This window comes from Lissotriton helveticus, chromosome 4_1 (assembly GCF_964261635.1).
Source record: "Lissotriton helveticus chromosome 4_1, aLisHel1.1, whole genome shotgun sequence".
NCBI classification, from domain to species: domain Eukaryota; kingdom Metazoa; phylum Chordata; class Amphibia; order Caudata; family Salamandridae; genus Lissotriton; species Lissotriton helveticus.
Window position 1 is genome coordinate 1,827,070,450 of NC_136063.1, and position 72,089 is coordinate 1,827,142,538.

A 72,089-nucleotide genomic window follows, 5' to 3' on the forward strand; every position below is an offset into this window, starting at 1 on the left:
GAGGGAGGGGGAGAAAGAGGGAGGGGAGAGAGAGGGAGAGGGAGGGAGAAGGAGGGAGGGAAAGGGAGATAGACGGAGAGTGAGGGAGGGAAAGGGAGGGAGAGGAAGAGGGAGGGAGAGGGAGGGGGAGGGAGGGAAAGGGAGGGAGACAGAGGGAGAGGGAGACAGAGGGAGGGGGAGGGAGGGAAAGGGAGGAAAAGGGAGGGAGGGAAAGTGAGGGAGAGTGAGGGAGAGAAAGGGAGACCGAGGGAGAGGGAGGGAGGGAAAGGGAGGGAGAGGGTGGGAGAGTGAGGGAGGGAAAGGGAGAGGGAGGGAGACAGAGGGGGAGGGAGGGAAAGGAAGGGAGAGGGAGAGTGAGAGAGGGAGGGAGAGGGAGGCAGAGGGAGAGTGAGGGAGGGAGAGGGAGGGAGAGGGAGAGAGAGAGATTGAGAGAGAGAGAGAGGGATAGATAGAGATAGAGAGAGAAAGAGAGCGAGAGAGAGATGTGTGTATGCCGGGTCTGGTGGCTCAGTGGATGAAGGCGTCCGCTGCAGGGACCTGTGATGAACCTCCAGGTCACTTTTTTTGTTGCTCTACCCCTGCCCCCTCCCCCACTGACCCTGCCCCCACTGGTGCAGCCCTCGGACACAAACCACACTGTAAATTTGGCCCCCAAGAGAAAGTTTGTGAGTACCCTTGAATTAAGGGAACACGTTTTACTGGTTTTAATGCTTTTATTTGCTTTACTATTTTTAGGTTTCTTACCTGGGCTGGTATTTTAGATGGGGCACTTTGACTTCTTTTGGGAGCATTTTCTCTCGGGTCCGCAACGGTTCCACCATTTGTGCAGAGCAAATCTTTTTTTCTTCCCCACTTCCTGGATGACTTTTTCTGCTGCCACTTTGGGGTAGGTTAGCAGTATCGGCACTCAGCTTGTACGTGAGCTGACTATTTCAAGATCATGTCAGCGCGGATGAGCAGCCGATAGCATGCACAGTTTTGTTCTCTCAGGCCTTCAATTAAGGGAGCACTTTTTACTGGTTTTACTGGTTTTATGTGCTTTACTGTTTTTATGTTTCTGACTTGGGCTCATATTTTACACGGGGCCCTTTGATTTCTTTTGGGGTAATTTACTCTCCGGTCCTTCGCTGTTCTACCATTTGTACAGAGATAGTTTTATTTTCTGTCCTGGTTGACTTGTTCAGCGGCCTTTTTTGGGTTTGGTTAGTGGTATAGGCTTTTACGTGAGCTGTCTATTTAAAGATCATGTCAGCGCGGATGCACCACTGATGCACCAAAATGGGCCTAATCTAATCCCATCTGCACTCATCCATGCCTGGATGGTGCCAGGGATGCTGCCAGTATTGCATCAGATTCCTCTCTTCCCTCCCCGATAAACTACACCTGAAAGCCGCTTTTGGAGCATTTCCAGCCGAGGAAGTTCAGTAATTGTGTTAGGGCAGATATGTATTGTGAGAGAACTTTGAGTTGTCCGTGCTGTAAGTATAGGTTAAACCAGTTAGAAACCTCTTCTTTGGCCAGCTCACTGGAAATTATTAAAAATTCACATGTTGGTGCCATGATTTGTCCATGAATTTGCAGTATGTTACTTAATGCACATTCCCTCATCAAACAGAAAGTTGAAGTTCATGAACTCACTATCTCCATCCATCTTGATAAACTTTTTATTACTAAATCTTGGTCATCTGAAGAATTAGGCCCTGAGTTGGTAGCAGCAATTCCTGCAGGCTATACCATTTTAAGGCATGATCATCGTGGTCATAGAGGCAGTAGCCTGGCGGTCATACATAAGGATTGCTAAACTGCACTTAGAAGAGAAGACATTGCATACTTCAGGGACAACAGTGGTCTTTTTATATTGAAGCTCACAGCTAGCCATGTATTAATGGTACCTTTGGTCTATCATCCCTCTGGCCCATATTCTGATTTCCTGAAGCCTAGGCTTCAAGTGCTGGAACCCTTCTTGGCCTATCAAACCTTTGCAATTCTCTGTAATATTAATTTTCATCTAGAAGAGACAGACTCTTCTTTAATTTAAGTGGTATTACATTTAATATTGCCTCCCCACTTAGTTGAGCTGACCAACATGTTGTTACTTTTAAAGTGAGATGTCTTTCCTTGATGGCGAAGGTAAGGGGCCCAGCACCCTCAGGGACTAAGGTTAATTGTGGGAGGAACTGGAATAAAGTCACCTTTTATGGTTTGGAACAGTCACTTAGTAAGATTTGTATGAACCCAGACACCGCACCTGACCTCTTAGCTGAAGGCTTTAAGGATTTGATAGGTGGCTTCTCTGTGTGTTGTTACAAACATGAGCACCAAACGCTGTGTCAAGTCCAAACTCTTGGCACCTAGATTTACTGGTGAATAGAAAGAGTTGCAACAATTGTGTTGCAAACAAAAACAGAAATGGCACCTGAATAGGGATCCTACTGATAAAGAGGGGCATAAAGCACGCCTTCATCAATATAAACTTGCAATTCATCAGACTAAATCTCATTTTTATACAGAAAAAATAAGAGGGGCAGGTAACTCCTCTGAGGAGCTTTTTAGAGTAGTTAGAGAGCTTCACAGCCATCTACTCTTGGTCTCACCAATTCTACACATGAATTTAGTGATAAAAAATATATTTATTTTACGAATAAAATATTGAATATTTACATTGATTTCCCTTGTCATGTTGAGTATAATTTGTCACTGGATGCCCCCTCATAAGGGTCCTCTAGGTTGGCGGTCTTTCCACCGATTTCTGTACAGCACACCAAAGAGCTCTTGATGGACCTCAAGTCAGGGTTTGTCTGGGACCCTTGTACTCCTGAAATATTAAAGTTAGCCCCTGACTACTTTTTGAGGACTGTATGGGGAGTACTCAATCATGTTATAGGTTCCTGCAGTTTCCCACATCTTTGAAAGGAAGCTACTATTAATCACCTTCAAAAAAAGCCTAGTTCCGATCCTGGTGATATGAACATGTTTCACTCTATCTCTTTGCTCCTCACCTCACCAAGATATTGGAGAAATATCTTAATCATGATTTGATGAAGTTCATCGTCAATGGCAAAATTCTTGACCCTTCACAGATGGTCTTTAGAAATGGTCCCAGCACTGAAACTGCACCTATTGCCAGAAGCCAGGTAGACCATTGCAGAGTGGCTGTCCTGGTGCTGCTTGGCTTGTCAGCAGCCTTTGACACTGTCTCACCCATGTGCCTTCATCATGTGGGTGTCAGTGGGAATGCACTGGACCTGCTCCGATCTTTCCTCACAGATAGGGTACAAGTTGTGAGCTGTGGTGGATGCAGAGAAAGGCTTTCAGTCTCCACTGGGGGGTCCTCAAGGGTCCTCGCTTAATCCCACTCTTTTTAATGTCTATGTTGCTCCCCTTGCGCTCTTTTGGCTTTCAAGCAGTGTCATAGGTTGATGACACACTGATTATTGTTTCCATCTCTGATAATATTGACTCTGTAGTTCATGCATTCAATCTCCTGAATGACCAGGATAAACACTTGGATGAAAGAATATTTTTTAAAGCTCAATGTAGATAAAACTGAGGTCCTTCTTTTGGCGGTCAAGACTAGATTTGGATAAATAATTAGTGGCCTGAAGAATGCAGCTCTTTGCTTAGTCTGAGGAAAGCGGCTAAAACCACAGGGTCATTTTTGATACTTCTTGGACGTTTGAGGCACAGGTTAATCATACTGCAAGTACTTGCTTTTATTTAATCATGACACTCAGGGAAACATTTCCTTTTATCCCAATCGAAATGCGTCACTTAGTGGTCATTGCTTTAATTTCAACCAGGTTGGACTATTGAGATGCCCTCTATTTGAACATTAATGATTCCCTATTGAATGAACTAAAAGTGCTCACCTCATTCTTAACATACCTAAACGTGCCTTTGTTAGAGAGGGTATTCGCTCAATACATTGGCTCCCGTCAGAAAGTGGCTTGGGTTTAAGGCTTTACACCTTGTCTTTCCAGCCCTTACTCATGAAGGTTCCAAGCATCTCTCTGCACTTATTAATTGGTATGTTCCTTGCAAGTTGCTCAGATCCTCTGCAGCCAAGAAAGTCATAATTACTAGGTTTCACAAGGTCCGATGGGGTGGCTACTCCTCTTTGAGGGCTGCTGCAAGGATATGGAACATCTTACCTGCCCACATTGCTAAGCTTGAGGATTTTGCTGTATTTAAAAAATCCATGAAAACATTGCTTCTTTCCTCCAAAGTTGGGATGCCGGGTCTGTATTATGGAATCCTGCTTGGCTTAGCGCTTAGATACCCTCAGGTTTTATGCGCTTTATAAATGTTTTTGAATTTAATTTTATTTCAAAGGGCCATTTAACTTAGTGCTCTGGGTAGTCATAGAGAGTGGCTTATACACAGAGTTTATAGAAAGAGTCACAATGTGCATTGTATTTCATGGTAGGAATTGTGAACTGTAATGCTAATAACAAAATACTAAACAAACGTTCCTGTTGTAGATATCAACACCGCTGCAGTGCAGGTTGAGCCCACCAGCAAGAATAGGCAGAGTGAAGATATCTAGTATCTCTGTTTACTTCTCTTGTGTTTCGCTTCCCTTACCCTAGATCTACGGGTGACCAGCACAAATATCCTTTATACAGTAATCTGTGGGTTAAGGGCAGTGTGGATGATAGCATTGCTCATGTCGTATCCAGGTTGCCAGGTTAGTGGATCCCTGACACTACCTGTGACTGTAAAGCTACTCAAGGTCCAAAAGAGGAGGCAGAGCTTCCTCTCCATGATGACTAGCCACAGTGGAGAAGAAACAACAGAAACTAGGTACCCGCTTCCCCTTTCCTTTAGCAGGGGCTTCATTCTTGGGAGGAATACTGGGCAAATAATTGGCAATTATAATAAAGGTTGTGGAGGTGGATCCTGGCCACAAGGAAAATAGCTGACTTCTGGGAATTTCCAACTGAGGCTATGCCAATCATGCATGTAAATCTGGCAACTAATGTCCAAAACTCAAATTCAGATATCGGTGCTATTCCAGGACAGTCTTAGAGTTAGATGATGGAATCTGAGTACTGATCGGCATATTGGCTGAACTCATACTGCGGCCTCCCATGAATCCTGCTTGATGCCAGGAGATACCAGCATAATATTTGGACTGACACAGAATCAATTGCTGAACCACAGAAGATCAACAGTTAGCTGCATCTCTCTAATGCAGATACATAAAGACTGTGGGATTTAAAACGAAGATGCTGGTGCAGGTGTTGAATTTCCACCAGTGCAAACGCCTCTGCATTACTTCTCTGACCTGTGACACAAATCACAGGGCCTATGCTAGATGGACACAACAATGTAAAACATTGCCAGCACTTACCTTGACAATGACTGACAAGGGGAGCCACCATCAACAAATGAGAAATGCCATTTATTCACTGGCCAACAGGCATGTAGTAAAGTGGCCATTATTACTCACATCTAAACAGGAAGTAAGAAGAAAGAATGATGAGAATGTAGAATGGAACACTGTCCTCTATCTGCTAGGTGAAATTACATCACCTGTGATTCATAAGCGATATACAAAAAAAGCATGGATCTGCAGTACTTTGTAGATGTCTAAATATAAGATGTGTAGACAACTTCTGTTTTCTAAGGTACTGGTAGGTGGAAGGAGAAAATATTATGAATAATACAAGATCCTAATATGACCTCATTCACAAGGAACTCATTTACGAAATAGTTTAAAGAAATCATGCCTTTGATCAGTGAAACTGTCAAGAATAAAGACAATAAATCTACTAAAATCAATGGCAGATATGTCAACATTTACGTCTCAAGTTCACCATTGAGAAAAATGTCTAGAAGCCTGTGAAATGAAAATTATAGAAATCCCAGACTGGGGACCGATTTTCTGGAATCTAAAACAAATGCTACAGACCTCAAAGAAAGGGGTTGATGGGATAACAATAGGATAATATGCTGGAGTGGGACAATATGATGCCCTTCCTTTTCATCTTCATACCTGAATTCTTCAACATCTAATTCTGCCAATTCATTGAATTTCTTTTTTTTTTTTTTGATAACTTTATTTCGGTCGACGACCATAAAAGCACAGATAAAATATGTACATACAATAAATACATAAATAATTAAGAGCCAGAAGTTAAAACATTATTAAACAATCAGTTATCAACAAAATGGTCTTCATTGGAGTTAATCACAATTAATCAAGGCGGACCTTCTCCGCCACATACCGTGCAAAAAACGGGAGACCGAAAACACAATGAGGGGGGATGTATCATATTTTAAAATTCTAACGGCTTGAGCACAATGTTTTAGTCCCAGATTTCTGCATAGTGGTACCAGCCAAGCTCTCCGAATTGCGCTATAAGCGGGGCAGAAAAACAAGACATGGGCAAGACATAAAAACAAAAAAAACATTGAATTTCAAAGACCCCCACAAGAGGAAATCAGAAAATCCCAAACTAATAATATGTCTCCTTCCTCACCATTTGGTAAGGTAAGAAAACATGGTCCATATGCCTACAAAGGAAACAAGATTTCATTTGTTATCGATTTCTGATGTGAGATAAGCATGATTGAGAGGTCATTCCTGTCCCTCCGCTCCCCAAATAGTGGTTTAGGAATCTTGGAACAAACCAAGATAGACACAACTATTGACCCCGAAATAGTAGTGATAGCCCTATTTACAATCCACCCTTTACCGTCGATCCTAACAAAGATGGTCAGACCTCTTCACATTTGAGGCTCAAACAAGCTCCAAGACACTGTGATTCAAAATTACAACATAACAGTAAGCCCAAATGCAGCCCTATTGGACCATCCACGTTTTTTTACTTTACTTCCCACTTTTTGCTGAATTTGCTTCTGCTGGCCTTAGGTCTCTGTGCACTATACCTCTGCTAACCGGTGCTAAACAGCATGTGCTCTCTCCTTATAACATGGTAGAATTGACTTACACCCAATTGGCATGCATGCTTTACTTATAAGTTCCTAGTAAAATAGTGCTACATGTACCCAGGGCCTATAAATTACATGCTACTTGTGGAAATTCAGCACTGAATGTGCCACCCACTTTAGTACCCCTTATAAACATGTCTCTGGCCTGCCACTGAAGGCTGTGTGTGCAATTAAGACTGCCATTTTGACCTGGCAAAATAAACCATTTTCCAGATCAAAGCCTTCCTTTTGAATAAATATAGGTAACCTCTATGGAAAACCCTGGACAGCCCAAAGGGCATGGTGCAATATATTTAAAAGATAGGATATGAGCTTTCGAGTTTTACATGTCCCGGTAGTAAAAAACTCCTACGTTTATTTTTTCACTGCTGCAAGGCCTACCTTTCCCATAGGATACCATTGGAATTACCTTATTACTTTTTAGACCATTTTAAGGCATGATCATCGTGGTCATAGAGGCGGTAGCCTGGCGGTCATATATAAGGATTGCTGAACTGCACTTAGAAGAGAAGACATTGCATACTTCAGGGACAACAGTGGTCTTTTTTATATTGAAGCTCACAGCTAGCCATGTATTAATGGTACCTTTGGTCTATCATCCCCCTGGCCCATATTCTGATTTCCTGGAGCCGAGGCTTCAAGTGCTGGAACCCTTCTTGGCCTATCAAACCTTTGCAATTCTCTGTAATATTAATTTTCATGTATAATTTCCAAATGAGAATAGGCAACCAGATCATGTTTGATGTCTCTGGAATTTTAATTTTAAAACCTAACTTATGGTGAAGTCGGATTTCAAATTACAATTCTGAAAATGCCGCTTTTAGAAAGCTAAACACACAAAAACTTCCAGTTGGCTTTGTAGTAAGCTGCCACCAATTTAAGCAGACTATAACCGAACTATCTGATAAGAGGGTCAACATCATTTAATTATTCATCTTTGTTCATTATTTTTCATACTTTCATCATTTAGACAAGACAGAAAAACAAAACACGTCACAATTTACATGACATTAAAACAAATTAAAAATAATCGATTTGCAAACAATAATGCTGATATTCCAGTCATTCGCAGCAAACACACAACATTGCAAAAAGAAATCCGTGCCAACAATATTCAAATAGCAAATACGGATTACAGACCAAAGAGGAATAAACTTTCCAAACAACAGAGGGTGTGCATTGTTAGTACATAATTTTCCTTGTTGCTATGAATTTTAAACTAAACTTGAACCCTTTTGGTACTTTATGCCAATGCGTTTCGAATCCCGCTTTATTACATAAGATTCTCTTCAGGGACAGGACTGGATTTCTGCAAATTAAATAGACAGATAAAAAGCATATTGCAATTAGAAAACATGTCGCTCTCCCTATCCACTTCCATATAACCATTACTAAAAAATAGTGAAAATGTACCTGATTACTGGATTTCACATATTCTACAGCAAATTATGAGTGTGTTTCCCTGTAAGTATTAATGAAACACTCAATTATTATTAGCAAGCTTTTCATTTAATTAAATGGTTGTAAGTCGAGTCTGTTTGACTTACTTAAAGGAGAGCTCTCGTTATCGTTCCTTCAAGCAGCTAAAAATTTCTTTCAGCCAGAAAACGTTATACGGATATTTAACAACCGATAATGTTTTGCACGTGCACAAAATCCAACAAGTTTTGTATCACACATACTTGATATCAGATGTTTATATTTCATCCTAGGTCATTCCTTCTTCATTTTAGAACATGGCGTTCGCATCCGCGAGAGTTATCTATAAATCAAAGTGACATCCAGATTATTGTGGAAACCGTGGCATCTGAATGTGCTTGCAGTCAAATGCAAAAGAGTTCTTTTAGTTAACTCACTCATTGTGGAATCATTGCCCGCAAGTATGCCTCTCTTTCATCCATAGGCAACACAGCGTCTTCAGCACTGACTTTCAAAGAAGTGTTTGGAATGGACTTCCTGTTCCTTGTTCCTATTCCATCTAGAGTTGAAACAATGGATGCTGGGTCTTGTAGCCCCTTTAATGAGTCATACTTTTTGTAAGTTGTGAACACAGGGGTAATCACAAATTTTGAACTTGTGGGTGTTCAACAACTTTCCATCAACTACGCCCGTGTGATCTCTGACATTTCATTAAGGCTTGTAACAGTGCTGGTAAACTTCAGAATGAGGTAGGCTTCTTTTTGAAGTAAGGCATTTTCAATATCTCCTCCTCGTTGGGGCTGTTTCACGACCCACAGGACCGTCCATTTAATATCTTTTTCACTGTGGTTAGTGTAGCATCCTCCTGTTACTGTTCCAATAGCATTGTTATCATATGTTCTTGTGCCAACATTCTGTATGTAGCTCAAGTGGCGGTTATGACCTGATATCGCTTGAAGGTGGTTGTGTAAGCTGTCTCTGCCTATTAAACTACCTACAACTTATTCTTCTGTCTGTCCTGCATTCAACATAATTTGGCGACGATCGGGATACGAAGATTGATAAAGAATTCACAAACATTAATTTTTTTTCTTTGTGGAGTAAATTTGGAGAGACAGCGTTCACCTATCAAGAGGACGAAAGATGAAGGTATTTACCTTTTTTATGTGACATTATGATCGCACCAGCGGCTGACTTTATACTGTAGTGCCCTGATTGCACCAGCGGCAGTTGAAGTTATTTCAAGTTTTTTTCTTGCCGTCATCGTTTAATTACTTGGAGATGTAAGGAAGTTTCCGACGCATGGGGACTCTGTTATATAACTGATTTGACGGACTTTGGTGTTTTCGTTCTTTTCACTTTAAATTGGTTGTTCATCCTACTTACTGCTTTTACGCATTTTTTGAAAAGACACTAAGGAAACTCACCGAGTCTGTTGGAACGCTTCCCTGTGTTCGTCGTTTCTGACATTCTTCTCCCATATGAAAGGCTGCAGTGTCATCGCGTAGCAGCGTCTCGCCACGCATTGATGCGTCTGAACTGAGCATACAACGTCTTCACGCTCATGACGTCTTTGGCGGCCATCTTTTAGTTTCAAAACGAGCGTTTTCACAACAACAGATAACATTTTTCTTCCAGCTATTGTAAAAACTTGTTAAACTACTGTTTGTTTCCACACAATATTCGTAGTGATTTACAACCAAGAAAGAACAATTTCTCACTTCCTGATTTCTATCAACATTTGACGCTACCTTCATTACAGACTTCGGTGACAACTTTTATTGTTTTAGATTATTATTTTAATCTATTCTTCACTGTATCAATTACATTATTTATTCTTGTTAGTTGCTCATATTTTATTATTTCTCTATATTCTATCTTTAAGGATTTTTTTAAGTTATAAGAATGACAAATAACATTATTTCTCCTGCACATTTTTTGCCAATAGCTGGCGATCCCAAGATGGAGTGGGATCTATGGTATCCCACATTTTTAGCCTACGTAGATGTAGTTGAAGAAGATGGATGTTCTCCTAAAAGGAAACTAGCTTTATTAAAGAACTGTTTAGGTTGTGCAGGACTTAAAGAATTGGAAAACTTACCCCCTGTTCAAAACATAGGTGCTGGAGACTTGAACATTTTTGAAATTGTTGTCAAACAACTATCCATTAGATTTGGTAGAAAAATTAATACCGTCATGGAAAGATTTAAATTCTATTCCAGAGTGCAAAAAGAAGATGAGTCTATAGAAAATTATGTAGCTGCTTTACGCACCTTAGCTGGCTCCTGTTCATTCGAAACAATACATTTCGAACAAGTTTTAAGACCAGATTATGATGCGTACTAAAAGCAAAAAGATTCAAGAACGTCTTTGGATGGGCACTGAATCCTCTCTCAGTGCTGTGTTAAATATCGCCAAGGGCATTGAACAATCTGAATTGTTTGTAAGTGAAATTAGAGGTCAGGAAGTTAAAACTAAAGTAGTAATTCCTGAGGTCTCTTTAGTAAAAAACTATTCCAATTATAAGAAATCCTCATTTTTTCCTGCTAAAAAAGACAATTTTGGAAAAGATAACAACATTTTTGTTAAGAAATCGCAAGTCGTATGTTACAGATGTGGAGCCAATGATCATGTAGGAAACTATAGGGGTTGTCCTGCATGGAACAAAATATGTGTAAAATGTAAAAGACCAGGTCATTTTAACAAAATGTGTAAATCTTCTCAAAGAGTAAATTTGCTATCATATGAAGAATGTGATTATCTTGAACAGCCCTCTGAAATCAATACTTTATTGTGTGTTGGAGACACTAAATGTAAGGGTTTTCCTAGTGACACTATTCTCATCAATGGAGAGGAAATATCAATGCTCATTGATTCTTGCGCCTGGTATACCATTATAGGCAAAAAAAAAATTAATAAATATTGGAGCACAACAAAACTATTACCACCTGATGTACATCCTGGTGGATACTCAGTAAAGAAAATTGATCTGGAAGGATACATGTGGGCAGACATTAAATTCAAGGATAGAACAACCAAAGGGAAAGTGTATGTCGCTACTAAAGGTGCATCTATTTTGTGTTGGCCTCATCAACACGATTTGGGCACTAAACTAGACCCAAATGCTTCTCCACCTGTATATGTAATACCACCTGAAAATGATTTTACTGTTCAAATGAAGAACAAATTTACATCTATTTTCACTGATGATTTAGGGGTTTTTGTTAATTTTAAACACCGCATCATTCTTAAAGAATCAGCCGTTCCCATTCGACATAAAGTCAGAAATGTTCCTTTGGCCTATCGAGATAAATTGAAAGTGATTTTATCCGATTTAGTTTCCAAAAAAATAATTGAACCTGTTGAATCATCACCATGGGTTTCGCCAGTAGTTTTATCCCATAAGAGCAATGGCAAACTCCGTTTATGTGTTGATCTCCGTAGCTTAAACAAAGAGATCTGGATTGATAGACATCCTTTACCTCATATTCATGAGCTCATTTCCACTCTTTCAGGTGCTTGTGTATTTTCAACATTAGACTTAACTAGTGCTTATCATCAAGTAATCTTACACGAGGACTCTAAAGTTCTAACCACATTTATTACACCGGAAGGGATGTTCCAATATTGCCGAATGCCTTTTGGTTTAGCCAGTGCGGCATCTGTATTTCAACGACTCATGAAAACGGTGTTAGAGGGTTGTGAGGGAGCCATTGCATTTCAGGATGACATCCTGATTTATGGGAAAGATTTTGAGGACCATGACAGGAATCTAGAAAAAGTTTTAAAATGTGTTCAGGAAAAAGGCTTGACACTAAAATTATCCAAATGCAAATTTAGGCAAAGTAAAGTTGAATATCTTGGTCATGAGATTTCCTCTCAGGGTATTAAACCTAAACTTAATCACGTTCAAAGCATATCTAAAGCACCTGCACCATTGAATAAGGAACAATTAGTATCATTTTTGGGCCTCACTGAATTTTACAGCAAATTCGTTCAGGATTATGCTTCAAAAGTACATCCTCTGAGAATGTTGTTAAAAAGAGATGTTAAATTGTATGGAACAAGGATCAACAATCTGCATTTGACTTATTGAAACAGGAAGTCATTAATGCTCCTTTTTTGAGACCATTTGAGCTGGGTAAAGAATGCATAGTATGTGTTGATGCAATCAATGTAGGCTTGGACTCTGTGCTAATGCAGAAGGACAAAGGAGAAGAATATGTAATTTTGTATGCTTCCAGGACTTTGCGAGGCGCTGAGTACAACTATTCTACCATTGAGAAGGAGTTACTAGCGTGTACCTGGGCTTCCGAATATTTTAGGCAATTCCTATGGGGAACAAGGTTTCGATTAAGGACTGATCACAAACCGTTGATTAATATGTTGGCAGCTGGTGGTGGTAGGACCCTAACTGCACGCTTAGCACGTTTAGCTGAAAAGTTGCAAGAATTTCAATGTCTAGGTGAGTATGTTCCTGGTCGTTTAAACGTACACGCTGATTGCATGTCAAGGTTACCTTTAATCAATTCTATTTGTTCTGACAGTGTAAGTAGTGATTCAGATGTCGTTTTTAACATTGATGATGTTAATGGTGGCAATATCGCTGGTTTGACTGAAGGTATTTCTGAAACCAATTGGAGAGTAGCAATGGGCAATGATACTAGCTTGTCTTTCGTAGTAAGTTGTTTACAACATGGTTGGCCCCAGGAAAGAAATTTGTCTGGTGATATTCTATCCTTTTTCCAGATAAAAGATGAACTCATGTTTGATCAGGGTTTCATAATTAGGGATGACAAGATTGTTCCTCCCATTACTTTGAGAGCGAAGATTGTTTCTATGGCCCATGAAGGCCATATGGGTATGTCAAGTACAAAGAGGCGCATTCATGAATTCTACTGGTGGCCTGGAATTGATAAAATGGTTGATAAATGGGTCAGTTCATGTTCTCCTTGTGCTAAAAGTGACAGGACTGCCAAACCTTTGACTGTGAGTGTGTCTCCTATTGAATTTGTCACATGTCCTTCGAAAAAGTTGGGAATTGATATCATTGGTCCTTTTGATTTTTCCACACACAAAGAGGTTTTTGCTTTGGTTTTGATAGATTACTTCTCGAAATGGCCAGAGCTCAAATTTGTTGACAAAATTGGTTCTACTCAAGTAATTCAATTTTTAGATGAAGTTTTCTGTAGAGAAGGAATTCCGGCTGAAATTGTGTCAGACAATGGTCCACAATTCATCAGTAAAGAGTTTGTGTCTTTTCTAGAAAGGTGTGGTATAGTGCACAAAAGAGTGTCAAATTACAACCCCCAGGCCAATGGTCAGACGGAGCGCTTTAACAGGGTTGTTAAAGAATCCATCCAATTAGCTGTTAAGAGCAATTTAGATTGGAGGAAATCTTTGCCTGCCACGTTGTTGTCTTATAGAACTTCCCCTAATTCTGTTACAGGCTTATCTCCTTTTGAAATGCTTAGAGGCAGGAAACCTAGTTCCAAGCTTCTTCCTTGGTGGATGAAAATAAAATGTTCTTCTGAGTCTTCATTTGATCCTTCCTTAGTTAGGGAGAGGGTTTTAAGATACCAAGAAAAGATGAAAAACAATTATTTGTCATTGAATAACTGTTGTAGTAAAATTAAAGTTGGTGATTTTGTGCGAGTTAAGTTTGGAAGAGTTATTGGTAACAAATGGAACAAATGGTCTGATCCTTGTAGGGTGATTGAGTTGTTTTCCAAAGCAGTTAGAGTTGAAGGAGGTAAAGTATGGAATTTCAGAAGGATCTCTCTATGTAAAGGTTTGAATACAGATGCAGATTTACATGCGAATGCAAATGCTTCTACAACAAGCTCTGATTCTGTGGGGGATCATTCTAAAGACAAATTAAAGAAGTCTGGGATGAACGATGATACATCTTATTCAGTTATGGTTGATACCTTTGGGTGCGGAAGTCAAGATTTGGGTGACCACATACCTGTGGTTAGCAATCGTTCCCCGGTTGTTGACACAGAGGTTTCTGTTAATGAGAATATTGATAATGTTGTTGTACAGAATTCTAATGTCTCTGATCCTGTTTTAAGAAAAAGTTCATGTGTCAAACACATTCCTGTAAAATTGCAAGATTATTTTCATTGATTGTTAAATTATTCTCATTACTTTCTTTTGAGTTTATTTTCTGTAACAATTATTTATTTATTTTTTAAAAGGGGGAGGGTGTGTAGCATCCTCATGTTACTGTTCCAATAGAATTGTTATCATATGTTCTTGTGCCAACATTCTGTATGTAGCTCAAGTGGCGGTTATGACCTGATATCACTTGAAGGTGGTTGTGTAAGCTGTCTCTGCCTATTAAACTACCTACAACTTATTCTTCTGTCTGTCCTGCATTCAACAGTTGGCTTGTAAAAAGTGTCCTATCAGAGGTGCGTTGGACACTTCCATGCGAATTCTGGAATGGTGTTGGACTATTCGAAGTCAGACCTCTTGGCTTGTTTTGCCAATATAGAGTTTTCCACAAAAGAGGTGACTTGAAAGGGCCCTCTGCTTTGGGCCAGATCTATGGGTGACATCTGTCCTCACTACCGTGGAATCATACTGTACCATAACCAGGATGGCGTCAATATAGTACGAATAAATTGCCCCTGCATGCTTTTTCTCAAAAGTTTCCCAGCTTTAGTTGCACATATGACGATGTATCACAACTAATTTTAGTATTTTATTTTCAACATGTTGAAAGAGCGTTATGACATGAGCACTTTTGCTAAGAGCATGGAATGCACATTCTTTCATCAGTGCTTTGTTATTCAACAACAATAGGCAGTCACTGTCACATAATAATAATAATATTGAAGTTTTAGATAGCACAATCAGCTACCTCTCAAGGAGGTGTCCCGGCGCTAAGTGACCAGGAGCCACATACTGAGTAGTTAAAAAGACACAGGAGCTAAACCCTTATTCCAGCCAAATATATCATGCTGAGTTCATATTCACGTTATGACTAGTGGTAAGCGCACTCTCTCTCCTAACGGTTGTACTGCCAATATGGCAGGTGTGATCCCTGACCTTGAATCATGACTATTGGGGGTTTATAATGACATCGTGATCATCACCAGCAGAATTTAACCAACTGGGATCAAGTCAGATATCCTCACATTACCACTAGGTAAACATGTAAATGTAAAAATGTAAATGTGGGTGTACTTGTAAAGCGCACTGCGACTCCAAGGAGTATCCTGGCACTGAAGACCGCTGGGGAACCCGTCCTGGCTTTCCCTGTGAGATGGTCCCTTTCTGGGTATCTCCAAGGTGAAACCAGGCATCCCCGGCGTCTGTGGGGGGCCGTTGTAGAGATGAGGCAAGCTTAATGCCCAGAGTTGCAGAGTGTGTTCCCTGGTTAGAGTAGGCACCTAGGCGAGAATTATCGAGTCCGTTTTTGACCCTGGTCCACGACCCTACCGCGTCGGGAATTGAACCCTGGTCCCAGGCCGTTCTCTGCTTATGGGTCTGCCGCCTCTAACCAGTGAGCCACACCACTCCACAACCAGTGAGCCACACCACTCCACATAGACCTTCATAACTTGTCCCTCCTCTACTCCCTGCTCCCTTCAGGGACCCAGCAGTGTATATATATATACAGAGTTTTCTCCTGTCTTGCAAACAAACTTTTATCCACTTCCAATAAGTCTTTGCACAACTTTAGAAGGAAAGCAAAGCACATTTGTTTCTGTTTCTGACGTGAGCAAACGCAATCCTGTTCCATTCAATATGGCCAGAACTTAGCCAACTTACCACCACCTCTCCCCGTACCTCTCTTCACATGTTCGCTTACCCCTCTGATAAGAAATACTATGCCTCTCCTCACTCACCTTACTCATATATCCACCAGATAGCATGTTCATAAATATGCATTTTCTTATGAGCTGCCTTTAGAATAATTTTCTTCTCTCTGTTTATATTTGACAATATAAACTTTAGTAGCACACTTCTTCTCAAAACCTTATACTTAATACTGTAAACACATTTTTTCACATATTCTTTTGATCCCTGAATGTATGCACACTCAATTATTCATTAACATTTCCTAGGACCAGTATCCCATTCTTTTGATGGGACTATTATTACTCAAATCAGAATTTGAATAGAATAGGACCAACCACTAATAAGAAAAGGCATCCTTAATCAGAGTACTTTATTTAATCAACCTCTTACCACTTATCTTTTTGAAAGCAACTCTTATGTTTAGCTAGACGGGCTATTACCATTTTAAGAATTGAAAATAGTGGAATTTTTTTGCCGCAAAGTTATAACAGGAGAATTACCATCATTTATTTACCATCCATGCATGCTATGTGTGCTCCAATTTGTGGACCTCACATGGTGCGTACTCATTTTAAGAACCAGAACGGAGCCTGACTGTATGTTCATCTTTGATTTATAAAGATAGCATGTTTCTAACCTAATATGTACACCTACGTATATATACTGCAGCTATGAAAAAGCTCCAGGTCTGCCTGCCATACTGGGGTCAAACAGATGGGGGCCGATTTTGATTCGGGAAAAAACGCTCCGAATAGCCGTTCGGAACGTTTTTCCCATACGAATTGTACCCTGCAACGTTCCCCGTACGTACGACGAAGTACGATTCGTACCAGGAGCCGTACTCCGTACGAGTCGTACAGAGACCGTACAACTCTAATCTCCGTACAGTTGTCCCTTGGAACCCGCTGTACGCGACATCTGTATGGTTCGCTGCTGGTTTTTACGACCCAGCAATTATGGGTACGCACCGTAAGACCCTTTTTCTACAGGAGCTGAAAACAGCCGTAAAAGCAGAGTTCGCACCGAAACAAGTACGGAACGGCCCCCCCGGGTACAGTGTGTACCCCCCATGTACGCTGGGTGTACGCACCATACCCAATGTACGATGGGTGTACGCACCATACCCCATGTACGATAGGTACACCCATCGTACATGGGGTATGGTGCGTACACCCATTGTACATGGGGTACGGTGCGTACACCCAGCGTACATGGGGTACGTGCGTACACCCATCGTACATGGGGTACGGTGCGTATACCCAGCCTACATGGGGTATGGTGCGTACACCCAGCGTACATGGGGTATGGTGCGTACACCCATCGTACATGGGGTACGGTGCGTACACCCAACGTACATGGGGTACGGTGCGTACACCCCATGATCAAGCAAATCCTTTAGTCGAGAAGCAGTTAAATGTACATGAAAAGGTTTGGAGTCCCAAATCTTGGGGGCATTTCCAGAGAAGGAGTGCGCCTGCAATGCTTTCTTTTTACATTTGGGAGGTATGAGAGAAGACAAGAGTTAGAGCTTCTCAGAGCATGGCATTTTCCTGCTCTCAATAGTTTTGTTTCTAAGTATTTGTTTTTTTTTGTATGCAGGGCTTTTATGGGTGATGCAAGCTGTCTTGTAGATGCACCTTCCTTCAATTGGAAGGCAGGCGAAACTTTTATGGCTGGGTGAGATGTGTTCAAACCGTTTGAATCCGGTGACCAGCCTAGCTGCCGCATTGAGAATAGTTCTTAGTAGTGCAAGGTGTTTTTAGGGGTTTCTCTCAGGATGGAATTGTGGTACTGTGGTTTCAGGAATACTAGGAATTGTACTACCATCTTAAGATTGACAGGGGGAATACACAGTTTGATATCTTGAGATGTTTCAGTTGGTAGAGCACTCTTTGGCTGTATTTTTGATGTGCTCCTTCATTGACAAGTGTGATACGCAAGGACTTAACAGAGGTTGAGTGTGGGAGGGTAATTAAGTGTGCCAAACCATTTGAGCAATTCTTGGATAGTTAGGGTTTTTGGGGTTGGGAAGGAGTAGTAGTTCAGTCTTGTTGGGGTTCAGCTTAAAGTGATCGGTGTTTAGCCACATTTTTATCTTAATTAGTGTGGCATTAAGATGTTGGATGTCGCTGGGGGATTTTGTTCTACAATAACATTGTGTGTCATCAGCATATACGTGATATTTAATCCCAGCTTATTTCAGGATAACTCTGAGTGGTTCCATGAAAAGACTGAATAGGGCTGACAAGAGGATAGAGCCTTGAGGTACACCTAGTGGTACTGGGCCAGGCTTCAAGAGGCAGCTGTTGACTTTTATTTGTTGGGAGCGATGTTGAAGATATGACGTGAGGTTGTATGATGGAACCCTGTAGGCATTAACCCCGCACGCTTTTACCATGCAGTCAGTATATGCGGTTACCACGAGTTACATTAGCACACAAGTCATTACAACGACTTGCTTTAGGGGCGCTGGACTTTGAAATAGTATAAATCACTATTCCAACTCCAGTTTGCACAACAGTAGGGAAGGTGTTGGACTTAAAAATAAAACACCAGTCCAGCAACGCGCCCCCTAAAGCAAGTTGTTGTTACAACTTGCATGCTAAAGTAACGAGTGGTAACGTCGCATGCGGAGTAGCAACCTTGTTGTAAAGGCTGGTCATTGTATAGACTGCTGGGTAAATGATATTTCCCATGATGTGGACCATCTCAGGACTGTACCATTGATACCAGTGCCATTCTTGACTGTCTCAAGTGAAGCTGGGCGATGAACTGCATAAAATGCCACCGAAATGTCAAGCAGGATTAGGAGGCTGTAGTCGCCTTCATCGAAGGATCTGTGAATGTCATCTATTATATTGAGCATAGCAGTTTCGGTGCAACAGCCATTCCTGAATCCTGATTAGAAAGCATTGTGGAGGTTGAATTCTATTCTTTTTTGTGTTCGTTGAGTGAAGTAGGCCACACTTCTCCAATTTAGCTAGGAAAGGAAGGTTGGTGATGGGTCTGAGGTTGTTGAGATCACTGGGATCCGCCTCTGGTTTTTTTACAATGGGTGTGACTTGGCCTAGTTGAAGGGACTCAGGTTCGTGGCCTGATAAGAGAGAGGCATTGATGATTTTGGTCCAGAATTGGGAGATGATGTGGTTGAGGGTCTGTACTAAGGTGGAGGGGAGGGAGTTGGTGATGTGGGATGTGAGCTTCAAGTTAGCAATCATTGAAAAGTTCTCATTCCTTCCACTTAGTATTGTTTTTCAGGTTAAGGACTTTCTTATTTGCTATATTTTGCTTTTTTGGGGCTCTCCGGTCTTCATTTAAGTCTTGGGGGAAGTTTCCGTTTTGACCTGTGTGTCAGTGGAATTGGTGGTTTAGGATGTCAGACTATTGTCAAGGGACAGGGATCATTTGGTTTTTACACAACTTTGTCAGTGATGAAGTTAAGTATGTCTTTGCAGCATTCACTGGTGGATTTTGTTTCCTGTTGGGAGGTAATCGTAATTAGCTGTTTTATTATGTTGAAGAGCTCCTTTGGTCAGTTCTTCATATGGTTGGGTTTATTACAAAAGAAAGGGTCTTTTTCCCTGAAGATATGTTTCTTGTAAGTGAGCGATTTGCATCTTAGAAGGGAAAGGTCCGCCAGTGAGGGGTTCTGTCTCCATACCCTTTTGGTCTGCCTAAGTTGTCTTCTTTCATTGTTCAGATCTAAATTGAACCAGAATCTGGATTGCATTTTTCTCAATCTCTTTAGTTTGAGTTATTCAAAGTGGTCAAGAACATCTATCATCACTTAGCTATAGTGGGAGGTGGGGTCATCAATGATGTGAAGGAGAGGTTGGAAATTAAATTGGCCTCTGATGCTGGATTCTAGCTCAATTAGTGGGATATGCTTGATATTCCTAGTCTAGTGAGTGGATTTGTTGGATGGGGCTGGGAAGGATATGGGGTGTCTTTTGAGACTGAACAGTTTGATTGTGGTCCGACCAGTCGATGGGCAAGATGGAATGAAGGAAGACAAGTTCACTTCTAGTTATTATCACATCTAGAATCAAGCCTTTATTGTAGTTCTAGTCATTACATAGTTGCTTGAGTTGGTTAATTTCCAGTAGGTTCTTTAGGTTACTGACTATGGCTTCTTCTGTTTTATTCCAGTGCAGGTTGAAGTCACTCAGGAGCACAATATTGGAGTCAGTAAGGGAGAAATTAGCTATTAGGTCAGTTAGTTCCTCAACGAAGAGTGTGCGATCACCAGGTGGGTGATAGATGGTGTGGTGTTTGGTGAGAGTTGTGCCTTTAATTTTGGTGTCTACTCTGAGATATGCGAAGGTCGAGTAGTTCATGGTCTCTAGGTGGTTAAGCTGGATTTCGTCTTTGTGTAAATTGCAAGCCTGACCCTTATTCACTCTGGTCTACCCATTCTGATGATGGAGTAACCAGGTGGAGTGAGCAAGTCTAGTATTGGGGTTGAGTGCTCCTTAAGCCATGTTTCCGTAAGGAATACAATGTCGATTTCTTCCACACATATGGGGGTCGATTCCGATCCGGTAAAATGCGCTCCGAATCGTCGTACGGAGCGTTTTTTCCCCGTACGAATCGTACCTGTAGACGTCCCGTACGTACGACGAAGTACGATCCATACCAGGTGCCGAACTCCGTACGAGTCGTACAGGACTCCGTACGACTCAAATCTCCGTACGAGTCTCACTCAGAACCCGCTGTACGTGACATCACAACGGTTCGCGGCTGGTTACAGTCGTAAACGCAGAGTTCGTGCCGAAACAGGTACGGAACGCCCCCCCCCCCCCCCCGGGTACGGCACGTACCCCCCATGATCGCAGGGGTACGGCGCGTACCCCTGCGATCATGGGGGGTACGTGCCGTACACCCAGCGTACATGGGGTACGGTGCGTACCCCATGAACGGTGGGTGTACGGGACGTACCCCATGTACGCTGGGTGTACGGCACATACCCCCCATGATCGCAGGGGTACGCGCCGTACCCCTGCGATCATGGGGGTACGTGCCGTACGGTGTGTATGTGATTGTGTGCTTTTCCGTACGAATCGCCCCTACCTGACGTGGACCTTACGAATAGCGTCCCGATCACCCGGTCTGGATCGTACTCGCCGAGTCGTACGGTGTGTGTACGAGTCATACGGAAACGGCTCCGGATACGAATCGTACGGACGGGGATTTTACCGGATCGGAATCGACCCCATGGTTTCAGCAATTTCTGTGGGGTGTTTTATTGCAGTTCTTCAGTTTAGAAGCATACAGGTTAGAGAGCAAGGGCTATTCTTAGTAGAGTGCAGTGTTTGGATGGTGTTGTATTGAGCAGGTGGTCTGGGCGTTATGTTAGATCGTGGAACTCTATTAGTGCCAAAGATTACTGGGATTGTGGATGCAGGCGTGGTTTCTACTTGAGGGGCTTTTGTGTTGTTTGATTAGCTCAGTAGTTCCACTTCTATTGAGGATAAGGGGTTGAGTGCTCAGTAGGGTCTAAAGGACAGGTGGCTCATGGGGATGGAGGTCTGGCCGGTGAGACAGCTGATTGTTGGAGATCCTGTTAGGGGAGTCAAATTCTCTATTCTCAGGGTGCAATTGAATATTAACTTGGCCTGGATCGCAAGGTCTTTTTTGACGATGGGGAGGTCTTTAGCTAGAGAATCAAGTTTTTGTTCCATTCAGCTAAGTAACCGGGTAAGAATGTTGGGTAGGTTGCCTATTCCATAAGTGGGTTGGCAGGTGGCGGGTCCCGAGTCTAAAGTACGCGAATGATCTGTGATGGCGGGGAAAGACATGACATCGAGTTAGGGAATGTGGAGCTTTTTTTTATTCCTGCTGGGTTCTACGATGGGAGTCTGGGTTGTGTTTGAGGGGGGCTCAGTGTTGAACCTTCTTGAATTGGGACTGGCACTCTTGGAACTGTGTTTTAATGTAGTCATAAGTTTGGGTGAGTGCATTGGTGATAGGATTCGAGCTCACTTGTCTAGAGCGTGTGTCGCAGGGGTGGCAATGGTGCATAGTTTGGCAGTGGTGTCCTCTAAGTGAATTGGTTCTGGGCAAATGTACCAGGGTGGAAGGGAGGGGGTGGTTGGAGAATCAGATCTGGTTGTGTTAATGAGGTGAGGAGTGATGAGAAGTGTTGGCCAAGAATTGTGAGGTGATGGTCTGCTGCTTGAATTAGTTTGTTTCATGTTCTGAAGATAGATATACGGAACTCTCCTCTAAAGTTTTGGGAAGAGGTAGTGGTGAGTTTAGTTCCAGAGAGAAATTTGATTGTTTTTGTAATTTGAATGTCCAGCGGCCTCCTCCCAGTGCTTTGTCCATCTTGTGGTCCCTTTTCATTTGGATTTGGAGCTGGAAGGCTCATTCTCTTTGTCCATTGCATTTAAACCTTTGAATTTAAGGACTTTCCTCTTGAGATTTCACAAGTAAGTTAAAAAACGCTTATATAAGGGTGTTGTTTGTTTGATAGAGGGCATGCACCAGTATTTATTTGTACTTTAATTTATTGTGGTGAATGGCTTGCAGTTTCAGTAGGGGCCTGGTTATATTTTTGCTTTTCATTTTTCATTTTTTGTAAAGGAACAAGCTGCACAGTTCAGTAAGTTTACTCCATGAATGAATATTGCGAATTTGCCTGCAGCATTTAGAGCATCTTCAGTAGTTTTATTTTTTTGCCAGGGTGAACGGTAGTGAGCATTACAGCGAAATGATATACCCTGGGGATGAGTGATGCGCTTTATAAAAATTCCTAAATAGAAATAATCAAATTATTCAATTTTCCCTTGGACCCCCTGCCTGCCATCAATGCACACACACCAGCATTTATTTTTTAAGGTTTATTCCATTTTCTCCTAGACCCCCATTCCGTTATCACACCAACATTCATTTTTCAAACTTATCCAATTTTCCCCTCCACCTACCTGACTGCCACAGGTGTCTACCTTAGATGCACACAAAGCAAGACTTACATCTTTATGTTATTATCCTGATTGGAAATGAAATATTATGTTCTGGTGGTGTGGTTTGACTTTGGAATGGATACACTATTGTGAATAATTTTGGATAATAATGCTGACTTAAGTGGCCACACTAATTAATATTGTCTTTGTCTGTACTAATTCAAACTGTAAACTGTATCAATGCCATGTGTCATGAAATGTTTTTCTTGCTTGTTTGCTATTAGGTGCACCAGAGACATCACCCACGGTACTGCCAGATGGTCATGTGAGTCCTCCAATCTCTTCCGCTTGTGCAGCTAAGTGCCAGTTCAAACTGACAGCTTCAAAGAAAGCTGCAGCCAAGAAAGTGGGGAGTGGGAAAGAGGAGAAGAAGCAGATTTCCATCACTGGTGTGCCGACCAGCACCTTTTTCGGGGGTCATGTGCCTACCCAACCGTTATCTGGGAAGCAAGCTGGGAGCATCACACCCACATCAATGGCACTACCGCAACCTAAGCCCAAGGCCATGTCTCTCAATGAGGCAGCCACTGAAATTATATCTACCGTGACGAGAATTAAATTTGAATTGGATTTATGTGTTCCACAAAGTAGTACCCAATCATTTCAGGAAAATCATGAAAGTGGACAATAGCCTGAGGTAGCGTAGGTTTTCCTGAGGTAGGAGCAGAACAGGAGGTTGAGCTTCCTGCTGAGCAAAAACCTCCTCTTTTACAACCACTACCTTCCAGATCTCCAGCAAGAAAAATAAAGGGTTCTCCACCCTCTTCTCCAAGCCCCCCGTTCTTATGATGTGGACACAAATTGGACCCCGATTGAGTCCAAGACAAGCCAGGGAGGCACAGGAAAAGGAAAGTTCCTGAAAGCCTTGAAATTATGGGAGGAGATGAGGAGGATGACGAACAAGTCATTATCATGTAAGCTGGCCCAGAGGAGAATCTCATTACCCTTCTATTGAACCTGCTCCAAAGGATGTAGCACTACCACCAGCTTTAATAAATGTAAGGCCCCCACTGAGACCTGTATACACTACTGCCTCAGTAATACATACTGAAGAGGGGCAATCCTCGACACACCTTCCTACCTCCAGTTCTTCTGGCATTGGCTAGGGCACCAGTGGCCCCCTGAAAAAGTACACCTCCCCAGTTTGGGACTTCTTTACGATTAGCAAGCAGGAGGAGAACATTGCAACATGCTCCATTTGCCACACAAGTGTTCATCGAGGTAAGCCTGTTTCACACTATGGTACTGGAGGCCAAACGACCCATATGAAAAAACATCACGCAATCCATTGGTTGGCGCAGCTTGAAAAAATTTAGCGACAATCATGGTGGGAGGTGAAGGTGATGAGGAAGAAAAAGGTGATGCAAAGCATCCTTGTCCCCAGCTGTGTGCCAGTATCACCTGTCTCAGCAATCTCACCATGGCACAAGAGTCAGCTGGAGACACCACTGCAGCATAAAGTGACTGTCCCAATAAGATGCCCATTAAGTCTACTACCTGCTGTTACGTCTTCTCTCTGGAAGTTGCCTGCATCAGTGGCAACAGAAAAGAAACAAATCCAAGCTATTATTCCGGGCATGTTTAAAGGGCATGAGGGGCCCTAAGAATGTTACCAACCAACGGCACTTTTATACAACGGGAAGCTGGCTAACATTGTAACCTCCTCCCTTTTTATTTTGGGGAAGGAGTGAGTTTTTTTAGAACTTGTGGTGGCCATCTGCCTGAAATGGAAGGTTCCCAGCAGGACATACTTTGCCAGAGTGGCTGTTCCAGCAGTCCATCACAATGTGCTGAAACTGTTGGGACAAGCTTTGCAGCAGAGCGCTGTTCAGACTATCCACCTGACAACAGACATATGGACCAGTTGTTAAGCCACTGATTACGTGTATATCTGCACATTGGGATCTCTATGGGGGGGTTAGGCAACAGAGAACTACTGGTTTCAATGATGAAGAGACTTTTAAGGGCATTTGATGGAGTGCAACAGAAGCCATGATCACCATAGAGAAATCCCACAGAGCTGCAACCATCTTGGAATACTTTAACAGCAAGGTGTTTGAATGGCTGCATCCAAGATACTTCAGAATTGTATTTGTTGCCATAGATAATGGCAGTAATATAGTTAAGTCCATGGCAGATGGAAAGTATTTCAGGTTCCTGTGTTTGGTGCATTACATCAACCTCATTATGCAGGACTTTCTGAAAAAAGAAGACCTAGTCAGCAGCATACTGACCACCTGCAGAAGAATAGGCACTCCTTTCAGCAATTCTTCTAAAGCCCAGAAGCAGTTGAAGATCATTCAGCATGCTAATAGAGTACCAATTAAAGCCCTCATACAGGATGTTCCAACACGTTGTAACTCAACCTATTACATGTTGCAACTACTGTTTGAGCAGTGTAAACCGATCAATGAGTATGTCAGGTAAAGAGGAGGGGATGTAAAGAAAAGCATGACCTTTGGGATGGACAAATTAAAACTAGTCAAATGCCTGACAGAGATGCTACTTCTTTTTGAGGTTTGTCAGCATGGTGGACAGTACGAAGGGCCAAGTATTTGCTAAAGTACCAGTTAAAAAACACGTGTGACAGGTTTGCAGCAGTGGAAAATGAAAACACAGATGTATACCTTGGTTTAGAGCAGTGATACTCAAAGTACGGCCCAGTGGCCGCTTGCAGCCCTCTTGACCTTTAAATGTGGCCCCCTTGGTGAACAGTAGCACCATCTGCTGTTCATTTGCTAGCATTAATATTTAGAAAAAGATGTTAAATAAATGGACAAGCATTTGTTAACCTGCAAATAAATGCTTGCCCATGTATTGAACATGTTTTTGAACCTCCTTACACAATCCGTGACCCACTCAGACCCCCTCCTGCCATCATGCTGGCATAAGTATGACCCTCAAGAACAACACAAATCATACTTTGTGGCCCCTGGACAAATGTTTGAGAGTACCCATGGTTTAGAGCGTAATCCTTCACTTCACTGAGAATACAAGGCATAAAGAGACATTGTGTCATCCAAAGTGTACATCTGTGCCTTAGTACTGGATCCACATTACAAACAAATACTGGCCACTTTGATTCTTTTTTAAGAAGAGGTTGTTTCAGAATACAAAATGTGGACTGTTGAGCGAGCCAGAGTCCTGGAAGAAGAACGGCTGAAACATAGAGTCCCATTCATGGAAAGAAGTTCAGCGGTGCTGCCTTCAACTTCTAGAAAGGGAAGGCCTGTTGTGTCACAGCAGCCAACACCAGCAACAAGAACACCGGTGGCAACAACAACAGGAACACAAGTTTCAGCCACAACCTCTACATTGACTTTGAATAAAAGGGCAAAGCTTAAGTTCAGTGCAGAGGCGAAGGCAAAAAAAGGCCTAGCAAGTGGCAGTACCAATGGCCATTGAGTAGATGTTCCATGAGTATCTGGATGACCCAAGAGAGGTGTATGTAGATCAAAACACATTGGTGTATTGGTATGCGAAGATGCGAAGATGCACCAATGGCCACATCTCAACAGGCTGGCAATAAAGTATCTGGCCTGTCTGGTAGCCAGTGTGTCTATTGAGCGGGAGTTCAGTGGGGCTGGTGCAGTAGTCTCAGTGAGAAGGACCAGTCTCTCACCTCAAACTGTGGAGAGATTGACCATGATCAAAATGAACCAACACTTTATACCACACAATTACACCTTTCCTGAAGTATCACAGGAGGAGGATCAGAGTGATTTGTCAGTTAGACGCTAGTGTGTTAGGTGACAAACTTCTGGGCAAACCACCTGAGTTTGAGGATAAACTCTACTTCTTTGACTGAGTACGCCACCATAGAACTTTGTAATATTTTTTTTGTCAAACCTTTTTACCAAAAAAAGGATATTGCTAGAGGAACATTATGTTTTTTGGTATGATTTATGCAGCCCAACTATTTTTTCTTTTAGGCGCATGTATGGGTGGATTTAAGTTAGACCAGTGTACAGTGAAGAAACCTCCCCATTCCCTTTAAGAACATTGAATGCCTGCTTCCCTCACATATCTATTTTTCTTTTTTTATACCCTAGCATGGCTGCTGCAGTAACGATCATTTGATTTACAAAACTGCCAAATTCCAATGTGTTGCTTGCATCAAGGAGGAGTTACAAATGTGTACCTTCGTATCACTGTGCTTGGATTGGGACAGGTAGGTAACTATTGCCCCGATGAGTGATATAATATTGTGAGTGATTGATGATTCATGTAGTGGCAGACAGTGAGGAAGGGTGTTCTACTAATTTGTAAACTTGATTTCGAGGATATGCAATGTTTGGGGCCTGATGGGTGATCATTTTTCCTGAATCTGATTGGCTCTTTCACACTCAGCAAGATTTACTTGCAGGGGCCACTCTTTTTTTTGGGTTCTTCATAGACAGAGACCAGGCCAGTCACTTTAGTTAACAAACAGAAATCTACACACACAAAAACTACTCAAATTCTGTTCCTATTCTTGTTCTTTTAGAGCAGTGACCTACTAGTCTATCATGCTCGAGTCAGGATGGAGTTCATTACTTGGAGTCAGGAGGAGGAGGATTGAAGGACTCAGAGCAAGACTACCTCAATAGCCAGAAGAAAGAAGATATTGATCGAGTCCATCAGCTTCAAAGGTAAACCAAGTTGATAATGACTCAGAGGCCTACTCAACTCTGTGGACTGGAGGGAGGTGCAATGATTTGAGAAATCAGTGTGTGTGTGCTGGCTCAAATGTGAAACTTTTCTTATATGATTGTGGTTGGGGGGCCTCCTGTTGATGAGACAGGCTTGTGTTGTGATGTCACATCATCGTCGTCATCACAAGTTGCACACACTGGGCTAATTGTTATCAGGACAGTTCTGAGACTGATCAGCCCAGTACATGTAGCTGCTTGTCTGTGATTGGTTGTAAATTGCTCTCACTTCCCGGTTAATCGCCATGAGTGATAAAATGAATGGTTGCAGCAGTCTATACTCTTGCTATTCCTCTGAGTCTTGGTAGTTGGTACACTCCCACAAAACGTACGTTGTGTCCTTCTCCTTGACTCTAAAATATAATTTCTGCCTTACAATCCACATTCCTCTTCTTCTTCAGCCCAAAAGGCGAAAACTCCATAACACTCCTGCTTACCTTATCAAACTGGTTCAGCCTGGCACTCAAGACATTCCAAGAAGAATGCAGATGCACTACCCAATCGGCAATACAGTATAATTTTTCTTTTACCAATCATAATTTATAGACATATGTGGGTTCACTAATTATAGAGGGAGCCAGGCTATACACAATTTAGTCAGGGTTGTACAGTAATAGGGACTGTGACCCCCTCACTGTGGTACCAGGATCCCTATACCAATGTGTCTCTAACACCTTTTTTGACATCTCAGTACTACCTCATCTCATTGACCCTTAAATGTTTCCTTTGGCTCCTGCTACCCTAACATTGGTAGTGCACCAACCCATTTTCATGCTTATGAGTGACCAAACCTACACCTTTCCTATTTGCCCTCCATTTGCATTTTCTCAGTGACCCAGATCCTTCTGTCACTGTTCAGTCTCAAGTGGTTGGTTGGATGCTCATTGTTCAGGTATACACTATCCAGGCACTCACCACTCTGTACAGCTCCTCAGCACGCTGTCAGACTACACTTCATACGATTTCTCTACTCCATAATTTGTATTTTACAAACATAGATGACAGATTTGGTCTCTGGAGCTTAAGGACTCTTAGCAAAGCATTTTACTGAACTGTCTTTCCATTTGTTTTTCATTTCCTTGCGCATCAGATTGGTGATGATGTGCTGCTTGTAGCCCTGATGAATATAGTGTTGTTCTGTAAAGTTTGTCTTTGTCACACCTTTCCCTAAATCCCCTTTCGCATCCATTCTTCAAAACCCTAAACCACTTCCCCTGGGCTGTGTGATTTATTGAGGTTTGCCTTATTTTACACCATAAATGGATCACACACTTGGTGGGACGGATGTGGTGAAAGCGACATCAACTCACTGAGGAATCTTCTATTACCTGAGCAATAGCCCACACGCATGCATAAAAGGGATTAGATCAGATATAGAGAAGAACATTTTTCAATATCATCATTCCAGCCTTCAGTTGAGTAAATGCTTAACTTTATCAAATTCACTCCAGACTCTGAATCCACCTTTCCTCCTGAGTTGAGGATTTCATAACTTTAGTTTTCAATTAAATACTGGCTGCCCATTGCTCAGAAAAAGTTAATATTGCTAGGTTTTGTTATAATTTCTAGTATTCTTTTCTTTATTGTGTCATGGTGGCTTTAGTTGTGTCTCTCTCTTTGTAAAGCTATGATAATATATCTTTAAAATCAAAAAGTGAGTGCTACCAATCTTTGAGGATCTAGGTGTTATCATTGTTATACCCGAAACCCTCAACCAATCTCTTCTATTGGTGGCATACATAATCACCCCTGTGGTAACTCATTGGACAGCATCATCATTGGGTTTTGCACCTAGGAACTCACTTCCCTAGGTGAGTCCCACCTCCACTCGAGGAAAAGTACTGGTGGGATCCATCTGATGGTGTCTAAAAATACCTCCTGTAGTTTCAAGAAATTTCTTTAATGGGGTAGAAAGTACAGGGGTAAGATTAAAAAGGAATGGTGATTTTCTTGGATGAGGTAATTATTCATGACATCTTACATGGGTGGTCAACATGTTTTGGCCTCTAGTGTCCTATTGCTAAGCAGGGTCTGAGCCTTCGTCTGAATGTTGCAGGTCCCTTACTGGTTGCATATCCTTATTTTTGATCTTCTATTTGACCTGTAAGTCATTTACTTATGTGTCTTCAATTCGAATTAGTATTTTTCTGAAAAATAGTCTTGGCTTCTTATAGCCTATGAATTACAGAAAACCTTTTTTTAGTGTACATATTGCCACACTTGGGTTGCATTTGATTCTTATTGTCCCATTAATGCGAATCAGCCCATCACAATCTTACTGAGTAATATATACAACACTATCTGAAGTTTTTCTTTTACACACTGTGCAACCCTTTTCCTTCACATGGGTGGGGTGAGTACATTCATTGTGTTTCATACTTATAGACAAGGTAAAATGGGGGCGTGAAGTCTTTACTAAAAGGTAAAGAAATCATTAATGGGTTGGATTACAAATAAACCGAAAAAGTGAAATCTACCTTATACATTGAATTGGTTTGCCTCATAGCCATCAGACAAGGAGGGAAACTCTTTCAACAACCTGAAAGGTTTGTCACAAGTTTAACATCAAACTTAGACATAAATGGCAAAAAGCACATTAAAATAGTTGTATATAAGTAGAATACTGAATTTTTTAATCAAAATATTGTGATTGATGTTATCGGTTTTCCTTGAAGAAATGTTTTATCTAACAACTGAGCTCTGCTTTATGGGCAGGCAAGCAATTAAGGATAAGTCGGCACACGTTGACATTACCGTACGCCTCAGGAGGCTTTATGGTCCCTTATCTCTACCTATATTATTTATGTGCTCAAGCGCAATATGCCTACTACTTGTTTTCATCCAGTGCAATATATGCCACACCTTGCAGTATAAGATAGCGATGCCCATCCTATTAAGCTGGCAAATATATTACCACACAAGAGACCACATCTGACCAAACACAAAATGAATACAGTATGCACAACTTCTTTGGCGTGAAGACGAACTAGCCAACTAACAGACAAAACCCCTCTACACACCAATTCTACCACTGGTGCAACACCCCGCCTTATCGGTAATGCAAGAGAAGGGTAGTTTGGACTTGCTGGAATATATTGGTATTTCAGTGGTGGGTGACTTATACCCGAATGGAACATTTCTTACACCAACTGACTTGACATATGTAAGCAATCAAACACTTCTGTTTAAATTTGCTTATCACAGACTGCGAGCAGCAATCCAGGAACTCTACCCCACATTTCCAAATGGACCCCCCACACTGGAGATGTTACAATTCTTATTAACTGCTCCGAACAATAAGCACATAGTGGCTAGACTCTACAAGACCTTGCAGAGAGAAATAGGCGCTGACACACAAAAAGCACATGACAAATGGAACATGGTACTAGATGAGCCTCTAACAGAGGAGTAATGGCAAACCTGCTCTGCACTTACTGAGCTTCTTACGCCCAATGGCAATTTCCGTATAATACATTATAAATACTTGCATCAAACTTACCACACCCCATCTCACTTACATAAATATGGCTTACGAGTGGATGCGAAGTGCAAGCGCTGCAGGGCAGACCAGGCCGAGTTTGTACACCTAGTGTGGTATTGTAGTAAAGTGAAACTCTTTTGGTAACATGTGGTGCAGTTACTAAGTGAGATCCTGAATTAAATTAGACTGCACGCTACAATTATGCTTATTGGTGCGTTTAACACATTTGAAATCTACCAAGAAAAAGCTGGCTGTCATAATGTTACTCTTAGCAAAACGTAGAGTAGCCATGCACTGGGACAGCAGGAAGGCACCTACAGTAGTTCATTGGATACTAGACTCTATCTATTGTAAGGATAATTTTCTGATATATGCAGAGGAGCTGCCCACTGCTGCTAAACCATCTAACTTCTGGGAACCACTTACGAACTACTTACATGAACACCCTGACCTCCTAAAAACTGATGCATAATTACTGTATATGTTAGGGGTATGTAACATTACTGGGATGTAGCATTGATATGCTAAATATTACTAAAAATGTTGTGCTATGTAAAAGTATTATTTGTAGGATATATAATGCGAGATAGACTTGATGTTTTATATGAATATGACCTGTTGAATTTAATGGGGAACTTATAAATAAAAGAACGTGACAAACTTTAAAAAACTGAGCTCTGCTTTGTTTTAACCCGTTAAGTGCTGCCGTCGGCCGTTGAACGTTCGGCGCACTACCTGGCTGGTGCTGCGCATGTTCAACGGCCGACGCAGTCCCGCCCGTTCTTTAAAACGGCCGCAGTGCCGCGAAAAAATGGGCGTGGTTAACGGGTTAAAGATATTGGTTAGTTTGTATAAACTGTGCCATGTATTTGTTATGTAATAGTGACTGGTTCATGAGCGTTGTACATATGTCTGTATTTGAGTGGTTATTAAATAAACCCTCCCCATAGGATTAGAAAAGAGTGTGAAATTATGTTCAGCCTTTTTAATCATTTATGAAAAAAACGCTATATATTTTTGTCAAAGTGGTACGATAATTAAATAGTCTTGCTTGTGTGGATAGATAACCGTATGCTCAAAGTAGGGGTTTTTCATTTTGATTTTAGACAAAAAATATGATTAGCTTGTGTATAGAGGAGTCCTCCGGGATGTAATAATGTGGTAATGCAGGCTTAGCCCTTAACAAAAAGGTCCAGTTGGATGAGCACGAATGCACGGATAATTGACCAGACTTGAGGGGATCCCAGCCTCTTTGCGAGTTACAAAAGATCGTGCAAGCTTAGCCATTGAACAAGAGTCAGGACGGGTAGGTGTGGATACATGGGTAATTGACCAGACTCAAGGGGATCGCAGCCCCTGAGCGTGATACGAAAGGCAGTGCAGGTTTAGTTGTTGACATAAGGTTAGGTCGGGTAAGCGCTGGTGCTTGGAAAATTGGCTCTAGGTGATACAGAAGAAGTCAATATTGCTAGCTTTTGTTATAATATAAGGTATTCTTTTCTCTGTTGTGTCATGGTAGCAGCAGTTTTGTAAATTAATATTAATACATATACAGCATGGGGGGTCACCCATTACCTCGGCCACTCTCTAGTTTTACTGCATAACCGAGAATAAGAATGGCTTCTCAACAAACATGCGTAGAATAGCTTACTTGGGCATGCAATCTTCACAGTAGAGTACCTTTCCTAACATCTGTTCTCTTAGTCTTACAGTACCATCATACAAGATATAAAAGGTGAGAGGGAAAACTAACTGACTAAGCAAAAGAAAGGAAGCAAAGACTAGTACAGCCAAGAGAAAGTCAACTACAGAAACGTAAACTATTGAAAATAACTAGGATAATGCAGGGATAACAAGAATGTAACAAACGTTACATAGAACGACGAGGAGTGTGAAAAAATTAGGAGACAGGCACAGTAAAAAAATAAAAAGGAAAAATTATTCTGTATATGGAGTGGTCAAAATTAGGGAAAAAATAATAATATTAACCGGTGGGCTTACTGGGGTGAGCAGATCTGTTGGTTGTGATGCTGGGGTTAGGGGTGGAATTTACACCCACCACAGCACTGGTGGTGGCACCCCGGCTCCCTGACCGGCCTCCGTGCTAGCCCTCTTCTTGCCTCTAAATGCTAATGTAAGAAATAAAGAAGATTAAATAAAATAGATTAATGGTACGTTTAATAATCTCCCCAAAAGGGAGTTGCGTGCACCTCGACCCTAAATGGCCGCCTAACGTAGGAGCTCCGCATCGTGCCGGGCTCGGAACGTTTTCTACAGAGGTTTTGCTGCCTTCCCTACCATCATGCTGCCACCACAATATATTGGATTGTGAGTGCTTCCAGATGGTGCCTTTTCTACTCTGTGCTGGCATGAAGGAATACTGAAATCTTCCAGGTGAACTTTCTTTGCTGTTTGACGGCCGCCATTTTGTCTCTTTCCTGCCGGATTTCTCCTCATAACTCTCTTCAGGAGGGCTTTAAATGCAATTTTTTTTAATCCCTCCAGTACATTTTAAGCATTTTTTCTAAGTGACTCTTGTTATATTGTGGGAGTCGTTCACTTCTATCGAACACTCGAAATAATTTGACTTTTATTCTGAGTATTAATTTTTTAGCGTTCTTCTTTACCTCACCCCATGGTAGGAGCAGACGACTTCTACAGCACTTCAAACTGGTCACGAATACTCCTGCCACTTCTGAAACCAGCATTTCTATGTTCAACAAATGTTCCTGTTTATCTCAGTTATCTCCACACATAGATTGTCTTAATTACACAGACAGTCACACTGCCATGGCGTCTAAAGGGATGTTACCCTCGACAACAGGCAAGAGGCTTAACCAGGATCCTCCTTCTCCCCCTAAGTCTTCTTCTCCGGTTTCCTTGGAAATGGTTTGGGAGGAATTACATGCCCTCCGACCATTTATTGAGGAAACTAATTCACACCTGCAAACGTTGGACGATAAATGGTCTTCTATGGAGTCCCGGCTTACTGTGGTGGAACATCTCCTCAATGACGCACAGGCTTCATCTACCAAATTGACCTCGTTGGAGAAAGAAATATTACAACTGAAAAGAGCGGCTTAGGATTTGGAAAACAGGAACCGTCACAATAATCTTCGCATTTATGGCCTTCCTGAGGGACTTGAAGGTGACAATCCCGACACATATTTTACATCTTTTTTGCCTCAATTTTTGGAACTCCTTCCTACCACCAAAGTGAACATACAACGCGCTCATAGACTGGGTTCACGTCTTTCCTCATCACCTGCGCCTTCTAATCCTCATGGAATAATTATTTTATTTTTGCAATTTAGCTAACCTTTTGCTGCTACTCAATGCTGCGAAAACCAAAAAGAATCTCTCCTAGCATGGCACTAAGGTATTTATTTCTAAGGATGTCTCTTCACTGACTGCTAAACATCGTAAGCAGTTTCTGGATCTTCGCCCCGCTCCTCACTCCTTAGGTGCAAGATATGGCTTATTCCATCCATGTCTCTTCAATGTCACCTTTCTCAATAAGACTTCTACCTTTGAGGATCCAGCAGAACTCCGCAGATTTATCCAATCTCACTCTACTACGTCATTGGAACCGACTCCTTCTTCCTCTGGAAATTGACTTTCGTATTTCTTTAATTATCACTGTTTGGAGCCTGACGCCGCCGTGAGGGAAACGGCACCAGGCGTTTGCAGCTGCGGGATACTTACCGCCCACCGCACGCCGGAGTCCCGGCCAGCGGACTACAGCTCCCAGCAGCCCAAGGGAGGTTGTGACGCTCTAGCACGCGCCCAGAGGCGCCATAAGAATAGCGAACACCTCCCGCCCCACGGGACGCGCGCAGGCGGTGCCGGGCCAAGCCCGGGCAAAGGGCGGGCCGTCTGTGGCCGTCCGTGGCAGACCGAGGCAGGGCTGGGCCATAGACTTTGGCACTGGATTCTGAGGTGACCTCTCCATTTCACTCCCTACAAACACAGTGTGACTTAATAATATACCTGGCTATAGTTTAATTGCTGAGATAAGCTTAAATAAGAGTATCTTTATAGTGGCGATTGTGGAAGTTGCATACACTGTGTTATATATTTGACTCGTATTGTGGTTTCCCCTTTTGTAGCTTGTAGCATGTCGAAACTTAGTGTTCTACCTGTTTCTGGTACCTTGGATAACTACCTGGTCAAGGTGGTTAATAAAATAAATAGTGACAGACGACAATCTTTAGGTTTAAGCTGCGACCCTCTACCACCTACCGTGTGTACTTCTCCGGTTGTAGTGGGACTGGGCGACTGCCATTAATCCCGAAGTTTCTGATAGGGAAACATCTGAACATGTTGAGCTGGACGTTTCGTTAGATACAGCGGTACAGCTTACGCCGACCCCTGCCCCGAGAGCGGTCAGAGCTTGCCGTAAAACACAGTCGAAACGCATGGGCACCCGCTCCATTAGAAAAAAAGCGGTTACACCTATCAAAAATTTAGAAAAGGAGGTTGATGTAGCAGTGGGTTCTAGCACTGTAAAACTGGATGATGAACAGCTCGACCAGTTAGCCAGCCTCATTGATTCAAAGATCAAGGGTATTATCAAACCTTTAGTAGCAAAACTTGATCGGATGTCTGCTGAGGTAAATAGACTAGGTGGACTCTTGTACAAGTACATGGACGCAGCAGGGGGCGCTACTGTTTCCACTAAGGACAGCAGTACAAATTTAGTTGCGCCTCCTGTGTGTGTTGCCAGTCTCACAGAGAATTCGGTCCCCTTAGTAACACCTCAAAGCTTGGTTCCAAGTATCTCCATTTCAGTGCCAAAAGTTACCGGAGCTATGAGTGAGAAACAGGGTCCTCGGGGGCCAGCAGGGAGTACAAGTCCACAAACACAGCCCCATAAGAAGAGAGAGTTACCACTAAACTTACCAGTTGAGACTTGCCCCTACACGATAATTCTCGCAAATGTCCCGAAAATTAAGGCGGGCCAAAACGAACACTGGACCTCATTAAAAAATAAAACCGTTTATTATTTGTCAAACAAAACAGATCTGGGTAATCATCTGGAAAATAATATTAGTATGGTCAGAAGGGTTCCTTGGGTGGGTAAGACTACTAAAAGCCTAGAGGGCGATTGCGTTGTCATCAGCTTCAGATCCCCCAGGCTGGTTGACGACATATTGAGACAGGCAGGGTCAGCCAGAATTCTAAATGATTACGTGAATTTACTCCCATTGGGCTTTTTTTATCCACCACACCAGAATAGACAAATGAATAGAGATACATATAAAGGGAGATTGCCATATGATTTTTAAACAGATTTGATAATCTCTCAAGTCTGGGTGAAAACGAGTGACTAGGGAGCCAAACTATTATTACCACCCCTGTCGCTGCAGTTAGTGCCCCCATTGCAGCGACAACGGTCAATGCTAAAGGTCCACAGGACACCGTGATAAAGCTGGTAACTTGGAATGTTGCTGGCCTTAAAAACAAAATAGATGACCCAGCTTGGAGAGAGTTCATCAGCATGGGTGATATTATTGGACTGCAGGAAACCTAGGATACAGGTAATATACTGAGTCTGGATGGCTATTCTGGTTTTTCCATCCCTGCAGTTCAATCTAACATGGGGAGGGCGAAGGGTGGCTTGGTCACCTTAATTTCGGCTGCCATTCCTGGCACTATCACTCAACTAGATACTGGTTCACGAAATAGTTTGGCAGTACAAATCTGCTTGAGTGGGGTGGGAACGATTTTAATTGTTAATTTTTATAATTCTTTTGACAGAGCCACCGCGACCGATCACTTGGCCACTTTAAATTCGTTCCTAGCAGATTATAAGGAGGGTAATAAAACTCATTGCTTCTTTATAATCATGGGAGACTTCAATATTCATGGATGTCCGGATGAGTGCCTGTCCTTAGACCAATTAGGACCTGTAGAACTAGGGAACACTCATTTCGAACACTCTGTACAGGGTGGTCTTCTTGAGACAATCCTGGCAGATAACGGTCTGATGCTCCCAATAACGTTGGACAAGGAGATACCAACCTTTAAGGGGAATGGTTGTCATTCTGTTATCGATTATATCTTCATTAGTTCAACATTAGGGGATAGGATACAGGGTTATTTGCCCATGTGGTCACATTTTAGTGACCATAATCCAGTGATCCTCAGTGTTTCGGATCTGATTGTGAAATCTATGATAGATCAGAATAGAACGGACAAATCGGATATTCGTCCGACAGATCAGGCCCGCAGACTTAGATGGAGTAGAATCATACCTGGAGACTTCCATGCTAACTTAATATCTAAAGTAGGACTTGAATTGGAAACATGTTTGAACTCGGAAGCAGGGAATGAGGAAATTTTAGAGGCATATTTAACAATTTGTACCCAGGTCTCTGCAGACCTTACACTAACGGGGAAAGTTAAGGACTCTGTCGAGCTGGGGTGGTTTGATCACAACTGCTCGTCAGCTAACCAAAAACTAAAAGCCGCACGGAACTGTAAACCTGTGAACAGGGCTACCGTGGGCCTATTAAGGAAAAGTTATAAGAAAGCCCTGGATACGAGAAGACGAGAGATCAGGGAGGCGGCCTGGGAAGAACTGACCTTGGTAGACGTGCTCAGGAATAGTGCTAAATTCTGGGCTGTCGTAAACAAACCTTTTTTTAATGATTCCAGCAAAGATAAATTAGATTGTGGTATTCAAGAACAGGCGTGGTGTACACATTTTAAGTCAGTCTATGAAGGGGAACATCTGGGAGTGGGGTCTACATCCACCACTATCTCAGATCCCTATACTTTAACGGTCACAGAGCTCGAGGTGGCAGACGCAATCGGGAAGATGACTAGTAATAAGGCCGCGGGTCCCGACGGCATTCCTGCCGACCTCTTTAAATCAGATGTCAAGACTTGGTCTAGAGTTTTAACTAATGTTTTTAATAGGGTCTGTTTGGCGGGCATACCGGACACCTGGTCCAAATCAGTTCTTGTACCCATTTTTAAGAAGGGAAATAGGGGGGATCCTAGCTGTTATCGCCCTATCTCCCTCATTAATGCTGCAGTGAAGGTGTTAGGGCGAGTGGTCCTTTGCAAAGTAACATCCTGGCTGGAGGACACAGACACCATTTCATGCCTACAATATGGCTTTAGGAAAGGTCGAGGCACTATAGATCAGTGCCTCAACCTTCAACTGTTAATAGGGAAATACACCATTGCTAAAAGGGGCACCCTGTATTTTGAATTCATGGACCTTTCCTCGGCCTTTGACCGAGTGAATAGGTCCAAACTCTGGGAATTGCTCCTCAAGTTAGGGGTTGACAAATATATTGTGTATTTTCTTGCTGACTTACACAGGGATCTTACGGCTACAGTTAGGTATGATCGTTTGGGTAACAGCACGGGCAAAATTGGGATCTTTAATGGAGTTAGGCAGGGCAATATCTTGGCCCCCTTACTTTTCACCTTTTACATTAACGACCTAGGTGCTGTTCTAACCGAGGCGTGTAAAGACATACCAAAGGCTGGCAAAATTCCATCCCGGAACTACTTTATGCCGATGATGCCGCCTTAATAGCACGCACAGCAGTGGGGTTGCAACGTCTTTTTAATGTATTCGCTTCTTTCATGAAGGCGCTGCATCTCAGTGTAAATTTTCCTAAATCTCATGTAATGATTGTGGGTAGTAAACCAAAAAAAATCAAGACTATGAATTGTGAAGGTAATGTTTTATCTAGGGTTACAAGATTTCCCTACCTGGTGGTGATCTTTGACGAGAACTCTACCTGGTTGCCCCAGTTGGCTGCCAAACGAAATGCCTTTGCTAGGTCTATTCTGGCTGTTTTGGATTTCGTCCGAAAACTGGGGGTGAAGCCTATAGAGGCAGTGTTGAAAACTTATGAGGCCAAGTGTACATCAATAGCCATGTATGGAGCGGACCTGTGGGGGCTAAAAAGTGTAAAGGTCATGCAGGTGGCTGAGGACAAATTTCTGAAATCTATGTTAAGTGTCCCCCAGTCCACACCTGGATATATTGTTCACCAAGAGTGTGGGTTCGAATACTTGGAAGACCGCATAGCCTTAGCACCGCTACTGAAATGGATCTCCACTTGGCTGAACCAGGATCTAGAACTGAATCATGAGATCCTGAAGGACTGTTTAACATTGGAGCATGGCCACTCTATCCCCTGGATGAATTACATTAAAAAATTAGCAACTAGATTGGGCCGACCGGAACTGTTTAATTGCCCAAATAAGTTGCTGAAAGGGGATATAAAATGGGCCAAAGAGACATATAAACAATTGGCATATTTGGCAAGAGAAGAAAATGAATTATGCAAACCAACAGTAAGGGCTCATCAATTGTTAACAACCACTAGAGGCATAGAACCTTATTTGAGAATTGTCAATAATATGAATCATCGATTTTTATTGTCCAAGTTTAGATTGAACAAATTTCACCATCTCCTCACAGTACGACCAGGTTGGACTAAGGACTCGGAATTGGAGATTTGTTCTTGTGACGGTTTCTCTATCAAAGATACTATGCATGTCATCTTTTTTTGTAAGCATTTATGCCCTATTCGTAAAAAGTATATCATTCCTCTCATTAAAGACAAGGGCTTTAGACAAGTTAAACCCGCCCTTTTATATTTACAGCTGTTGTCAAATGTATGGGAGATTTTTAACATAGCAAATTTTTTTGACAATAGCATTGAGTTTGAGGAGGAAAATTAACTGGATAGATTGTACATAGCCATGCATTTAGGACCAAGGAGTCAGCGTCGTATTTCTTTTAAGGTGCTTGTTGTGCTGGTTTTATTGTTTTTATTAGTATTTATAATGTATATTTCTTCTTTTAAACATATATGAAATTGCCATGAACGGACTATTAATCAATGTATTATATCTTTTTTAACTTAATGTTTTGACCCTAATGAACTTTGTAGTATACTTTCATGGTTTTTGTTATGAACCGAATAAAGTATTTTTGACTGACTGACTGACTTTCGTATTTCTTTAATTGTATTATTCGATTGAAGCTCTTGTTGTTATGTCCTATCTTTAGACTCCATTGTGTTTTCTAGTTTTAATTTACATAACCACTTGTTTCCTTAACAGGTACACTATTTTTGTTTTATTCTTTTTCGTGTACCCACCTCATCCTCTTGTTTTCTATCAATCGTCCTATTTATAATATTTGACCCCCTCGTCTGATTCATTATGTATTATATGATTCCATTGTGTCGTTTTGTTCTCTTCTCTTCACATATTTCTTTGTTTCCCTCTACAGGTTCATTGTATTTTATCACGCACTACCCGTATTCCTCGTTCCCTCTCCTGCCTATACCTATTTTAGTGATGTCCGGGTGTGATGTTTTGCTTCTTGTTGGGTCTGCTGTTTTCATTGTCCCTTGCCGCCTCTCATCCCTTCCTTGTTCCCCTAAGGTACGTATTACAGTTGTCGTTTGACATGCACAGTCTTCTATTGTTCTTACTCTTTCTTCCCTTCCTTTCTTCCCTCCTTATTATTCATAATTCCCTGTCTTCCTTATTGTCCTCAGTTTCTTCCCCTTCTGACTGGTTTTTCTATTTCCTTCCACCTTTACTCATTTATTGTGTGCTTTACTTCTTCACTGTTGCATCCTTTGTTCCATATGTATTTTTGATGACTTTACATTCAGAGTTATTTCGTGGAATATAAAAGGTTTTATCAACCCTATTAAGAGACAGAGAATATTATCTCATCTTGCCTCTCCCAACCCAGATCTGGTCCTTTTACAAGAAACTCACCTTTCAGAAGCTGAGGCATGAAAATTAAAACGTGGCTGGGTGGGTTCAAATTTTATCCTCTCCTTCTTCAAACAAGAAAAATTGTGTCATAATTTTGTGTCATAAAAAACTGAAATGTAAAATTATATCACGGGAAATTGATACTGAAGGGAGGTGGTTGTTAGTTACGTTTTAATTAATAATATTTCTTTAACAGTTTTTATTGTTTATGGGCCTACTCATCCTGATTCTTATTTCTGGCCTTTAATTACTCAGTAAAGTATTCAATTTAGAGATGACTATTTTATACTAGGAGGTGAATGCAATCAAGTTGTTGACCCCTTTATTGACTGCCAATCCCAGGTTCGCTTCATTCCCCACAAATCACACAAACACTTTCTTGACACTATATCCCAATCTCATCTTGTTGATTCTTGGAGACTTGCTCATCCCGATTCTCTTGACTTCTCTTTCTTTTCTCCCCCCTCATAACTCCCTTTCTCATTTAGAGTATATTTTTCTTTCTCAATCTTTATGTCAAAATCTATTATCTTCCCAATTATAACTGATCTCAATTTACTCCCACAGTGTCCCTGGTCCTCCTGTTGGCGAATCAATAATTCTCTCCTCCTTGACCCTCTTTTCTCTTCCTCTTTCATCACCTTTGCCAACGAATTCTTTGATCTAAACAGTGTCACCTCCACTTGCTCTAATGTCCTATGGGATTCTTTTAAAGCCACTGCAAGAGGCTTCATCATAGATTTTTTATTTTTTTTAAAAGAAACGCTTTCTTCAACAACACAAAGCTACCTTAGCGCACATTAAAGCCTTAGAACATAAATTTTATACGTCATCTACTGATACTGTACTCCCAGCTTTGCTACATGCCAAATTAACTTTTAACAAAACTTCAACTGATAATGCTTCTTCTATTCTTCTTCGTAGCAGTGCTTGCTATTATGGGGGTCGAATTAAGGATGGGAAACTTTTAGCGAATTATCTTAAAACCCGTAAAGATCGTACTCTGATTGACCCTATATATTCTCCAGATGGTTCTCTACTACACAAAGATCAAGATATTCTTAACGCATTCAAAACGTTTTATATGGATCTCTTTACCTCAGAATCCCCTCCCTCCAGTTCCCTTGTCCAATCCTATCTTGACAATCTTCCGTCTCCGTCTCCTTTCAATCTCAATCTATCAGATCTTGAAACAGAATTATCCCTTAATGAATTATCCTCTGCACTAAAGGCCTTAAAAAAAGGGAAAACTCCTAGCCCAGATGGTTTTTCAGATGAGTTTTATTTACATTTTTCTAACCTGTTCCTTCCCAAACTTTTATATCTTTTCCATTGCCTCATTCACAAGGAAGGATGGGATCTCATGTATTGTAAGAATTATCGACCGATCTCTTTAGTCAATGTAGACTATAAGCTATTTGCCAAATCACTTGCATTACGTTTAGATCCCCTTATGCCTCACTTAGTTGACTAGGAGCAATGCGGTTTTGTCAAGCGTAGAGTGACTTCGGATAACTTGCGCCTCTTTTTTAATGTCCTCAACAAGATTCCTTCTCTTTCCTCATCTTTGACGGACATCTCTGTTGACGCTGAAAAAGCATTTGATAGAGTAGATAGGTCCTTTCTTTTCGCGGCTTTGAAATGGCATGGTTTTGGCCCTAAGCTGATTTCACTTATTTCTTTACTATACTCTGACCCTAAAGCTTCGATACTAATTTATGGTTCTGTCTCATCATATTTTCCCCTTAAACGCAGAGTTCGTCAAGGCTGTCCCCTTTCCCCCCTACTTTTTGTTCTTGCCTTTGAACCCTTCTTAACTTCAATCTATAATAATGATTCTATTTCTGTTTTTTCTTATGGTGATCATCATTTAAAACTTTCCGCTTACGCGGACGATATTCAACTTTTTATTTCTGATTCTGAAAATCTGTAGCCCCTTTATTACATGAATTCACTTCTTTTTCCCTTGTTTCTGGCTATCAAATCATTCAGATAAAACAGAAATCCTCCCTCTTACCAAATATTTTCTCCCACATTCTTTTTCCTCCACGGGTTTCGCTTGGAGGGGCTCTAAAATCAAATACTTAGGCATGTGGTTCTCTAACTCCATTTTCCTTCTACTATTAAATGAAATATGTCAGTGGTCCTCTAGCAGATTGACGAACTACTTTTCTCTTGGAATCCTCTTTTTCTTTCATGGTGGGGTCAATTAGACTCAATCAAGATGATCATTACCCCTATTTTGATTTATGCTCTTTCTATGCCTTCTGTACATATTGCTGCTTGTCATTTTAAACAAATTGACTCCTGCCTCTCTAAATTTCTCTGGAAGAACAAAGGAGCTAGAATTTCTTTAACTTCTCTTCGTAAGACCAAAACGTCTGGAGGTGTTAATTTTCTACTTTCGCCCATATCACAAATCATTTTGTCTTCGCCAGGCCTCATAGTGGCTTGTTTCTGAGTCCTCACCTCTTACTCCCCTTTGGCTCTCCATTGAGCACACCTTATTATTGCCTTTCTCCTTCAAAGAAGTTCTCACTTTTTCCGCCAAGTCCTCTTATACTTCTCTCCCCTTGTTTAAACAAACTTGCTCTTTATTAAGTCCTCTAGTTTCTCCAAAACCTATGTCCAGAGAATCTTTTTTAGAGTCACCTATTTGGCATAATTCTCCTATTGTTCTCAATAATAGAACCCTATTCTGGAAAGCTTGGAGACTGAAGGGTTTAATTTGGGTTAAACATCTTTTTGATGGCATATCTCCTTGATCCTTTCCCCAATTCCAAGCCATTTTTCGTGGTCCCCGTTCCTTCCTACAGAAATTTTCCATTTTAATGATGGTTATCCTTTGATATTTTTTACTCTCTTCCATCTTCCTCCTTCCCTTCTCTTCCAAACCCTCTTCTTAATGTCCTTCTTTTACTACCCAAAGCTTCTTTAATCTCTAAATATTTCTCAGCTCCCAATCCAGAACCCGCTAAGGCTAAAGTGGAACTCTTATGGGAATCTGACCTGGAATGTGAGTGGGATATACCCTTTTGGAATAAGCTTTGGTCCCGTTCTCTCAAAATCTCTCGCTCTGCCTCTCTTACTCAATCTATGTTCTTTTTATATCACAGACTTTATCTTACTCCTGTTTCCTTGGCTCGCTTTTCTCCTTCAACTGATACTAACTGTTGGGCTTGTGGCTCCTCTAATGCTGATATTATGCATCTTCTCTTCCTTTGCTCTTCTGTTTCTACTTTTTGGGAGAAAGTTTGGTCCTATATTTCTCGTCTATTTAATTTTTCCATTCCCTACTCCATCTCTCTTCTTTTCTCTAGAAGTCTATCAGATTGTTTAGTTCTATCCCCCCATTAACATGGTCTCTTTGACCTCATGCTTGCTTTAGCTTTCCAACACATCGCTCATAACTGGAAAGCACTCACAAAACTCTCCATCCAACACTGGTGGAATAGTCTTTGCCATTTTCATCGACTTGATATTGCTTTTGCCTCCTCCTGCAAACCAATGATTAATGGAGATACATTTTGGTTGCCTCTTACTACTTATTTAGATAATCTGGTGTTAACACATAAGTCTTGTTTAAATGCTGAATATTTTAAACCTCCTTGAATGCTTATCTTCTCTGCTCTTTCGTTTCTATTTTTTATTAGTTTAATCATAAAGATTGTTTTGTTAAGATTACCTCTCACATTCCTATGTAATATACAGCTACCTTTATGCCTCAAGCTTTTATTCTTTACCCTTTATAAGATTTCCCTTTCTCCCCCCTTCTTCCCTTCCCTCCCTTCCTACCCCCGCTCCAATTCCTCAAAAATGTAAATAGCTTTCTCTTCTGTTTTTTAATACTAGGCATTTTATTGTTATATATTGCCTTTTAAAGATGACTTTCTTTGTATGCTGCTCTTCTGTGATTTTGATATTTCCTCAAATAAAGCATTTAAACTTAAAAAATAATCTCCCCAAAAATATTTCGACAGGCAAAGGCAAACTAAGGGGCTCATTAGGATAGCGTTTTTTCCGCATCCTCTGGGCCGGCGGAAGCCACCGCCGGCCCAGAGGATGCGGAAAAACCGCAGCGGACCCACCAAAGACCCACCGCCACATTAAGATGGCTGGTGGGTCCTGGTTTCCGTCCGCCGCGGTTGGCTTACAACCACGGCGGAAAAGCACTAATATGGTGACGGTGTCTATCAGACACCGTCAGCCATATTAGGATGACCAGAAAGAAATGCTTTTCCACGGCGGATTTTCCGCCGTGGAAAAGCATACGGAGCTTCACTGCGGGGGCCCGTTGCGGGCCCCCTGGGTGAAGGGGGGGTGGGGGGTGCACATGGGGGGTACCTATGGTACCCCCCTGCAAATGTATGCAGCAAGCGGCAGGCACCGCGCGGTGCCTGCTGCTTGCTGCATACATTTGCAAGGTATGCATTTTTAACATTGCGGCAGGTGCAGCTTGAAGCTGCACCCGCCGCAATGTTAAAGATTGAGGATGTGACCACCAGGCAGGCGGTCACATCCTAATTGCACTGGAGGGACCGCCGCTGCCCCTGCGGACGGTCCCTCCTCCTCTAGGGTGGCGGACGGACGCAAGTCCGTCCGCCATCCTAATGAGCCCCTTAGTAATATTGTACTTTTCTAAATGAGATTGCGTATAGTACTGGTATCCAGTTGACCTATTCCTAATTTCTTAAATCTAGGCCCTATTCCAAATTTCCTAAACCTGAACTACATTTTGGAACTACCTATGGATTGCAAAGAATGATCTTTGCGTCTTATCTTATTCTCAATCTCAACGCCCTTTTACGGGCCAACTCAGTCCCCTTTTCTTCAATGCATAGATGCATACTACCAGGCACTGGGAGACTGCTTGGGACTGTATGACCAACATAAAGAAAGGCACAGAGAACACTAATTCACTAATTGTACTACTACCACCATTTTAGTGACAGGACAGAGGAGTCTGCATGACTTATTAAATAATCAGCCTAACTGAGGAACAATGAGTATGATTAGGTAGCACCGAGCACCTTGCTAGAACACATAATATTTGTATTGTAAACTTAACTTACCTCTGAGTGTGAGCAGCATGTTAATTGGAAAATAAATATTAGCTTAGAGCACAGCAAATACATTAATTACTCACTGAGGCCTGCAACCTAGATGCCCAGCAGGTCACGAATGTCCTGCTCCCTGTGCAGGATATCAGCCCAGCGGTGCATCAACTGCTGTTGGGTGCGCCAGACCCCAATGCTCTGATACAAACAATGGCGCACCCTCCTCCAAAGCAGCTGACGCTCCTGCAGGCCCCCACTGCCAGGCCTGCCAATTTCTGCCAGCATGGAGGAGAGGTGATGGCGCACGTAAATAAACAAGTGCAGCCACCTACGCCTCCACTTCCAGGAAAATGGTGTGGGACTGCACCTCTTGGCAGTACCCGCGACTGCAAGGTGAGCGGCTATCAGCCACACTGGTCCCTATTGCCTATTTTTCTAGCACATTAGATCCAGTAGCCCAGGCTCTGCCTGCGTGCCTCAAGTCAGTTGCCGCCACAGCTCTAGCTATCAGACAAAGTGATTCCATAGTGTTAGGACACTCCCTGACAGTACAAGTTCCACACTCCGTGGAAGTTCTTTTAAACCGAACACAGACTCAGCACTTGACAATTGCACGTTTAACAGGATATGAATTGACACTATTTCAGCCACACATAGAAATCAGACGCTGCAACATTTTAAATCCTGCTACACTGTTACCCTCGATTACATCAAACACTGCCACACATGACTGCGTGGAAGTTATTAACACCATGACAAAGCCAAGACAAGACTTGACAGACATTGCATTACCTGACCCAGACCTGACACTTTATGTGGATGGTTCATGTATGAGAACAAGTACAGGAGAGTTAGTAGCCGCGTATGCAGTGACTACTGTAACTGAAGTTATAGAAACACATCGTATTGACACCCTGTCTGCTCAAGCAGCAGAGCTCATTGCTCTGACCCAAGCCTGCATACGAGCCAAGAACCTGAAAGTAAACATATATACAGATTCACGTTATGCATTCGGAGTCGTTCACGACTTTGGAGTCCTTTGGCAAGAAAGAGGTTTCATGACCTCTCATGGAGCCAAGATTCAGCATGGCCCCCTCATTCAAGCTCTGTTAGAAGCAATACATTTACCGAAAGCCATTGCCATTATGAAGTGCAAAGCACATACGAAAGCCACTGACACCATTTCCCAAGGTAACGATCTAGCAGATCGAACAGCCAAGCTTACAGCTCAGACTCTAGACGTTCCAGTTAACATGATAAAAACAGACGTTCCAGACCAGACGACTTGTATGACAGTCAAGGACCCTACACAAGATGTACTAGACATACAGACACATGCTACCCCAGACGAAATCAAGCAATGGTCTGAACAAGGAGGGGTCCAGACAGATCAGGGATGGTTGACGAAGGGAAAAGCCACATGGTTTCTCCCCGACTCTATGGTTCAAGTCATTATTAACACCGCACATAGTCCAACACATTTAGGAGAGAAAGCCATGTTAGACAGCATCCAGAATATTTGGTTTAACAAGCATTTACGAGCAGCAGCCAAACAGAAAGTACGTACCTACATGATCTGTTGTCAGTTCAATCCAGGAAAAGGTGTTCCGGTGGAACAAGGTGGGTTCCATCCTCCTGACCACCCTTTTGAAGTCCTCCAGATGGATTATATTCAGATGGATCGATGTCGAGGTTTCAAGTATGTCCTCGTAGTAGTATGCGCTTTGTCCAGATGGACCGAAGCTTATCCAGTCCCAGATTACACTGCCGCGACCACTGCCAGGCAGTTGGTTCGTGAGTTTTTCCCACGCTATGGTTTGCCCAGGGTCGTGTATTCAGACATCGGTCAGCCATTCTCATCCGAACTCATGAAACAAGTATCTCTACTGTTAGGGTACCAGTGGAAGTTCCACTGTGTGCGACATCCCGAGGCAGCTGGCCTCGTCGAGAGACATAATCAAACTCTGAAAATCCGCATTGCAAAAGTTTGCGCAGAGAAAGGCGTCGATTGGATGGTAGCCCTGCCAGTCGCCCTTTTTTACATGAGAATGGTCGCTCACTCCCGTTCAGGTCTGTCACCTTTCGAGGTTGTATTCGGTCGTCCCCCGAACATGTGGGGTACACCTATGCCACGTAAAATTACTGATGTTGACAGTAATATGCTGACAGATTACCTAGCTTCCTTGATGTCTGCACTACTCTCTTGTCGTTCACAGGTCGCGGCTGCTTTTCCAGACAACACCCAGGTGAAACCGCACGAGGTCATTCCAGGCGACCTCGTTCTAGTGAGGAACTTTGATCGTTTAAGTCCGCTGGAGCCCCGCTGGAAGGAGCCGAAGCTTGTTCTGATGACCACAAGGACCGCCGTCAAAGTGGAGGGCCGCAAGGGATGGCTCCACTCCAGTCACGTTAAGCGTTTTTATGGACTCCGTCCAAAGACTTTTTTCAAGGACTGCCCCGATACTGACTCTAAACTCCCCCTGTTAGAGAAAACTCCGCAGCAGGAGTATAAAATTAAATTGAGGTCTAGCAAGTCAGACAGTTTAATTGTTTAAGTCCCTCTCGGGTGAAGCGGTTAGACAGGTTCCTGACATGTATGAGATAGACCCCCATAGTGAGAGAGATAGACGAAACTCCAAGAAAATACGTTATTGTAAAAACCTGCGAAGCAGATGTATTATTACGTTATTGTTTATGTTATTTCTGAGTCTTACGATCACATGTATAAGTTACGTTTTACATGTATTTTTTCCTCCTCTTGATTCACATGTACATCTTTCCTCTAATAATACAGTAGAGCACACTTTTAGTGAACTACCTCCTCACGAGTTATCCTATCGACTTGCCATGCGCAACAATACTTTTATCCGAATGTTACACTATTCACACCAGACTAACAATGCCACTAATTGTTGGGTGTGTGGTCGACTCCCCCCTTACCAGACACCGAAGGGAGTTCTGCCACTCTTTCCCTATCCGTTTTCACACAATGGGTCGTGTGAAGCATGGTTTACGTTAACATCATCCTTAGACGATAAGTCCCTTTTGAATAGAACATGTTTCCCAGACAAGGAAGGTCTTTCCCATAGGACAGGGTTAGATCTAGAAAATGACGTATATGATCTAGGTAATTATTCCTCGAATTTCATGGTTTTGAATGTTCAATCCGAGACTACTCCAGATTTGCCTGCTATAACAGTTCTACCAGTGAAAGGCGAATTATGTGTTAGAAAGAATGGTTCGGTACATCTAGGACATAGTGATTGTACTACTGTGGTCGAGTATAGTGACAGTGGGAAATCTACTTTCAAAGCCTCACGTCATTCATATTTTGTATGTGGTCAAACCGCATATGTACGTCTACCCCTAGATTGGGATGGAACATGTTACATTGCCTTCCTACTGCCACCCGTTTTCCTAGCCCCATCCGATTATCACAGAAATACACATCTAGTACACGTCAGACATAGAAGGGAGATCGAGTCTCCAATTGTCGATCAGACTGAAACTGCATTAGAACAGTATACAGACTTCAATAAAGGTTTCTTTTTCTTTATAGGACCTATCCAGAATAGTAAATTAATACGCAGGTTAACCAGAACCCTTGAAGCAGTAGTGAATGAGACTACTTCCGCTCTAGGTAACTTAACAGAAGAACAGTCTGCTATGAGATTTGTTGTTCTTCAGAACCGCCTCGTTCTTGACGTCATACTGGCCGATAGGGGCGGAGCTTGTAGAGTCATCGGATCTAGTTGTTGCATTTTCATTCCTAATAACGCACCGTCTGTTTATTCAGCTATAACCAGACTTCATAAAATAGCCCATCAGCTACACCAGAATCCAGGCACCTGGACATGGTCCGGTTGGCTCTGGAGTATAATATCTGCTTGGGGATGGAAAGTACTGTCATTCCTAGGAATAGTAGTAATGATCATATTCAGTTGTTGTCTCTGTTTACAATGTGGCCCTGCGATTTGCGGCTTGTGCGCTACCTCTTGTATTCCAAGTCCAAAGTCCCATTCCCAGAAAATAAGAGACGAGCAAATGATGCTCTATGAACAGATAGATGGTATCATGAATATTGATGTTTCCTGAAGGAAACGTAGGGCACAAGGAGGGAATGAGGAAAATTGAATTTTGCCCTGTCATGTGTCCCTACGTGTTCCCCATCATATGTTATATGTGCATGTACGCTATGCATATTTATCCCCTTGCCCGAATAAAGACGCAATTATAGTTGTGTCCAACGTTAGTATGCCAGTTATCCAGTCTCCCTGAAAGCAACAAGTATTAGGCCTATGTTGCCAACGTTTTATATTGGGCACGTTAATTCATCGAGTTGTCCCCGTTTCTAGGCCTCATAGGGCCCGGACACCAGATTCGAGTCTCAAGTCTCCTGAAACCACTCCGAGGAGCGATGCAGCCCCGCCCGCATCCCTGACCCTTCACTTACTTTCTGCCAAGCAGCGCGGTGCCCGGCCTGGCCTGCCTGCCTGTCTGCCAAGAATATGTTATGCCTCTAGTTATCAGCTCAGCTCCCCGGCTTCACATTCCTAAGCTAACGAACCGTATAAACATCTTCAGCTATAGTCTAGTCTTTCTGTCTCCATGCAAGAGAATTACTGAATTAGTATCCATAGAAGATTCATAGCACACACAATCCATGTAGAATATATGCATGCACCAGCCTTAGTGTCAAGTAGCCTTTGCCCTGATGACATTTAGATTCAAGCAACATGTTCTCCAAACACCAGATATCAGATATGCTATAGGTACATGTCGTCCTGACATCCCAGACTTTAGTCTCCTCTTCTAGTGCCAGAAGTCAGAGCCCCCAGCTCTCCCCAGTTACACGTCATGGCCCGTTTGCGCACACCAGTAGGTTAAAGGTTCCAGCTGCCCAGGTAGCCCCCTCCATGTATCCACCCATTTATGACACTTCTGTGACGTTTACATCACATGTCTTCGTGCACGCCCTGTGCACGCCTTCTTTGTACGCCCATATGTTCTTATCTTACGTTTGTCACTTGTTACGCCTACTGTATGCAATACAATTGTACTGTTTTACTATATATACTATGTAATGTTGATGAGACGTTGCAGCTGCCATTCCTTTTGTCCTGTGTCTGTCCCTTCCTGAACCTTTGCAGGTGATGGAACCCGATGGTCCATTGGCTCGAGCCATCTGATTAAAGCCTATTCGACTCAGATACCACGGATCCTGCCTCTTATTTATTGAGCTATCTGTTTCAGTTAATGCCTAGAAAAATAGTACCGGTAATTAATTATTTATTTACCACAAAATGGCGCCCGAATAGGGACGAGCCCCTTCCCCACGCGCCGGCGATGTAACGCAGGCCCCCTGACCCTTCTACAGCCGTGACGGACCCCTACTGTGCACGTGCAGATATTTCTGCTTCAAGTCTCCCTCAGGCCCACGGAGGAGACGGAGACTGCGGTCCGGCATCCAGACGAGGCGGTGAGGAAGGCGGGTCGTCCCGACCAGAGCCCAAGCCGAGAGAGCAAGGTCCGAGGTATCCTGAGGCCCACCTGTAACCGAAGCCCGAAGCCCGAAGCGCATGCGTAGTGCGTAGCAGTAACCAGACGTCGTAGCAGTCCAGTCCAGTCCGAGGCCTTCAGTTTGCTTCCCGGTGAGTACCGTTGCTGGGGGTATCTAGACGGGTTCATTAATTTATGCCCGGTCCGACGGGTTTGGGTACACAGATCCGGTCCGACGTGTTCACCTAGGTGGATACGGTATGACGTGTCTCTTTAGGAGACCGGTATGTTCTGTACTGTTTTAGCAGTGCATCCAGTAATTCTAGTAAGTCTGTTCTCGAGAAATTCAAGCATTATGTTTTCAATGTATTAGGTAGTATTCTGTTCGAACTGTTATTAATGTGTTCTTGATGTCGTGGTATGAGTGATTGTTTTGCTATTTCATTACTGTGTTCATTGTGTATTGTGTTCAAGTTCAAGTACGGTTCAAATATGCCGCTGTTTTCGAAATTACGTCAGATAAAAACCAGAAAAGGGTTACTCGAAGAATCAGTTCCTGTCCCTCCCAGGGACAGTCCTGGACATTTCGTGTATCATAAGCATGGCTTAGATGCCATACTGTATCTAGATTTATGGGTGGATTACACCAAACATCTTGAAGAGAAATATAGATGGCCTGTTTCAGGAACATGGGATGCCTAGTGCATCATGAGAGTAGAAGAAGCATTATGGAAAAAGAAAGCCAGACAATCCCAGAAAGATGCCATAGAATTATGGCGTAAAGAATCGCATAAAAGAACAGAAAAAGAATTCAGAAAAGCCGAATTAAGTAGGGAATTCTCCGAAAAAGCCCAAGAAAGGGAATTACTAGAAGAAGGTGAACGAGTTAGAGCAGAACAATCAGACAGACAGAGAAATGCCCTTATTAAGGGTATGTATCCTCTTCTCGCCGAGGGTTTGCCTAAAGCGACCCCGGAAACGTCCTGTAATTTACCGCCACCCTTGGTCCCGACTAAGCTACATCATAAACCGACTGCAGCTGAAATTTTTCTTTCTTCCTATTTAGACGACACTGTTCCAGAATATGCAAATACGAATCCTACCCCGCCTGTTCAACCTCAGCACCCTGTTGATAATGTAATTACTGTGCCTCCAGCCGTTGGTCCCGGGAATCCTGTCCATGTGCCAGTACCCCAGGACCAACCCACTTTACGTACGCCTGCTTTACCAGTCACGTTACCAGTAGCCGCACATTCAGTATTAATTGACGATTCCAGTTCAGGAGGGGCAGGGGGAGGTATTCCTATCACCCCGCCTCAAACAAAACGCCTGACGCTGAGAGATGCAGCGTTACAACGTACCCCGAAAGTGACTACGTACGAAGCCCTCAGAAAGTATTTCAATGAGTGCGGATCTGATTGTAGATATGATCCAGTACCAGGTGAAGATAGTATGATAATATATTCCATTCGCTTACGACGAGTTGCAAGCTTCTTGGTTACCATATCAAATATGAAAGAACATCTAGACAGAATATATCATTTCATCCGAACAGGGGAGAAACCAGAAAGTATTCACGAAGCTATGGTACACAGAAAAGTCGAGATTCAAGGCATGATTTTGCAATTTTTAATAAATTTTTAATAAGAGAACAGGATCATCCTGATAAAAATCCAGAAGAGATGAGAGTCCTGACCAGATGGAGTGACAATATAGCAGAAGGAAAACACAAGACACAGAATAGTATAGAAACCATGTACAGAAAGATTCGTAAAGAAATTATAGGCATACACGAGAGGGAGAAAGCAAGAATAGTAGCCGAGAAAGAGAATGACTCTTCAGACGAAGAGGTAGACAACGAGAATCCCACCAGAATAGCGTATGTAGGTAGGACGAGACCTTCTGATAGACACACACGCCTAGACTACAAGAAAGCTTTTCCTCCTCCCGTACCAGAACAGTGTTCTCTTGAACAATTATTCCAGTCTACCGATAAAGTTCTGAAATTACGAATAGGTTACAGTGAGCTTAGTACCATGCATGAACAAGAACTCGCCCGATCAGCAGTCCGATGGACTAGTGATTCTACTACGTTTCCAGACGAAGTAGTGGCTCAAATGTTTCTGAAACTGCCCCCAGCCGAGCAGCGACTGGTGGGTATGTACATGATCCAGCACCTCATTACACTGTACGAGAATCAGCACTCTGATCCAGGTCCCTTATATAATGTACTGAACGAGTTACTACTAAACCGATGGAAAGGTTTAGGTACCGATTTAATTAGTGTCATTTTAGAACAACGCCACAAATACAGAACGTTCCTGACTCCGCATTTTGTTTCTGTTTCACCCCCATTCTACATAGATAGACAGAATCCGTTGCGAGAAGTGCATCCTGTTAAGGGAACGGGGGGTGCGCTCGAACGAGTATTTGTTTACACCCCTATAACGAAAATAGAACTGCTAGAAATGAAAAAGTTAGTGCCCTGTCACGATAAAGATCCAGCAGGGTTTCACCGTGAATTAAAAGACATGCTCCGTATGGGAGAATACACGTATCCTGATATCATCAAAATGTTAAAGGTCCTGTTGCCTGCGGGCATATATGAAAAACTTAAAGAAAAAGAATGGGAGGTGGGAGAGAAAAAGATTGACTGGACCGCGTTAGAGAACGAAGATAATACACGAGTCCCAGGTACTGGTCTTGGGGATAAAGCCAAAGAATTGCCCGAACTGTTAATACAAGTCTTGCCAAGATTACTAGCCACGAAAAAGGAAGACTGGGACGCCATCTCAGCCTGTAAACAGAAACAGGACGAAGACACTAGTGATTTTTATTCCAGATTCGAGAAATGTTTCATTATTAATAGCGGTCTGAAAACAAGTAGTGAGTCGTATCCACATCTTTTTGTTACCAAACTAGTTGAGAATTCTTTACCACAAGTTAAAAATTGAGTATTGAAAGTCGAGAGTACATGGCAAGCTAATACCCCGTCCCAAATGCTACAGATGTTACAGTATCACCAGAACAGAATCAGGGAAGAGCAAGAACACGAAAAGAGACGTATGAAAGACACGAAAATGAAAGTACTAGTTGCACAGTCCATTCCACAAGATAGTCAGAAGAGGGGTACGAATCAAACTAGTCATTCTGCAGCTCCCGTTAAAGGGACATGCAATTACTGTAAACAGCCAGGTCATTATATAAACGAATGTGCAGTTCTGAAACATAACATAGCTACAGGTAAGACGAAAGAGAGACCGCGTCCTCCTAGACAGGAACATGTTCCGCAAAATACGCAACCACCGCAGAACGCACAACAGTCAGTTACAGTACCGCAGCCTATAGCTGCCACACAACACGTTACACAACAAATGTACCAGTACGCACAGTCAGATTATCCAGAATATCAGCAGTATTCATGAAACAGCCTAGAGAGGGAGGTTGGCTTGCCTCTCATCGAGATTCCTGTAGATCAAGAGGGTCCCTATGTACACAGTCAAGTATTAGGGAAAGACAGAAAGTTTCTGATTGATACAGGGGCAAGTAGGACTACCATCAGTCATGACCCTCGCTCTCAGAGGTCGCTCCCACTCGCTCCTCCTCGAGCCCTACCCCACAGAGAGTATACTGCTGCACAGCGCCTGCCTTCTCCCCTGCATAGCGCTCCTGCATAGCGCTTGGTATAGTTTTTCGTTTTTCTGTCTGTTAAGAATTGTAATTAACTTTTAACTAATAGTGTACTGCTGCACAGCGCCTGCCTTCTCCCCTGCATAGCGCTCCTGTATAGCGCTTGGTATCGTTTTTCGTTTTTCTTCCTGTTAAGAATTGTAATTAACTTTTAACTAATAGCGTTTTTCCTGCGCTATAATTTATATTGTTGTTCTGATCAGTGCTCCTGATATCTGGCAACTTTAGCGCGGGGACTGCTGAAATCGCGCTACCCCACCGCCATTTTGCTGTTGTTGTTTGTTTACCTGCCCCAGTGTCTCCTCCCCGCTCCCGCCTCCCAAGCTGACCCTCCCACGCTCCGCCCCCCCACTATCCATTTATGGACAGATGCACCCACGCGCAGCGTCCACGCGCTACGGACACGCCGAAGGTGCGCCAAAGGTAAGCCCGTCTACGCCCGTCCGCGCCTGGACCGCGCCCAGCGCCAGACCCCCTGGCCCCCGCATTGCCCAGCCCTCCCGCATTACCTACGATGCCACCACCCTCCTAGCCCTTAACCCCGGCCGCTCTCCCAACTGCGTCCAAGCCGCTCCTGGACACACCCATGGACCTTTCTCATGCTACTCCTGCAAATTCATCGGCACCGACAACAACTCCGCTACGACCACACCACAGATTCCCGACCCCAACCACCTACAATGCATCTTGCTCAACACCCGATCGGTCCACAGGCACGCCATTGACCTATGGAATCTACTAGACACCATCTCTCCGGACGTCGCCTTCCTAACAGAAACATGGATGAACGCCTCCTCCGCCCCAGACATCACCATTGCCATCCCAGAAGATTATAAGATCATACGCAAGGACCGTACCGGCCACACAGGAGGAGGAATCGCTATCGTCCATAAGAAATCCATCCACATCTCAACCAGCTCAGACGTCAATCTCGCCAACTCTGAACACCTTCACTTCCAGATCCACATCGACCCCAAGACCACACTCAGAGGCACCCTCCTTTACAGGCCACCAGGACCCTGCGCACAATTTAGTGAAGACATCACGGACTTCATCACTCCACACGCGCTCCCCTCCGAGGACTACATCCTTCTGGGAGACCTCAATTTTCACCTTGAAAAGAACAACGACTGCAACTCCACCACCCTTTTGGACAACCTCGCCAACCTCGGACTTAAACAACTGGTCACTTCCCCCACCCATATCGCAGGTCACACCCTCGACCCTATCTTCACCTCCAGCAATCATGTCTCCTTCAGCCACACTACGGCTCTCCTCTGGACTGACCACAGCTGCGTTCACTTTACCTACAACAAGCCCAAACCCAACAACCACCCCCTACCAACTCTGCAAAGAAACTGGAACAAAATCACCATCGACCAGATCTCCTCATCGCTTCTTCTAAACCCCCCAGCTCCCTCCTCAAACCCCGACCAAGCCGCCACCAACCTCACCCTATGGTTATCCAACAGCGCCGACATCCTAGCACCACTGAAAAAACGACAAAGCAAACTTGGCAGCAAGAAGGCCTCATGGTTCAACGATGATCTTAAGAAATCCAAGAAACTCTGCCGCTCCCTTGAGAAGGCCTGGAAAAAAGACCCAACCACCAGCACCAAGGACGCCTTCAAAAACGCCACCCGCATACACCACCAACTGATCCGAAAGGCCAAGAAAACCGCCTTCAAGGACCGACTAGATAACAACGCCCACAACAGCAAGGAACTTTTCAACATCGTCAAGGAATTTACCAATCCCTCGGCCAACTCTAACGACATCACCCCCTCTCAAGCCCTCTGCGACTCCCTAGCTTCATTCTTCCACAACAAAATTGCAGACATCCACAACAGCTTCGACAACCAACCCGGAGACCAACCCACCCAACCATCTGCTGGACCTTCACCCCCCTCGAACATCCTTAATGACTGGAACCCAATCTCCACTGAGGACACCATCCGCCTGATGAACTCCATCCACTCAGGATCCCCCACAGACCCTTGCCCTCACCACATCTTCAACAAAGCAGACTCCATCATAGCACCGCACCTCCGAGACGTCATCAACTGCTCCTTCAACTCCGCCACCTTCCCGGAAAGCTGGAAACACGCTGAACTCAGCGCCCTTCTGAAAAAACCCACAGCGGACCCCACTGAACTCAAAAATTACCGCCCCATCTCGCTCCTTCCATTCCCGGCCAAAGTCATCGAAAAAGCTGTCAACAACCAGCTCGCCGCCTTCCTCGAAGCCAACAAATCCCTCGACTCCTCACAGTCCGGTTTCCGAGCAAAACACAGCACTGAGACCGCCCTCATCGCAGCAACAGACGACATTCGAACTCTACTGGACAATGGAGACACAGTCGCCCTCATCCTCCTCGACCTCTCCGCAGCCTTCGACACAGTCTGCCATAGCACCCTTCTACAGTGCCTCAGAAACATCGGAATCCAAGGAAAAGCACTAGAATGGATCACCTCGTTCCTCACCGGAAGAACCCAGAGAGTCCGCCTTCCACCATTCAAGTCAGAGGCCACTGAAGTCATCTGCGGCGTACCACAAGGATCTTCACTCAGCCCCACCCTCTTCAACGTGTACATGAGCCCCCTCGCGGTCATCGCACGCCAACACAACCTCAACATCATCTCCTACGCGGATGACACTCAACTGATCCTATCACTCACCAATGACCCTAGCACCGCCAAAACTAACCTACACGAAGGAATGAAAGAAGTAGCCGAATGGATGAAACACAGCCGTCTGAAACTGAACTCAGATAAAACAGAAGTCCTCATCTTAGGTACCTCCCCCTCCGCATGGGACGACTCTTGGTGGCCAGAAGCCCTTGGAAAAGCACCCATCCCGACAGACCACGCACGGAACCTGGGCGTCATCCTGGATTCCTCACTTTCAATGAACAGACAAGTCAACGCCGTCTCCTCATCCTGCTTCAACATTCTTCGCATGCTCAAAAAAACATTTAGTTGGATCCCCACCGAAACTAGGAAATCGGTCACCCACGCTCTGGTCACGAGCCGACTGGACTATGGAAACACCCTCTACGCCGGGACTACCGCTAAACTCCAGAAAAAACTCCAACGAATCCAAAACGCCTCAGCCAGGCTCATATTAGACATCCCGCGTAAAGAACATATCTCTGGTCACCTGAAAAACCTCCACTGGCTTCCCGTCAATAAGAGGATCACTTTCCGGCTCCTAACCCACGCACACAAAGCACTCTACGAAATCGGACCAGAATGCCTCAACACACGACTGTCCTTCTACACCCCCTCCCGCCAGCTACGATCATCCAACCAAGCCCTTGCCACTGTACCTCGCATCAACAAAACCACCATGGGAGGTAGATCCTTCTCCTACCTGGCAGCTAAAACCTGGAACTCACTTCCCACTTACCTTCGCCTTACCCAGAACCACCTAGCATTCAGAAAGCAACTTAAAACGTGGATATTCGACAAGTAATTCCCCACCCCCCCTCAAGCGCCTTGAGACCCTCTGGGTATGTAGTGCGCTATACAAATTCTCTGACTTGACTTGACTTGACGAGGTTCCAGGGGCTCCACTCTCAGGCTCAAGAAATGTTTCCCTGGGATTTTCAGGAAAGCCGATTGTTAATGAAATATCGAAACCAGTTTCCCTAGAAGTTGGTCCATTGTCCCGAACTACAGACTTGTTGTTTACTAAATCATGTCCTGAAAATTTACTTGGTATTAAAACATTGAAAGAATTAGGAGCCGTAATATGCTGCTCTCCGGAAGGAGTGAGATTGTTTTTACGTGATTTTAAAGGACATTATGTGTTACGAGATTTTGACCCAAGATTATTGAATGTACCACAGCATTTATGGGCGCAAGGTCCAACTGATGTAGGTTGTATGCACATTACACCATATCGTGTTACTCTGAAACCAGGTATTGTATTCCACGAATCCGACAGTACAAGTTACCCCCTGAGGCTGTAGCAGCCTTATCAAAAATAATTGACGAGCTCATCGCTCAAGGAGTAGTTGTAGAAACTGACTCCAATGTATGTAATTCTCCTATCATTCCGATTCTTAAACGTACTGACCCAAATGCACCTCCAGTTTATCGATTAGTGATTGACCTTCGAGAACTCAATAAATGTATCATACCCCAGTACCCTGTGGTTCCAGATATCTCTTCCCTATTGACTGCCATTGATTCTGAAGCTACGTTCTTTACTGTTATTGATCTCAAGAACGCATTCTTTAGTGTCCCCATTCATCCAGACAGCCAGTTTCTTTTCGGATTCTGTTTAAATGGAAGAAGCTATAAATTCACACGAGCTCCTCAAGGTTTCACAGAAAGTCCTAGTATTTACAGTCAAGCACTTAAAAGACAACTAGACAGTATTCACATGCCAACTGACACTGCCCTGCTCCAGTATGTCGATGATCTATTGATCACAGCCCGTACAGAACGTGACTGCGAACGTGCGTCACTGACAGTCTTGTATTTCCTGGCAGACATGGGGCACAAGGTGTCCCCTTCCAAACTGCAATTCTGTGTCCAGCAAGTGGTATACCTTGGACACTTGCTGTCCAAGAGGGGTAGACAGTTGACACCTGACCGTATCCAGTTAATAGCACATCTTCCACAGCCCAAGACACAGAAGGAGGTACGAGCTTTTATCGGCCTCACTTCTTACTGCAGACAAAGGATTCCTCAGTACGCATATCTAGCCAAACCACTGATACAGTTAACGACACAGGAGGCAGCCATATCGACTGTCCTCCCTTGGACCCAGGAACATACACTTGTTTTCAATGAGTTAAAGAAAGCTTTATGTAATGCGCCTGTGTTAGCGACACCAAACTACAGTAAGCCTTTTACACTTTTTGTCACTGAACGTGATGGTACAGCATTATCTGTTCTCACACAAGATCAAGCAGGACAACACAAGCCTTGTGCCTATTTTTCTAGCACATTAGATCCAGTAGCCCAGGCTCTGCCTGCGTGCCTCAAGTCAGTTGCCGCCACAGCTCTAGCTATCAGACAAAGTGATTCCATAGTGTTAGGACACTCCCTGACAGTACAAGTTCCACACTCCGTGGAAGTTCTTTTAAACCGAACACAGACTCAGCACTTGACAATTGCACGTTTAACAGGATATGAATTGACACTATTTCAGCCATACATAGAAATCAGACGCTGCAACATTTTAAATCCTGCTACACTGTTACCCTCGATTACATCAAACACTGCCACACATGACTGCGTGGAAGTTATTAACACCATGACAAAGCCAAGACAAGACTTGACAGACATTGCATTACCTGACCCAGACCTGACACTTTATGTGGATGGTTCATGTATGAGAACAAGTACAGGAGAGTTAGTAGCCGCGTATGCAGTGACTACTGTAACTGAAGTTATAGAAACACATCGTATTGACACCCTGTCTGCTCAAGCAGCAGAGCTCATTGCTCTGACCCAAGCCTGCATACGAGCCAAGAACCTGAAAGTAAACATATATACAGATTCACGTTATGCATTCGGAGTCGTTCACGACTTTGGAGTCCTTTGGCAAGAAAGAGGTTTCATGACCTCTCATGGAGCCAAGATTCAGCATGGCCCCCTCATTCAAGCTCTGTTAGAAGCAATACATTTACCGAAAGCCATTGCCATTATGAAGTGCAAAGCACATACAAAAGCCACTGACACCATTTCCCAAGGTAACGATCTAGCAGATCGAACTGCCAAGCTTACAGCTCAGACTCTAGACGTTCCAGTTAACATGATAAAAACAGACGTTCCAGACCAGACAACTTGTATGACAGTCAAGGACCCTACACAAGATGTACTAGACATACAGACACATGCTACCCCAGACGAAATCAAGCAATGGTCTGAACAAGGAGGGGTCCAGACAGATCAGGGATGGTTGACGAAGGGAAAAGCCACATGGTTTCTCCCCGACTCTATGGTTCAAGTCATTATTAACACCGCACATAGTCCAGCACATTTAGGAGAGAAAGCCATGTTAGACAGCATCCAGAATATTTGGTTTAACAAGCATTTACGAGCAGCAGCCAAACAGAAAGTACGTACCTGCATGATCTGTTGTCAGTTCAATCCAGGAAAAGGTGTTCCGGTGGAACAAGGTGGGTTCCATCCTCCTGACCACCCTTTTGAAGTCCTCCAGATGGATTATATTCAGATGGATCGATGTCGAGGTTTCAAGTATGTCCTCGTAGTAGTATGCGCTTTGTCCAGATGGACCGAAGCTTATCCAGTCCCAGATTACACTGCCGCGACCACTGCCAGGCAGTTGGTTCATGAGTTTTTCCCACGCTATGGTTTGCCCAGGGTCGTGTATTCAGACAACGGTCAGCCATTCTCATCCGAACTCATGAAACAAGTATCTCTACTGTTAGGGTACCAGTGGAAGTTCCACTGTGTGCGACATCCCGAGGCAGCTGGCCTCGTCGAGAGACATAATCAAACTCTGAAAATCCGCATTGCAAAAGTTTGCGCAGAGAAAGGCGTCGATTTGGATGGTAGCCCTGCCAGTCGCCCTTTTTTACATGAGAATGGTCGCTCACTCCCGTTCAGGTCTGTCACCTTTCGAGGTTGTATTCGGTCATCCCCCGAACATGTGGGGTACACCTATGCCACGTAAAATTACTGATGTTGACAGTAATATGCTGACAGATTACCTAGCTTCCTTGATGTCTGCACTACTCTCTTGTCGTTCACAGGTCGCGGCTGCTTTTCCAGACAACACCCAGGTGAAACCGCACGAGGTCATTCCAGGCGACCTCGTTCTAGTGAGGAACTTTGATCGTTCAAGTCCGCTGGAGCCCCGCTGGAAGGAGCCGAAGCTTGTTCTGATGACCACAAGGACCGCCGTCAAAGTGGAGGGCCGCAAGGGATGGCTCCACTCCAGTCACGTTAAGCGTTTTTATGGACTCAGTCCCAAGACTTTTTTCAAGGACTGCCCCGATACTGACTCTAAACTCCCCCTGTTAGAGAAAACTCCGCAGCAGGAGTATAAAATGAAATTGAGGTCTAGCAAGTCAGACAGTTTAATTGTTTAAGTCCCTCTCGGGTGAAGCGGTTAGACAGGTTCCTGACATGTATGAGATAGACCCCCATAGTGAGAGAGATAGACGAAACTCCAAGAAAATACGTTATTGTAAAAACCTGCGAAGCAGATGTATTATTACGTTATTGTTTATGTTATTTCTGAGTCTTACGATCACATGTATAAGTTACGTTTTACATGTATTTTTTCCTCCTCTTGATTCACATGTACATCTTTCCTCTAATAATACAGTAGAGCACACTTTTAGTGAACTACCTCCTCACGAGTTATCCTATCGACTTGCCATGCGCAACAATACTTTTATCCGAATGTTACACTATTCACACCAGACTAACAATGCCACTAATTGTTGGGTGTGTGGTCGACTCCCCCCTTACCAGACACCGAAGGGAGTTCTGCCACTCTTTCCCTATCCGTTTTCACACAATGGGTCGTGTGAAGCATGGTTTACGTTAACATCATCCTTAGACGATAAGTCCCTTTTGAATAGAACATGTTTCCCAGACAAGGAAGGTCTTTCCCATAGGACAGGGTTAGATCTAGAAAATGAAGTATATGATCTAGGTAATTATTCCTCGAATTTCATGGTTTTGAATGTTCAATCCGAGACTACTCCAGATTTGCCTGCTATAACAGTTCTACCAGTGAAAGGCGAATTATGTGTTAGAAAGAATGGTTCGGTACATCTAGGACATAGTGATTGTACTACTGTGGTCGAGTATAGTGACAGTGGGAAATCTACTTTCAAAGCCTCACGTCATCATATTTTGTATGTGGTCAAACCGCATATGTACGTCTACCCCTAGATTGGGATGGAACATGTTACATTGCCTTCCTACTGCCACCCGTTTTCCTAGCCCCATCCGATTATCACAGAAATACACATCTAGTACACGTCAGACATAGAAGGGAGATCGAGTCTCCAATTGTCGATCAGACTGAAACTGCATTAGAACAGTATACAGACTTCAATAAAGGTTTCTTTTTCTTTATAGGACCTATCCAGAATAGTAAATTAATACGCAGGTTAACCAGAACCCTTGAAGCAGTAGTGAATGAGACTACTTCCGCTCTAGGTAACTTAACAGAAGAACAGTCTGCTATGAGATTTGTTGTTCTTCAGAACCGCCTCGTTCTTGACGTCATACTGGCCGATAGGGGCGGAGCTTGTAGAGTCATCGGATCTAGTTGTTGCATTTTCATTCCTAATAACGCACCGTCTGTTTATTCAGCTATAACCAGACTTCATAAAATAGCCCATCAGCTACACCAGAATCCAGGCACCTGGACATGGTCCGGTTGGCTCTGGAGTATAATATCTGCTTGGGGATGGAAAGTACTGTCATTCCTAGGAATAGTAGTAATGATCATATTCAGTTGTTGTCTCTGTTTACAATGTGGCCCTGCGATTTGCGGCTTGTGCGCTACCTCTTGTATTCCAAGTCCAAAGTCCCATTCCCAGAAAATAAGAGACGAGCAAATGATGCTCTATGAACAGATAGATGGTATCATGAATATTGATGTTTCCTGAAGGAAACGTAGGGCACAAGGAGGGAATGAGGAAAATTGAATTTTGCCCTGTCATGTGTCCCTACGTGTTCCCCATCATATGTTATATGTGCATGTACGCTATGCATATTTATCCCCTTGCCCGAATAAAGACGCAATTATAGTTGTGTCCAACGTTAGTATGCCAGTTATCCAGTCTCCCTGAAAGCAACAAGTATTAGGCCTATGTTGCCAACGTTTTATATTGTGCACGTTAATTCATCGAGTTGTCCCCGTTTCTAGGCCTCATAGGGCCCGGACACCAGATTTGAGTCTCAAGTCTCCTGAAACCACTCCGAGGAGCGATGCAGCCCCGCCCGCATCCCTGACCCTTCACTTACTTTCTGCCAAGCAGCGCGGTGCCCGGCCTGGCCTGCCTGCCTGTCTGCCAAGAATATGTTATGCCTCTAGTTATCAGCTCAGCTCCCCGGCTTCACATTCCTAAGCTAACGAACCGTATAAACATCTTCAGCTATAGTCTAGTCTTTCTGTCTCCATGCAAGAGAATTACTGAATTAGTATCCATAGAAGATTCATAGCACACACAATCCATGTAGAATATATGCATGCACCAGCCTTAGTGTCAAGTAGCCTTTGCCCTGATGACATTTAGATTCAAGCAACATGTTCTCCAAACACCAGATATCAGATATGCTATAGGTACATGTCGTCCTGACATCCCAGACTTTAGTCTCCTCTTCTAGTGCCAGAAGTCAGAGCCCCCAGCTCTCCCCAGTTACACGTCATGGCCCGTTTGCGCACACCAGTAGGTTAAAGGTTCCAGCTGCCCAGGTAGCCCCCTCCATGTATCCACCCATTTATGACACTTCTGTGACGTTTACATCACATGTCTTCGTGCACGCCCTGTGCACACCTTCTTTGTACGCCCATATGTTCTTATCTTACGTTTGTCACTTGTTACGCCTACTGTATGCAATACAATTGTACTGTTTTACTATATATACTATGTAATGTTGATGAGACGTTGCAGCTGCCATTCCTTTTGTCCTGTGTCTGTCCCTTCCTGAACCTTTGCAGGTGATGGAACCCGATGGTCCATTGGCTCGAGCCATCTGATTAAAGCCTATTCGACTCAGATACCACGGATCCTGCCTCTTATTTATTGAGCTATCTGTTTCAGTTAATGCCTAGAAAAATAGTACCGGTAATTAATTATTTATTTACCACAACCTGAACTACATTTTGGAACTACCTATGGATTGCAAAGAATGATCTTTGCGTCTTATCTTATTCTCAATCTCAACGCCCTTTTACGGGCCAACTCAGTCCCCTTTTCTTCAATGCATAGATGCATACTACCAGGCACTGGGAGACTGCTTGGGACTGTATGACCAACATAAAGAAAGGCACAGAGAACACTAATTCACTAATTGTACTACTACCACCATTTTAGTGACAGGACAGAGGAGTCTGCATGACTTATTAAATAATCAGCCTAACTGAGCAACAATGAGTATGATTAGGTAGCACCGAGCACCTTGCTAGAACACATAATATTTGTATTGTAAACTTAACTTACCTCTGAGTGTGAGCAGCATGTTAATTGGAAAATAAATATTAGCTTAGAGCACAGCAAATACATTAATTACTCACTGAGGCCTGCAACCTAGATGCCCAGCAGGTCACGAATGTCCTGCTCCCTGTGCAGGATATCAGCCCAGCGGTGCATCAACTGCTGTTGGGTGCGCCAGACCCCAATGCTCTGATACAAACACTGGCGCACCCTCCTCCAAAGCAGCTGACGCTTCTGCAGGCCCCCACTGCCATGCCTGCCAATTTCTGCCAGCATGGAGGAGAGGTGATGGCGCACGTAAATAAACAAGTGCAGCCACCTACGCCTCCACTTCCAGGAAAATGGTGTGGGACTGCACCTCTTGGCAGTACCCGCGACTGCAAGGTGAGCGGCTATCAGCCACACTGGTCCTGCCACTGCTCCTGCTCTCCCTCTGCTCTGCCATGGCACTTGGTAGAGAAAAATGAGAAGGGAAAGCCCAAAAATGTTTTAAAAAACACATAAAAATGACAAAAACGTATGTTACACAAACACAAAGACATACATCGATATAATAAAGGAAAATGAGTGGTAGATGAGTCAGACAGGAGAAGGATTGAAAAGATTAAGGGTTGATTGAAGCCAGGCCCAGCAGCACCATTCACAGAATAGAAATCAAAACGACCTTGGAATGTTGTTCGAACAGCTTATCCCCACTGGTGTGGATGGATATTCTCAAGCATTTCCATCATGCTGTTAATAGTTAAGAAGAAAGCACCAATAAATAAATTATTAGTGAGCTGTAGGTTATTAGTTCTTAGATTCAGTCGGAATGTTTGTGTTCTGCCAACTCTGCAGCACATTTTCTGCAAATTTAGTGGCACATTTATCATGGTGTTGTGTTGCCCTTGTGCCAAGCAAGGTAATGCAAGGGCAAAGCAACACTAAATTTAGATTCACCAAGCAACACAAGGCCACCTTGCCTGGCCCTGTGGTCTTTTGCAAACCTAGAGTAGAATTAGGCAGCCAATTCACTGCATGGCATTACTGTGCCCTGAGAAGGCATTCCATGGGTGTGGCGTGAGTGTTTCCATGCTTCCACCCCTGGAATTTGGTGCATTCCCAGAATTACCATGAGTGGTAGACCTGGGAATGTGTCAAAATGCTCCCCTTCACAAGAGAGGTATAACCAGGATAAATATGTTTATTTCTACTAATTATTTCCTCTTTCTACATGTGCTGTATTTTCAGCACACCTAGAAAGAGGAAAATGCCATTAAGGATTGTAAGGATGCCTGCATTGGCACAAGGTAACACATTGTCCGGCAGCACAAGGAGAGGATAGGAAGTCGTCATATAATGTTAAATATGGTGTTCTGTTAATTTATTTTCTAATTATATTAACGTCACATTCACAACTGATTTCTACAATCTTCTTGTGCTCAATATATTTACCATAAAAAGTATAAATTTGGTAACTTAAAGTAGCTACTCTTTGACCAAATAAGAGCATTCAAATCCTAGATTAGAATTTGGATGAAAATCTCCTCATAGACAGGCGCGTTTGATGGCATCCAAGGAAGCAAATGTCTTCAAAAGTTGTTGGAAATCCACAAACGTGTGTGCCTGTGAGCAGGGGTGGCTCCTTCACTGCTTTCTTGCTCTTTGAGCAGGACAGGGGAGGAGTGGTTTGTCCACTCCTGAGTGCGCAAAGAGTTTGGTCAGACCTCTCAGGCTGCCCAAACCAGTCATGCACACTCTGCCTTCCTCCATGCAGGCTGTATTGCAGCCTGCATTAGGAACATGCCCACCCCATTAGCCCCTGGCTGGGCGGTGCCCCGACCAATCACATCACTGCTTGCAACGTTGTGATTGGCTTAGGTGAGGGAGCCTGGCTGCCTCTTCCTCTTCCTGTCGGAGGCGCAGGATAGCAGGAGCCGAGAAGACACGAGACTGGTACGTTTTTTTATTATTATATCCCACAATCCCACCGCAACACTCCCTGCGGATTCCCCCCGTGACTCCTCACACACACACCCCCACCCCCCCAGCCAGCACAATACCGGCTGCTACTGCCTGTGAGTATCTGTAAACCTTATAAAAGTAGGTGTCCACTCTAAATAAATCTGAGATTTCTACTTGTCAAAAAAAGGAAATAATCAGTTTCCATTGTAGGAAAGGAGAAGTATTAACCATTAAATATTTGGGGTAATAAAGAAATAAAAACGATGTTATCCTTGTAGAAATAAAAATTAAAAAATAAGCAAATATCCCTCTACTTGACAATGTCAAATGCAGGAAGTTACTAGAGCTTAAGCAAAAGTGTTAATGCATTGGGTACTCCCAGGAATCAATAACAGGCGCTCGTGTTGCTGGAATTGTAAATGGAATTGTAAATGTAATCAACAAATAGTCATTAATTAGCTTACTTAAATAGATTTCTGAATTTTTGGAAATATGGCCCAAAGACAGATTATCGGAAAAGGTGAATTCACCACCTAAGTTTTGACGATTTCCATTTTTATTTTTTACATTTAGTTTGAATGACACCATTTTTCCATTAGCAATCTTTGTCTTTACTATTTTAGAGCTGATTGTCAGCAGTGTGCACACCAGGCATCAATGGGACAGTAAACCACGACCTCTGGCAAACGCTGGCACTTTAATCCATTCGCCTGAATCAATGAATTAACATGAAAGACAAATGGGTTTTAGAGACATTTTTGCTGCAAAGCATGTATACCATGGGCACACATACTAAACGGGGGAACGGGGCGACTGGACTTGGAATTACGTGCACACTAGTCGCTTGGTGGCTTGCTATGTCATTAAATGAACCGAAAAGGGTGCCCTTCTTTTTTTTTGAATCCGGTACCTTGTTCTTACACTCTCCCTTTGTTTATATTCCTTTGATCTTACTTTATTGATTCATTTGATCTTCTAATGTACAGCACTTTGAGTTTAGAAGCATTACACCATAAATCAGTAGACTCTGACATATATGAGCGATTCACTGTGGAAACAATGCATTCCCTAATGTATTTTGTCTTGGACATTGTAACATTTTTTTCTAAAGAAGTTGGCCAAATGCTATAATTACTTTTGCTTGATTTATATGTACAATCTTGATTATTGTTTTAAAATGCGGTTTACATTGCTTCTAGAAATGGTCTGAATATACATGCTGGCATTGTGTGGGAGCCCTTTGATGGTCTTCCTCTGAGCTCACTGTAAGTAGAGGTTCCTTTGACTGAATTCAACGAAGTCTCTTGAGCACACCCTTCGAAGCCACGGTTATTGTTGCGACATTTTACGTATTTGGTACTTGTTTAGTAAAGGATGCAGTGACCACCTTAAAATATTCACACACTAGCTTCCACAATGCTTTTTTTTTTTTTAAGTCAAATGGAAAAAATGAGGCTTGACGGAACCCAGAGTCATGAAATAGAGAAACAGTTTCCCATGCAACATTTTATTTTGTTTGCTTGATCTCTTTTTATCTGCATGTGTAGTTACTGTGATTAAATTAAGCATTCCTAGCAAGTACAACAACCCCCGAGGTCAAGAAGAGAGTTCTAAATAAAAATGAATTCTTCCGGAAGGAGTATTTCTCTCTTTGCTGTGCCAAATATAGGATGGACAATTGTCGATTAAATACAGAAGCCCATGAATAAATAGTTCCCCATTACAAGTTAACATGTAAAACTGGGTTTAAATACAGCTCACTGTATTACAGTTACTGGGTAGTTTAGCCGCCCCATGTATTGGCAATGGCAATTACAAGTGTGAGCTCTTAAATGGGGCCTAAGATGCAGGTCCAAGAATTACCCGACCGTATATGGAATATTTTTTCCTAGTTCTAGGGGATTTTCTAGCCACATTTTCCATTTCCTGTATAAAAGTATAGAACTACTAATACAACTACTCACACAGTGAAAAAGGCAGTTAAACGTTCACTTACACATACATACAGCTCTTACGTATCCAGAAGTTACAAGGGAAGTTGCACACCCAGTTAAATACTCAATACTCACTAACACAGCCACCAATCAATCCATGCAGGTTTTTACATACAGATTAAGAGTACCATAGAGTAACTAGAAGAGTCAGACATGTACCAACATACGTACTGACAAATCCAATGACACATGCATATATGCACTGAGACACTAATTAAGGTATGTACTGAAGAACCTACACTACCAAGTCATCCGTCCAGACAAGTAGGCCTTTGAACATATCTTGTGGCAGCTGCAGTAGGGGACTATATGCAGTTCTCCTGCTACGATGAGTTGACATTCAAAACATGTTAGCAAGCCTTAAACTCCTTTTCTGCTACATACAAGTCACTCACTCCTGAGATAGGCTATATGTAGGCCACAGGGCAGGGAGCTATGAGCTTAAAAGAATAGGCATGTTGTTTTAACTTTGACTGAGTTATAAGCGCACTTGCAAATCTATATCTCTAGTTATAGATGCCGTCTTCTACCAATAGTGGTATTTAGATACCTATGTGTAAAAGGATAGAGCTACTCACTCACCCAGTCAGATAGTGACTGAGGCACCTCAACATTCACTCATACACACATACTGCTCCTATGTAACTAGGGCTAAGTGAGATATGTGCACACAGAGTTGAATACCTCAATACTCAGTAAATACAGCCAGTAACCAATCCATGCAGTCCCATACATACAGATTTAGAGGCCGGTAGAGTCACTCTAAGAGCCAGCCATATGCCAACATACTTTCTAAAATATCCAATCACACACTCAAATAGGGACTGAGGTACACATTCAGATATGTACAGAGGAGCTGTTAATTTTTCTGTCTACTAAATATAAGTCACTACTAAGCTAGGCTGTAGCTAAGGATTAGGACAGAGTACTATGTACTTAGAAGTAAGTTATGAACTTTAACAGGGAGTAGATGTGTTATGTTTTACAGCTTTGGAATGGTATGAATGAGTAATATAATTGATTTTAGTTGTTTAAAGTATAGAACATAAAATGTACACTCTTTTATTTTCAGATATCTACTCGATTTCAAATAGAACAGTTTAACATGACAACCATGGAGCAGAGGAGAAAAGCACAAAATAAACTGAGCTACTTGGGGAAAAAACTCAGTACAAAAAAAGAGATGGAGAACGTAATGTACTGGGGTAAAAAATGTGCTGGTGTGGTGTCAACAGAGGGAGGAGAGGCACATTGCGAACCCCGCATGCAGAGGTAGCATGCATGAAGAAAATGTGCATGCAGAATGAAATCTTGTTGCTAATGCAGGCGTGTTTACCAGAACAAATCTGAACAGACCAGCAGTGAAATTAAAAGCTCCTCCCCTAGCCCAGGGGCGGCTGAACTGGAATCGGTTAGTAATCAGCCTTGATGCCAGGTAGGTCCGAAGACAGACATAGGAAGTGCTGGGGGGTAGAAAGAAAGAAAGGTTGGAGATTTTATGCAAAGTGGGCATTTCTCTGCTTTTACTGCTTTGTGTGCTTTGCAGCCTGTCTCCCATACATGTCTGGGATGAGACAAGATTCACTGAATGCATTCCCTCTAGACAGCTACAAACACAGGGAGGGTGATTGTGACATAGAACCCATCTGGATTCTGAAAGTTCTTCCTGGGCAATAAGGGGGAGAGTAACACTTACACCTGAATAGGCTGTGTCCTGTTTCCCACACAAAGGGCTCATTACCTCCTACTGATAGTCTGGAGCCATGGCTAGGAACAAAGGGGGACCTGTGCACTTCAAGGGTCTGTTTTGAATTCATCCCTACTTCAAACGCATAAAAACTGGGCCTATGACCCTACCAAGACAGTGCACTATTGGACTTGTGAAGAACTCTACCTGGAGTAAAGACTGCTGTGCTACAAGCATTGCCACTCTGCTTGACTGCTGTTCTGGAAGAACTGTTTTTCTGCTTTGGTGGGCAGCCCTTCTGCCTGCTGATCTCTGACCAGCTGAGGACAAGGACTGGGCTTACCTTACTTGAACCAACAATGACTCCAATGGCTTTCTGGCTTGCCCCCTATTCTGAAGTCTCAGGGCCATAAAATACTTCCTTCGACCCTGCAACAGCACCTGGGCCTTGCCATATGTGAGTCCTGCCCTGTCAAGTGGTGCCAATTCAGTCCTGGGCCCTTGAAAGTAAGATTCTGCTGTGCAGAACCTTAAAAATTGACATAGTGACAACTTTGCGCTGATCGAAATGATGCATTGCTCTACGACACTGACGCAGAAGTGGTTCGGTGACATCCCTTCGACGGACAGCGCTGCTTGATGACAATGTACAGCACAGCTCGAAGAGACATCAGCGGCATCATAAAGGGGTTCGTCAACGAAGCCTCCATCTCCTGCATGGATCGGAACTGGCGCATTGAGTCTTCAAAATCGACACTTCCTCCATCCCAGGTACGTTTTAAACAGTATCTGCATGAGTCCTGTAGCCAGCGTGCCCTCCATTGCGGTTGGCCTGAACTTTGGATTTGCCTGATTCCAGCTTGACCTCAAGAAACCCCTAAGCGCTATTTGCTTCCAAGCACTGCATTTTGATTTACTCTTTGAAAATTCATAACTTCGGTTCTACTTATTGGATTTTTC